Consider the following 72,089-nt stretch of genomic DNA (forward strand, 5'->3'; position numbering starts at 1 on the left):
TCCGCCTTGACCACACGGCTGTGGTGGTCTTCTGCTCCGCCCTGGGGGGCGCCACATGATGTCCTTCATGGATTTCTGTTTTGTGTTTCTTGGTTTCTGTTATGTTTCTGTCTTTTCCCCTCAGTGAGTCTGGCCCTCCGTCCCTCCCCCTGAGCCTCCACCTGTCCGCCTCCCTCCTGGTCTGTGTCGTGTCTTGTCGTGGAGCGTCTGGGAGCCGCTCCGTAGAGGGGGGGTCCTGTCACAGTGTCTGGGTTGTGTTCCCTGGGTTTCCACTAGGTTTCCTCCTTTCTCACGGTGTCTGTCTCCTTATCACTTCCTGTTCCCTTATTTGGTCACCTTCCTCCTGTTTAGTAATTGATTGTTCCCAACCTGTCTCCTGTTCCCTCATTATCCTTCTGTGTATTTATACCCGGTCTGTCTGAGTCTGTGTTACGGAGTCCTTGTTTAATGTCTTATGATTATTCATGTCCGTCAAATCAGTCTTGCCCTTGCCTTGTCTTCTTGTCTTGTTTTCATGTTTGGATTATGTTTGGTTTTGACCCCTGCCTGGACTGTTTACCCCTTTGGATAACCCTTTAATAAATGACTTACCTGCAATTGGTTCTCTCTCCGTGGATCCAGTAACACCAATCGTGACACAACTTTTAAGGTTTGTTTTCTTGTTTGTTTGTTTTTGTTTATGTCTAATCAAGAGGGAGAATGTGTCAGGATCACACTGGTAAAACTCACGCTGGTATAATCTAGTAATCCTGACCAAATATTTAACATGTCAAATCAACCTACATGCCATTTTTCAGTGCGGTTTGTATATATATATATATATACTTTTACATTTACATTTACAAATATACATGAAATTGTATTTTTTTTCCCAGTATTTATTTATTTATTTATTTATTTATTTTTGCCTAAACAGAGCACCAGTGTGTAACGGGGTGGGTGTAAACAGGGTGGACATTCAACCTATTAAAGCCTATTACTAGCTAAGAAAAAAGCATTCTAGCTGAAGATTAACATTAATGCAACAAAAAGTATTCCTTTAAAAAGTATTACACAGATACTTATACATACAGTATTGTGCAAAAGTCATATTCTCAGCAGCTAAAAAAAATGTTTTTAGTCATTTATTTCTTTATTTTGCTGTAGTGAGTCAGTAGGAAATAACTGTTTACTTTCCCAAACATTTATTTTGCCATTAATTGTAATGCTCCAGTGAGATTGTTGCCAGCGTTCCACACAGAGATCTGATCTCAGCATCATCATCCAGTCTGGAATAACATGAAGAAACAAAACAAACTGAGTCAGACTCAATCCAGAAGAACTGTGCCAACATCTCCAAGATGCTTCAAGAGACCTACCTGCAAAACATTAAAAGTTTTAGGCACTTGTGTAAAAATGCTGTGAAATGGGGATGCTGTCAGAAATCATGTAATAAATAGTTTTTCTTTATCAAATCAACTTCTATTATTAAATCAATTCTATTATTAACTAAATGAAATCAACATTTTGTGTGAGCATCCTTTGCATTTAAAGCAGCTTTTGCCCTCGGTGCACTTCTGCACAGTTGTTCAGGTAGGTCTCTTGAAGCATCTTGGAGACGTTGCAACATTTCTTCTGGATTAAGTCTGTCTCAGCAAAAGACAAATGACTTAAAACCTTTTTTAGCTGGTGAAGATATTAGTGACCTAAGACTTTTGCACAGTACTGTATATAACAGGAAGGATGTATTGTCTTAATTTTTTTTAACTAATACTTTGTTTTAAAGGGAATACTGGCAAGTGAAAGCTTTTGCACCTATTTTCTGATAGTATAGGATGACTGTTTCCCCCATTTCAATCAAAATCTAAATTGTTTCGTCAGCATCACTGTCATTAGTATGTAAGCAATTGATTTAACTTTACATTTAAAACTTTGCTTCTGAATACTTTTGCAAATTTGTATCTAGTAGATGATAAAATAGGTAAAAAGTTGCATACAGTTATCAGATTATCATAGAAATGTGGGCACTCAGATTGTCTTTAGAAAATCTAAAAGCCTAGTTTGTTTTTAAAATACAATGTGTGTGTGCTTCCTTTTTAATATCTGAATATTTCCTGTCATAAGACAAATGGATGAGTGAAATTTCCCCTGTGGCGTATTTTGCAGGCCTAAAAGCTGATGAAATCGTGATAGCTGGTCATTTATCTTCGCCAGACTCTCCTCACTAGAGACCAGTGAAATCATTAGTCACTGCACTACTTAGTCCATTTACAGCTTTTAGCGAAAAACGATACAAACCTGAAGAAATGGCATATTGGTCAATGCCTTGGGCTGGAAGTCAGAGGAATGCCAGTTCAATCTCCACATGGAACGAGCTGTCAGCCGTCACCATTGTAAAAAGTAACTCAACACATTTTGCTCCAGTGGGATTCCCTCCTGGAATAAATACTGTGGCACTTTGCTAAAATGTCTGCTAAAATGACCTTGCATGTGTGAAACATGTAATTGACCATTCATGATTCTAGATTTAGGTTGCAAAGCACTTAATTCCAGCACATTTATCCTATTCATCCATTTTCATTTCCTATGCACTTTGGATAAAGTTGAATCTCAGATAGATCTCACAGACTTAATGTCCTGAGGAAAGTGCTTGGGTGACGGCCTGCAATTTGTGGTACATTATGAAGATGTGGTGTAGTCAATCAACACAACCAAATCCTCAGCAAATGCCTGATGTCAGCAAACTGTAAGAAGATGTTTAGAAATGTGAGTCAAAGTAAAAAGATGTATTGCTCAAAAGTTGAAGTTGTTTAAAGTATAACTTTGTATTTGATTTTTTTCTTGAAATTCTGTTAGGAAATAAAACTGAACGAGTCAGTTGCTATAATGTGAAATATCTTTGGAAAATTGTGGAAGAGATATTTTCTCAAAAACAACAACAACAACAACATAATACATCTGAGAAGCAGAAGATGTGGCAAAAATTCATGTTTACTCACAATTAATACTTGTTTCCTTTTTTTTTTTTACTTGCATTACATTGAAGACAAACAGTAGAGCATACTGTAAGAATATCCAGAAAATAACATACAATGTAATGTTTTAATATGAAGGAATTTTCTGTATTGATTATTGTCATAATTTTATGTATTTTGAATTCATTGTGCTGTGTTTTATGAAGCGTTGGGGAAAGTTACTTTAAATTGCTCTACAATATTGCATTATTCCACAAAAGTTATGGAAAATGGGAAGTAATGCATTACTTTAGCATTGCTTTTTAAATCTGGGCTTGCTTGCTTGTTTGTTTGTTTTAAAAAGTTGTGTTTTTAGCTGTCAGTCAAAAAATGGGAATACAAAGTAACTGGTATTACTTATTTGAAAAAGTAGCTCAAATATTTTATTGTAAATTAAAGCTAATGCATTACTTTACTAGTTAAAGTAAAACGTAATATTTTTATGTAGCTTGCATTACCCTCAACACTGGTTAATGGAAATTTTCTGAAAATGTACTGATTAATTGAATTTATTTATTTGTTTAAATTCAATTCTGAGAATACACGAAGTGTTGAAATACATAGTTACTTTGATTAAAATGGTCTGCTAAATACAAATGTTTTTTCTTTGCTGTTTAAGGACTATTTTGTGGCCTTCTGTTTCTCCTGAAGGCTATAAGAGAACATTAGACCTATATTCTTATCCAATCCTTGTCTTTATGCATTACTCCTGAAAGTCTCAGGCAATGGTGGGAAATCAAATTCTAATGCATGTTCCATTATCACAGTCCAAGGTGTTCCAGCAATCCTTTCCATGAGACCACAATTGCTTATGGTGAAAAAAACACAAGATTGCCTGATGTGCGCCAGATGACTGTTGAAAAAATAAGTGTTGAGCTGACAGTAAAAAATATGACCAGATGAAAATTTTTTGCATGCATTTTAAACTTTGAAACAATCTTTCTGGGTCATGTTCTTCATAAACTATAGTTTATGTCCAGCCGACACAAGTCTCATGGAAGCAACGCTGTAAAGTAATGGCAAAACTAATGAATGTGGAAAAACAGATACAATTTGAGGATGCTGTATGTTAATTTCTTTCATTTGATGTAAGATGTTTCATGTTGTGCCGATTTACTTTATGCCTATATACTACATCAGAGTGTCTGTTTATACTAAGTGCAAATAGCCGCCTTGTTGGCAGAGGCTGTTTACACTAAGTGGAAATTTATACAAAGTGCAAATAGCCCACCTTGTTGGATGTCAACTGGAAAATGTTTTTGACATCAGTTTGATTTGCATTTTTGACCTGTTTTTGACTCCAATGTTTGATGTTTTTTAAGACTCATTCAGACTGTCATCCCAAATCTGATTTTGTACACATCCGGATGGAATCTGAATTGAATAACTGACTGTCCACACAGTGTATTCTAACTGTTCATATCCGATATGTGTGTTCATAATCGCTCTTTCGTTTTAGGGATTGTGCATTGGTTTCTATGGCAATGCAGTAGTGTTGTTATGCCAACACTAAAAACAACAATAACCACAATACATATGTTGTTTTACGACATGACGAGACATAACATGTTGCCATCGTGCTGTCTTATGAGGTAATGGCGGACAAAACTTTTATTAAAATTCTGTGCGGATTACATTTAGCCAAGAAAGTGTGCAAATGGGATCTTCTTTTATAATCACTAAAAAGTTATCACTTACTTCAGTTCATCTTGATCTTACAAAGTTCCTTTGATCAACCTCTTATTTTGCCACATCATGTTACAGAAGAAAAAATCATTTAGAAGACAGTGAATGCAGTGCTCAGCTCAATGAAAATATGTTGTGGTGAATCTTGACACTTTCCACAAATGCACACATGAGCCTTTACTAAATCTGTCTTTATCATAATCTTATTATTACAGTTTTAACTGAGGGTGCCTTTGACTGTGTTAAAAAAAATTGATGTGTTGCATGAGAGTGTAAAAAAAACACTGTGAGTTGCGTGAGATGGCAGCCTTTAAATAGCAGAAAGTCCAGATTTTTTTACATAGAGTAAATATAGTCTATCAGTACTTCCATATAGTGTAAATGTCATCTTATTCCTATTTGCACTGATAGTGTAAATAGCCTCTATCACTATAGCCTACTTAGTGCAAATAGCCACTGCCTACAGGGCTGTAGTCATCATTTCAGAAGTGAGGGGGACAGAAATATCAAATGTCAAAATACCCTTTCTTTTTTGACAAGTTTTATTTAATCACTTACTTTTAATCAGATACACTACTGGACAATTAGACCTACCAGTAATTTGTCTGTAATATTTTTCCAATATTTCCTAGTGATTTGTTCATATTCTTTCAACTGTAATCACAGGAGAAGGCAGAAAATATATTTTATAGTTTCTACACGCTAGTGTAATGAATGCTTTAGTTAGCACTGTATTTGTCAATTAACGATAACACAAAATCCAGGTGCAAGTGAGGTCAGTTTATTTTCCCCCAACAGCAAACAAGCAAGATGTGTAGAGGATGAACATGAGCCAGTGAGAAGGTCTCTGCCACACAGAGAGTGCGAGGCACTGACCCGATCTAACTCAGACGGTGAACCACACCGGGCGATTCTTTACTGATCCAGGGCAGAGAGCAATACAGGCCTCTGCGGACTGGAGAGAAGACAGGCAAGAGCAAACTCAAAGAACAACCTGACAACATGCAGTGCCAAACAGGAGACAGATAAAGACAGGACAGAACAAGCGGCGGGTGCAGCTGCGCTGATTAGCTTGTCATCTCTGCAGCTGCTGGAGTAACACTGAATGAGCAATCAGACAGGTAACAAGAGACAGACATGCAGAAGTGAACACACAGTTATTATTCAGATGCTTTGTTTATAACCTAATGACTTGGAAAAATACACATTAACCACATACTGTCACAATCATGCATGTATTGTTTTCATGTTTTTTATTCAGCTTATAGACGGTTTCAACCATAGACATAATATACGTAGACGCCTCATAGACTGACGCTGCCTATTGGAGCGGACGTATCAGCGCGGCGCCATCTTGGATGGGTCCCCAATGCGCCACCCGCCGCATTTATTTCTACTGAGGAAGGTGTATCCTCAACTACAATGATCATAACTCCCCGAGTTTTTACCGGATTTTCACACGGTTTGGTTTGTTACAAACGGCAGAGACTTAGTTATGATACAGGACGCTGTCACACATTGAAAAATTCTGCTTTCATGTTGAAAGACTTTGTATTACGCTCTTTAACAAAGACATATGGTAGACTATGGCACATTGATAAATGTATAAATGAATGAATTTTATATTTTAATAAAGAAAAAAGTTTGATTGTTCATTTGAATTTATTTCTCTCTCACACACACAAACAATGGCATATTGATAAATGTATAAATGAATTAATTTCATATTTTAAAGTTTGATTGTTATTTTGAATTTATTTCTCCCTCACACAGGAATATTGATAAATGTATAAATGAATGAATTTTATATTTTAATAAAGAAACAAGTTTGATTTTTCATTTGAATTTATTTCTCTCTCACACACACACATATACACTCTCACACACACACACGCACACACTATCACACACTTTCACGCACGCACGCACACACACACACACACACTCACACTCACTCACTCACTCACTCACTTTCTGTAACACATATACGTACAAGCTTCCCATATATACTGTACCAGCTCAGATTTTTTTTTTAGATTAGATTAGATTCAACTTTATTGTCATTATGCAGAGTACAAGTACAGAGCTAATGAAATACAGTTAGCATCTTACCAGAAGTGCAAGAATATAGTGTTTTATATACATAAAAGTGCAGAGTAAGTGAAGCTATGATATACAGAATGTACAGTGGAGTTGCTATATACAGTATTGAGAATATAAATAGGAATGCAAATGTAGAGATTGTATGTACATTATGAACAGAGCAATGTAGGATTATATATGCATTATGAACAGCAGCAATGTGAGAACAGTGATAATAAATACAGTTGGATGAGTGTGTAAAAGTATTGTTAAACAATGTATTACAGTATATACAGAATAACAGTAGTGCAATGATGTTTTATAGAAATAGTTTACTGTGCTTTGTACAGTAACAGCTTTAGACAGTTTACAGTAATAGCTAGAACAGTGTGCAGTCTGTGCAAAATATGATTAGTGCAAATGCATGTGTGTAAAGTACTGTGACCAGTGCAGTAAAAGAGCAGGTGCAGGTTAGATTGGTGGTGTGGCGTTTAAAGGCCTAAAGTAAACGTTATAATTCCAGGTCATTCCAGCATTTTACATTACCCTGTCAGGCTTGCAACTGGGACTGGGGAGCTAAAATCCTTTAAAAAGAACTGTTTTGCACAGCTTCTTGCGTATGCTTGCACTCTGTAACTCCAGGATAGTTAATTTTGCGATGTGGTGCAGCCTTACTTTGTGAAATACAGACACCACAAATGACACAAGCATAAAATGATGGTTCTCAATTCCAAATGAATGTCAGTGAAAGAAGGTGTGTATTTGTTCATGTGTGTATTTATTTAATTATAACATATACTCATACACATATAAGTGTATGAGTATTTCTGAAAAGAGTTGCAGAAAGCAAGGGAGAGATTTTGATATGATGCTCACAGCTGTATGGGACATATCAAATAGCTTACAAATACTCACATCATTGGGCTGAGGTTCACTTTCAGGAAAATGCTGAGAAAGACCCACTGGTAGGCTCTCTTCAGCTTTCCTTGAAGTTTTCGTTTTCCTCGTTACTACAGGCTAAAATATAATAAACATAATACTTAAAAACATGTATTGTTTATTTGAATACACAATACATCACTAATACATGCAGAAATATCTAACGGTTTTACCGTTTTTGTTTTACATATGAATCATAGACATCTCTGTTAGCGTGTAGAGTAAAACACACCTACTCTTTGGAGATGACATGGGAAGTTGAAGACAGATGGGGTCACACCATCTCGAAGCCTGACAATCTGACCCGTCCTGTCAAAATCATCAGGCTTGAAGTGTTCACTGCAGAGCTTTGACGACTCAGTCACAACAAAACCCTCCCGTCTTATAGCAACTTCCCATTGCCTCCTCAAGCCTGTATCACTGGGAAACCTTGTGTGTGAAGAGAGAAAAAAAACAGCAAGAGATAATGAGAGAAAGTTACCAGTTCCTGCTGAACGTTACACGTAAGTAACGTTAGTTACGATGACATAATTGTATAAATGGTAAAATAACCTAAATTATTATTCAATCTTATTCAATCTTACTTGTGAAATGTAATCCCATGCGATCTGGTATCAATAATGCGTCGGTTATTGCAACCATAAGCTGCACAAAATACGGGCATAATTGCTCGCTCTCCGTTGACTCCGATTGACTCTGGTGCTAGCGTTGAGTGGAGAGACCCAACAAATATGGCGGCGACGCTGGATCACGCTCCAGCACGTCATGAGGCGTCTACGTATATTATGTCTATGGTTTCAACGGCCACAACATAAACAAACGTTTCTGCGCATGCACGCTTTTTTGGACCTAACTTAACTTCCGGTAGACTTCCAAATAGAATCAATAACAACAGCCAAGTCCCTCTAGAGTAGATATTTTTTGATAACAAACAAAATATGTTTGCCGCGTGAATCAGGCGGACTTAATGAAAATGCAAATTCATTCTTTGGCAGCAGGAGATGTTTTAAAGCATAGACATAAAGCGCGAAAAATAGAGGTTTCCCCAGTAACAGCTGTGAACAAAGCAGAGGTGGTACGCTCACACGCTGTTTTTATCAGGCATATAACACGCAAGTCTTCCTTCAGAAAGACAGCGATATAAAAACGCCTGTGCCTCGTTTTGATATTTAAACATATAAATGTAAGGAATTATTATTATTAAACGTGCAGTACGTAACGTTACTCATGTTTATTCAGCGAAGCATTTTTGAAAATCGATCAGTTTTAAAATTGTGGCGAGTCTCCAAAAATAAATAAATGTATGGGAAACACATCCCGCAGCACAACCACCTGAGCCCAACTTCAGTCTACTCATCACATTGACTTTAACTGCGTTTGTAGAAGGCACTGCAGCCAGACCGATATACACAACACAGACCGGAAGTTAACTTAGGTCCAGGCGCGTGTGCCCGATGAAACCGTCTATATATTATATTTACTCAGGTTAGAGAGAGAGAGAGAGAGGTATTCAACATTGACATTATCTTATTATTTCTTCCTCAGAGTGTTTAAAGGAGATGACGCAAGACCAACCAACTCTTTCAATTGTGATGGGCCTCTATTTGTTGTGCCTTTTGAAGTGCCAAATTAGGCTGGTTAGTAAAAAAGGTCAGTACCAGGACTGGAGTAACGTGAAAAGGTCTTTTGTTAGGTTCACTTGATTGCTCTCATCCAGTTATGGCCAGCTGCTGTACTCTTCAAAAATTTGAGATTTTTTTTTACTTTATCTGAGCAAGAAGTTTTGTATAGCCTACGTCCCTTGGCACTTTTAAATCTGTTGGGAATTGTCCTTTTATGGTCATGAAAGAATTTTTTTAAAGTGCCTCAGACATACTTTTTCTTCCATGTCCTTGGAACCAGTTGGGCTGGATGCATGACAATCTTCTTAAGACAGTCACAGAAGTTATAAGATATGTCAAAAGATAAATGATAAGACATTGTAAGAATGTTCTAAATTGACACACTTGGGGTTTGGATGGCAGTTCATGCTGAAGATTAACTGAGGGACAGTTAATCTGAAAAAACTCAATAAATTCAGAAATGTCTTTCCTTTAGGGTTTTAAGACAAGTTGGTGTAAGTTATTACACTGTAAAAAAAATATATATATGTATATAAATCTTTTTAAATTTAGCAAATAAAACATTTTAAATTAAACTTTAAATGTATGTTTTTCAAGAAAATGCAATTTTAGTCTTGTAACTTAAAAAAATATGTTTACTGTGTTAAATTATTATTATTATTACGTTATTAAAGCATTTTAACTGATCAGTGCTAAACTTGTAAGATTAGTTCATAATTTCACGGTTTATAATGGATGGATGGCCTTAATTTTGCTTCAAAAAATTATTTAATTTTAGTTTCATGTTTTAATTTGGCTAGTGGTTATGGAAACATGAATGATAATTTCCTTTAATGCGATTAGCTGTCGCCCTTTCTACACTGTAAAAAAAAAATTAATTAAAGTAAAATATCTTAATTGAAATAAAGTGCAAAAACTATTTAATTTTAATTTTACAACATTTTCATTAAAGGTTTAATGAAAAAATATAAATAGTAATAAAAGAAATATTTAATAATACATTTAAAAGTAAAGGAGCCTAATAATAAAAAAAAATATTTTACAGAATTTTCCTTGTTTACATTTTTATATTTGACTTTAATTTCAAATTTTTTGCTTGGCAGCCATTGCTGCCAGTCATTTACCTTTTTTTATACGGGACTTTTTTTACAGTGTCAAATCTTTATTTTACAGATTTTTTTCTTGTTTAAATTATGATAATTTACTTTAATTTTATGGTTTGTTTCATTAAAAAAACATTACGGGACTAATTTTTTACAGTGTACGTAAATCAGTGAAATCATGTAATGTGATTGTGGGGGGGGGGGGGCGTTAAAATTTGCTTTGGATATTTTGACTTCTGTCTCCTTGAATGAGGCCAGAAATCCTATGACGTTAAACTTAAGATGTAAATTATAATGAGTAATTGAAATGCTGCTTATTGATTGCACATTTGACACTATATATTTTCTGCTGACAGGTCTATGGCGCCCTGTCCATTCACTTACCAAGCTTAATGTGTCTCAAAACCTTGTGTGCTAACTGTAGATAACATCATTTCCGGGCGTCATAGGTGTGTGCAGATTACTCCAAAATATCATGTCTATATGTTGATATCCATAATGTCCATAACTACAACGCGTGAATGATAAAAAAAAAAAGTGATGCGCTGCCTAAAAGAATAACTGGGAAGCATCTATTAGTAAGCACATAGACTCCTACTGTACGCGCTCATGATGCTTAAAATGTTACACGCGTTCTTGACGCCCCAAACAGTAGGCTCATTCAGACGCGCTCACTTTGCTGAGACGCAGTGACGCGTCAGTATTTACAGCGCCGAAGCAGCGGCTGTGAGTCTCGCGCACTGAGAGCTATAAATACAGCAGCGCGCGCGGGTCAGCTCCACAGTCCACCGCGCGCTCTGAGTGCTTTATCTACTTTATACTCCTTTACAAGATATTTTCTTAGACAGTGAAGATCACAATACCACTAACACTATTGAACATCAATATTTAGACTGCAAAGACACTTTTAGTCGTACTGGAATAAGTTTTTTTCTTATCGGGGAAAAGTAAGAAGACTCCGGACTAAACGGATGATGGGAGTCTGATAGCGCCTTTCGATTCTCAAGGACTGTGTTGGGAAAATATATAAAATGAAGATCTTCAGGTGAGGTGATCAGCATGGATAATACAAAACGCGTAAATTGTCAATGTTTTATCATTATGCAGTGAAATAGACGAAGATTTGTTATACACTCCAAAATATATTGTTTTTATTGTTTATTATTGTTTTCTATATTTATTAATTAATATAGTGACGGAGCAAATAAAATATTGAAGAAGCAGAAAAAGTAAAAGATACAGTGTAGTTATTCAAATTGCTGTGATACATTTTACAGACACACATATATACATATACACATAGATAGATAGATAGATAGATAGATAGATAGATAGATAGATAGATAGATAGATAGATAGATAGATAGATAGATAGATAGATAGATAGATAGATAGATAGATAGATAGATAGTCTACTTAATCTGGCTAATTAAGGCAATCAGGTTGGTAACTTTGATTTAGACATTTTTCTGTTTCCGGGCGTTTCAAAAAGCGTTTAAACATTATTTGTGCTTAAATCCTGTTATCTCCAAACAGTTGTTTAGTTCTTCTTATTACAGTGGTGAATGGTCAGAAGTGTTGAAATTTGTACTGCACTTTCTCATGTACCCTGGAGAGGAAATTGAGCAAAAACAATGTTCCTATTCACTAAAGTTTTCTGAAAGGTGTGTCAGTCTATCCTTTCAGACCTCTGGACATAATATTCCTCATTAAATGTTTGTACATAAACCGGGGGGGACAGGAAGGGGTGTAATGGGTCGCTTGTTAACTGATTATATTGTCCAAAATGGATGAAGTCAACATAAGCAGTGCAATTCTATTTTTATATATTTGATTAAGGTTGTTTGCTAAACAAGCATTAGATTTCTTAATCTCAGCTTTAAATACCCAGTTCTCATAAACACACTTCTATGCACTTATATTTCCTCTATAGATATCTGTCTCTAAGCTCAGTGGTGCTCATCCCATAGCCTGGAGATGTTAGCCACCCAAAACTGTACCAGTTCAGCCCTGGGTGTGAATGAAGGGTCCAGCAATCAGACCCAGCAGGAGCCTGGAGTGGCACCAGTGTGCTGTAGGGAAAACCTGAACATCACAACCGACCCCACCACAGCGGGCCTGTCCATGACCCTAGGCATCGTGTCCAACATTGTGGCACTGTTCATCCTGGCTAAAGCGTACGCTCGTCTGCGGAAGCGATCCAAAGCCACATTCCTGCTGTTCGCCAGCTCTCTGGTGGCTACAGACCTGGCCGGTCATGTTATTCCAGGTGCCCTGGTTCTGCATCTCTACATGTCTGGCACCGCTGGAGGACTTTGTCACCAACCCGATGCCATCTGCCGTTTCCTGGGAGGCAGCATGGTGTTCTTTGGCCTGTGCCCGCTGTTTCTGGGGTGCGTCATGGCAGCGGAGCGGTGCATGGGTGTGACGCGGCCTCTCCTGCACGCCCGCATAATTTGCATGGGCCACACCAAGATGGTGCTGGTGATGATATGGCTGTTGGCTTTATCTGTAGCACTGCTGCCCTTCTTTGACCTGGGAACGTACACCTACCAATACCCCTGTACCTGGTGCTTCATAAGCGTGTTAGACAATACCAGCTTCAAAGACGTGATATTTGTGCTGCTGTTTTCTGGACTGGGACTGGCCGCGCTAGCCGTGGCACTGGTCTGTAACACCATCAGCGGGGTAACGCTGGTGAAAGCCCGTCTGCGCAGGAAGAAGTGCCACCGCAGATCAGCTAAATCACATGACATTGAGATGGTGGCACAGCTGGTGGGCATTATGGTCACTTCTTGCATCTGCTGGAGCCCTCTGCTGGTGAGTATGGCCATTACAACTTAACCATTTAAACAACTTAGACATTCTATCTATCTATCTATTTATCTATCTGTATATCTGTCTGTATGTCTATCTGTCTCTGTATGTCTGTCTGTTAAAGACCGACTGACCATACAATAAAAAAGTATTACAATATGCTCCAAGTACCTCACATGCAAACAAATAATAAGTTTAAAGATAAAATTAAGACTAAAGAAGGATCCAAGAATATAATTGTAACAGGATAATATAAAATTAGTATACAAATTTGGATGTAAATTAGTATGCATAACAAAAAATGCTGAAAATACAGTTTATATTAGATTATTTCATAGTAATATTAGGATTAAATTGACAAAGTATACTTTAAAAATATTGTATTCTATGCTTAAAATAGAAATAAGTTCTGATTGTAATGAAAAAATCATAATAATAACAAAACTATTTTATTCTTATAAGAGTTTTTAAGTTTGCCTGTGTAGGAATACCATTGGAAAGACCCATCACAAAAGAGATCTCTGTACTGATATGTCAACTGTTTCTCCTATACAGCAATACGATTAAATAGAAAACAAAATTTCCTTCTCAGATTTTTCTCCTGAAAAAAAAAATAGTAATTTCATGTATTTCCTCCACAATAGCCTATGTCAACTGTCTCAAACTAGATATGACATATCTGCAGTAAAAAAGTTATAGGAATTTTAACATGAGCATTTCTTCAAAAAATAAATTCTATGAGCCGTATGAATCAACAAAGCTGGTACTTAAAAAAAAAAAAAGAACTTGAAAACAAAACAAAAACAAAAAAATTACATGTTTATTTTGATAATCCTGACACATTTGAAAACTTTGGTACTCATATATAAATGCCATGCATTTTACTTCGATATATCTAAGTATCTCTTCAGGGGTCGAAACAGACTTGAATGCATTGTGAGGCTGAATCACAAGTGATAATTTATTATGTCTTATATTTATGCATTTATCAGAAATGCATCTTACCAGCTATGAATGAGCAACTTCTGATCAATAAAATGTTCGTGCTTGGATCTTGATTCTGACTAGTCCTTATTCTTTTACTGTTATACCACGACTTTATGTTGCAGCATCCATTGACTACAACTAACTTTCTCTGTTTTCCTGACAGATCTTCGCTCTGATGTCAGTCCTCCGCTCGTACAGCTGTGGGATGATGGAAGATGATCTGAAAAACTACAGGACTTTAATGGTAATGGGAGTGCGTATGGCCTCCTTGAACCAGATTCTGGACCCCTGGGTCTATATCCTTCTACGCCGGGCCGTCCTCAGAAAGATCTACCGCATAACCACCGGCCGTCGCAACCTAAGAGGAAGCACATTCCGGCGGTGGGAGATCAGCTCCTTCCAGAACTCTTTGAAAAGTGCAAGTAATCGGAACTGATGGAGGGATTCCAGAATATGAACTCTACCACATGGAAGAGACTGAGAAAAGGGGAAAAATAGGATGTTATTAACCAAAATCGTTGCAGTGCAGCATTGCTGAAGGCAGATGTACAACGTAAGTTCCTATTGCTTAAATGGTGGATGAAGAAGCAGCACACTGGAAGTTGTAAAGCAAGCGATGCTTTTAGAACCGCAGAGACTTCAAAAAGCATTATGACTGAGCACAGCGGAATTCTGGATGTAAAATTTCCATTCATTTTCTCCATAAATTGACTTTAACAATAATCTATAAATGTTTCAAGACAGACCTTCCTTTTTTTTTTCTTTCTTTCTTTTTTTTTTTTTTACATTTAAATTGCCAAATTTGGGGGTTTTCATTTGCAAATTCCTTACCATGCAACAAAAATATGTATACCAAATGGGTATGTATTTGAATTAACTTTATGCATGGCAATGAAATATATTGTGTTTTACACTATCATAATTGATTTATAGCCCATAATTTCATACATTAACATTGTTTATGAATTATTGACATCATTCACAATGCTTCATGGTATGAGTAACTCATTCTTTCATAAAATAATGAAGTACACAGTCTTGTACTTTTGTTTCACATCCATTTCAACCACTTGTTGATGTAAATCTTAAAACGCTATTGAAGAATTTTCTAGAATTTTTGCCCCTGGAGAAAATTAATGGGAAGATAGTTCTCGAACCAAGGCTGCTGAAAAGTTGGCAGTCACAGTTGCACTTTGTAGAATGAGTCTTATAAATGACAATGTGAAACGGACTGCAAACATGCCCTCCGCATGTCAACTCAAGTATTATTATTATATTAAAAAAAGAAACCTTTAAGGAAACAAACTAAGGAAGAGGATATATAAAAAGGGCAGGAGGAGCCACAGAAGCAAAGAAAATTTGGGCCTTGGATTTAATAAGCTATTTTGCAATTGTTCAGGATTAACATGAACCATCTCTTTTGGTGATTCATTTTGATTAATTGTAAAATTAATCAAAATGTCTTTGTACATGAAGTTTTGTTTGGCTTTAGATCTATTGCACAGGATTCATATTTATAGTCCACATACAGTATTAGATACAGTAAAAGTCAAATAATGTAGTAATAGTGTAAATATCACTGAACCCTAAAGGCAGAGCTTTTCCATGTGCATGATTACCGTCTCAGTGTTCTTATCTCTGTACATTTGTGTCTTGCCCTACTATGTGTGATCTTGAAAAGCTATGGAATGTAGAAGTTATTGAATATTATGTTGACCAATAAAGGTTCACTTCAGGAAGAATCTCAGTTTTCTGTCTCTATCTATGTCAGGATGTTGCATTTACATTTCTATTAAGCCTGGGTTTCTTTTCAAAACTGGCACTCTCTGAAAAAGGTACAAAGCTGTCCTGACAAGATGCACTTTATTGGCCTGCCCCAAAAGTAGATAAGTACAGTTCCTAAAGTGTAAATATCATTACCTAAATTGTTCATATTAGTAGTTTTTGAAAATGGACTGGCTTAAAGACAACTATAAACCTTTTTTTCTGAGAGTGGAGAGCAGTTTGCTAATATCAATCAGATCTCAAAACAAGATATATCTTTAGTATTGTTTTTACCTTTTTAGTGACAAATTGCACCAATTTCAAAATCTTAAATCATCTTAAATAATGCAAGTATCAAAAAAGTTATCTTTGTGTCATCGGGTTTGGGAGTTGGTGGATGAAGAAGAAAAGCCACATTGCTACAGTTATTTCTATAATTTGCCCATTTTCCGTTCGCCCCCGGAGATCGCATTTTTCTTTGTGTTGCATCGCCCCCACACGACCGAGCCCGTGTCCTACCATGACCCGTTTTGTCAGAAAAAAAATATTTAAATAGTAATTAATTTGTCTTATTTAAATAGCGTCTGGATTTAACATTGCATTTTGCATAGTTTTGACGCATACTAAAATTTACTAATTTTCTCAGCTGACGCCTTGCTTGCCAAACGAAAGAAAGAAGGAAAGAAAGAAAGAATTCGATTTTGTTCGATTTTGCAGTCGCTAGTCTGAATGACAACGCCACGCCCACTTCATTCACTCCTGTCTCTCGCTGACGCAAGTGTATCGAATGATCCTATTGGTCCACTGATATCACGTGTCACTGCTGCAGCTCAGCGCACGCCGCTGATTCTCTTCAGATCAGTGGAAAGAAAGGCACATCTTGTCGCTGCGCTGGTACGTAGATGAAACAAAACCCGTAAACTATTCAACATTAGGTGGTCTAAAATGTTTTGAGGTGCAAATATATCGAGTGAATGCATTTTAATGTGTTGTAAATGTGTTGTTTCAACACTTAAACGCAACAGAAATGCATTTATTTCGATAGCAAACAAATATGGTTAGCGATTAGCATGCTAACTCATGCGTTTCACAAAAAATAGCGAGAATTCAGCATTACTTGATGATTTTTTTCTTACATTTGTAGTTTTCTTTTCGGTCTCATTTTCTAGTTAAGTCAAAACTCTTGCACAGGTTTTTTTAGTTGTTTTGGGGGAGGGTCACGACCATTTTATCTCATTCGGTGTCTTCGGTCGTGTCTCAAAATCAAACACATCTTTGTTGGAAAGCAGTTTTGGACACAATTAGCCAGATTTACGTGTACAAACTTAATTAGATCGTGGTGAATGCGATCTTAAGGGCCAAATGTTGTATAAATGAAGGTAGATGTTTGTCCTCATTGTTTGTCTGCATTAAAATGGCCGAACAGCTGTGAAGTGTACTGCGTGTCCCTTGTTTACTTCAGCACTGTGTTACTTGAGGTACAATATCACGTTTACTCGCGTGTATGACGATTATCTAAGAGATACGTTGTTATTTCTTTAATTTGACTGATCTCTGTTTGGTTTTAGAGATAAGGAGACGGTTTCGGCTTCAACAAGTGCGTGTCCTGCTTGATAAATGTGCACAGATTATGTAACTCAGTGGTATATGTGTTTTACAGTGAAAAAGATCACTAAAGGTGAATAATCACACGTTTGTTTCTCAAAAGTGTATTTGCCTCAATGATAATATTTGAGGAGGACAGTCCCACCAGAGCCAAAACCAAGATTTAATAATATATGCATGATGTATTTTTGTTTCCTAAATGTATATGTGTTCACACTGGGGTCTGGAGTCTTTATTCTTGCCTCAGGCCAGTACAGTTGGGATGTTTGTAGCTTTTTATAGGATTAGTAATGGTAGACAGACATGCCTCACAGCTGTAGAGCAGATGTGAGATGGTTCACTTGTGGATTGTGAGGTCAACAAACATTTCCTGAAGGTTTAGGGCATTTGCTATGAATTAAAAACACGTTTTGTCCTGATAAAGAGGCGAGAATGGCACTAGTGAACAACTGATTTAGCACTTATGTTCCTAGCCTGGTGAGAACAGCAAGAAATGAGTTTCAGGGTTCAGGAAATTCATAAATCATGTCTGTCATGTGTTTTAAATTTATATGCGTTTAAGATTCCAGTCTTAAACGGAATCTTAGCTGAAGCAGACTCAGAATTGCTCTAACTGGGATTTTACTTCAAATTCTTTTTTTAAGCCTTATTGTTAAACACTGTGACAATGGTGTTATTGTATCACGAAACTAGTATTAACACTGAATTAATAAAGCCGTAACTAGACATTGTACTACATTTTGATTGACACCACAGCATCATTAAAACGTATTTGAAAGATTTGTTTTTGCTGCATTATTATACAGGAAAGTGATTGCTTTTGATTTCAGACCAACTGGAGCAGCATTCTTTTGCCACATATAGACCAACGCTGCCAAACTGAAGAACCACCTTGTAGCCATTATGGTAAAGTATACATGCTTTAATGCTTGTGCAGTCAGATTTATTCCTAGAAATAAATGGTAATTCCAAAGTGCACTAAATCTACTGACTAGTGCTAATTATGTACAATATAGTACGAAGTAATTATACTAATATGCCAGTCATTACACAGAGCAGACACACTGATTTGGAAAATTATTTCCAGCTTTTTTGCAAACATATAGGAAAATTTGATGTTTTTGTTTACCTACCTAATATAAATTTACATTACTCTAGTTTTTAGTGTCACGTGATGCTTCAGAAACTATTCTAATATGCAGATTTGCTGCTGAAGAAACATTTATTAATATTATCAGTGTTAAAGGCAGTTACTTTTTCTCCACTTTTGTGTTTCTTCAGGAGTCTTTGACGAATAGAAAGTTCAAAAGAACAGTGTATATTTGGAATGGAAACATATTGTAACATTATGAATTTATTTACCACTTTTGATCAGTTTAATGTATTCTTGTTTAATAGATTTATTAATTTCGTAAAATAAAAGTCTTGCTGAACCCCAGCTTTTTGTTTAACATTTCACAACCTTTCATCATGTATATTAATGGTTTTCTCTCTTTGTTTCCTTGAAGCCGCCTCCTATTCGTCATCGCTCAATGCGCATCTTTGTGAACGACGATCGCCATGTGATGGCCAAACACTCTGCCGTCTATCCCACCCAGGAGGAGCTGGAGGGGGTGCAGAACATGGTGTCCCACACCGAACGTGCACTCAAGGCTGTCTCTGATTGGTTGGACGAGCAGGAGAAAGGAAATCCCAAAGTGAATGCCTTGGAGTCTGATGAAGATGGCGAGAAAGAGACGTAAGATTTTTTTTTTTTTATTGTATCTTCTCTGCTCAGTCTGCAATTTTAATATTGACTGCATGATTAGTTATTGAAGTGAGTTAGTAGCTCTCATGTAACTGCTCCTCATATTTTGTTCTCCAGTGAACCAAAGTCAACGGAGCAGCCCTCACGTTCTTTGCGTGGAGTCATGCGTGTGGGGCTGGTAGCTAAAGGCCTCCTGCTGAAGGGAGATCTTGATCTGGAGCTTGTGCTGTTGTGCAAAGACAAACCCACCATCACCCTCTTAAAGAAAGTTTCAGAGAACATCGCTGTGCAGCTTAAGGTATGTCTGCATCTCTAGTTTTAAGCATCGTTTACAAAGGCAGAGTCAAAAAACATTCATGTATTTCCAACAGCTCATCACTGAAGAAAAATATGATGTTAAACCGTGCGTCCGTGATGCCACCATTGTCATCAAGAACTCCAAAGAGCCACCGCTGACCCTCACCATTAACCTGACGTCACCTCTCGTGAGGGAGGAGGCTGAGAAACAGGCTGCTGGAGGTAGGTTTGAAATCAAGTGCCTTATGGTTCCTCTAACCACCCCACAGCCCCAGAGACAGCAGATGGGATGGACTCAGGCAGGGATATTGTTTATTGGGCCTTCAATAGTGCTTGGGGATATTGTGTACAGACTAGTCATGTAACACAGATTATGTTTACTGCCACCTGAAGTCTTACAGTTCCTTGCAGCGTGAAGTTAGTGTTGATGGCCCAATATACAGTAACATAAGTGATGGGTAAAGCTTTAAATAAGACCCAGTTCCCTTTGAAGTATTTTAAAGGAGAGTTTACTGAAGGCTTACTGAGAATTAAGAAACAAAATCACAAACCTTGTTGTTTGCATGTGTTCGTATAATGGAGAAGAAAGGGAACGGTTTGCATTGCAGCAAAAATGAGAAGCAGAAGTGTTGTCGAGTTCTGGTTTGTTCACCAGGACTTGTTGACAGAGCCTTTCTCAAAAAGGCTGGACGGAGGGCAGGAGGGTTATAGATAATGCTAGACATAAGGATACAGCGTAAAATAATAGATTAGACCCAGAGTGATCATATATGGTCACAGGAACTCAATGGATCTGTAGTTTAGAGAATTGTGGGCAACCTTTTATAATTTGGTAAAGAGCTTTTCAGGGCTACAGTGTTGTATTGGGAATGCACTGAAATAAAAACTTGTTTCGGTAAGAAAACAATTGACCTTTGGCTAAACCCCATTTTTACAATTTTGGCAGCTTTTGCCGTTCTCCATTTTACTCCATTTTCCAAACTACTGCTCTTTGGTCTATGGAAGTTTTTAAACCAAAATATGGTAAAATGTTTCTACTAAATCTTTTCCATTTTAAAGATTACAGTGGTTTACATGTTAATTATTGTATGACATGTTCTATGACATTGCCATTTTACAGTTGTTGTTTTTTTAAATAGAGCTGCTCACTTTGCAGTTTTTAGTCATTTTACTCTAAACTCTAAAATGTCAGATTATTATACTTTGCAAAGTCACAATTTAATCCAATTAATATAAAAATATTAAATTGTTTTACCACTATTTAAGCACATCTTATAAAAAAAAGGGGGGCTAACACTTCAAATCAACAAATCAAATATCTGGATGGTTCCTGCAAAACCTGCGTAAGCAATGGGAACAATAATCAAAGAATGTCGGGGCTTAGCAAAGGGTCAATGGAGAGCAAACTTGAGGCCGGAGTCAAAGCCTAGCCCTATCTGTGACCCCTCGGTTAGTGACGCCTGCCTTAGACCATCACGAGCCATCAGTTTTGCTGCAGTGTGGACTCGTTTTGATCATACCTCTTGTGTATCTGAATACTGCTGACTGTGGTTCAAAATCTGATTCTCTCTGTCAAGCCTTCTAGTTTGTCAATTTTAGGGACGCTGGACCTTTGACCAACTGGACGCTCTCTGTCTCGGAAGGGGCAAGGCAGTGCACCCTGAAAAAAAAAGGGAGGCGAGGGGGAGGGGTTCCCCCATGTCACATGAATGCACTCAGATCTCACAGATACACAAGCTATACAAGAACCTCCCTTTGACATTCACTCACTAAACACCTTCATGCCACAAGGGCTATGTTCCAAATCATAGTGAGCTGCCTACCTAGACTCCATCTTGAGGCATCATAGGTGAAGACAGTGGCAGAAAATTGGTGATGAAATCATGATGCGTGTTCCATAGTTAGTATAGATGCATTACGCATAAATTACATTAATGCATTTTGGCTCATGCTTTTATTCATAGCATTATTGTAACACATTCACAGAATTTTTTTTACAGTCAACCTTTAATCCATTCTAAAGTTTATGTAAAGCAAACTATATATAGGTTTTTAAATGACTCTTTTATAATATTTCAACTTGTGACTTTGGCATGGCATTGAAACACCAACTGAAGTGTTACAATGGTTTTGTGCCGAAATTTTATCTAAAAGGGTTTACTATAATGCAAAGTGGTATTTGACATAAATCTTTTTCAGTTAATTCAAAATTATATTTAAAAGTGGTTCGGTCTATTTAAAAAATAGGATGTTTTACTCTATTTCTCTGAGCTTTATAGTTTTTTACGTGCAGATTTTGGAATTAACCATGAACGTGAATGTTTAAGTCTCAATTAAACTTTTTCTAATGAGTTAAAACTATTTTAATTAAGCTTTTATAAAATAGGCTCATTCAATGTCAAGTCAAATATATGTGTGCTAATAATATAAAGGAGAAAACGACTAGATTTATGGTTTTTATTGGAGTGTAGCCTCACTTGGGTTTGGAACAGAGCCAGATGCTCCGCCCACTCGTAGATCTCTGTCCTGCTGTTGTGTACTAGCACGGGAAAAGTTGCTCTGTTTTTGGGGGGTTCCCCCTCCCCTCCCCTCCACTGCCTTTGGTAGGGGTTATCTGCCGCCTCCCCCCCTGGCCGTGAGACAGAAAAACCCCTTGGTCAAACTGTACCTTGTCTTCTTATTCCACCTGCCAATAGAAACGCTATCAGTCAACGATCCCCCGGATGTACTGGACAGGCAGAAATGCCTGACTGCCTTGGCGTCCCTCCGCCACGCCAAGTGGTTCCAGGTTTGCATCTTGTCTTTATTTGTCTTCTAGTAGTTGAGTCTGTTTTTATTTTGTTTCGGTGTTAACCTTATTTCATGCTGTATTATTTTTTTGTTCAGTTGTTTGTGTGAATGTGTTTTTCTGTGTAGATTTTATTTGTGGGAGTGTATTTGCCTCCGGTGGAATATCATATTCTTGCTGGATGGTTTTGAATTGCGTTGCCATGGTCATCTTTGTCAGTGTTGTCTGACCTCTGCCTGGCTAGTTTAAGTGTATTATCGCATCGATAAACTGTTTATTACCTTTTTGAGACGTCATTGCCAGTATCAACTGCTGCTTTTAAAGTCCACTTTAACATTTGAACGCCTTGATTCAAAATTAAAGTATTTCGGTGCAAATGGGATGCACCCGCCATACTATCTGACGCCTCGCTGGAGAATATTTTTTTCTCAATATCATACGAATTGTCCTTTTATAGGAATGTTCTGGGTTCAGTGCAGTCATCAGCTTTTTTGGCATGATACTGATTGCTACAATTAATTGAGACTTTTTGTATTGCTATAATGTAATGCAGACATTAAAATACACAATTTATCAAAAGTGTAGTTATATCTAGTATCTCAGCTCTTGGCTTGTTTTGGTGTAAGGCCAGCAAACCCTGTAGCTTTTGTATGAGATGTGGAAAGAAACTAGAAAGGAATTATTTGGCTGGCTAGTAGAAAAATTAAATGTAGAAAAACATTTGGAATAGATTTTGAAAGTTAATAATTATACACTTATTCTGCTTGGTCACAAAGTGATCAGAAGTGACTGTAAAAACATGTATAATGTTACCAAAAAAAAAAAAAAATTCAAATAAATGCAGTTTGAAGTCTTTACTCTGTAGAGAACCCCGGAAAAAAAATCACATTTTCAAAAAATATATATTTTGTATTATAAGATAACAAAGAAATATATAAAAATAAAGACTATATGCATATAAACTTAAAATGAATACTAAAACTACTTATTAACTTAAGAATTTTTAAATGCAATCTTGCTAGGCTATGAGACTTTGTTTTGTTTTTATTGCATTGACATTATGCCACAAATGCTGCCTCTAAAACTTGTATTGAACCCAGAACATTGCTGGAAGTGTTAGATATTAAATGCAGCTCCCTGCAAAAATCTGTCAGCTTTCATTTATTCCAAAATGAATATTGCACCTCTTCCACCATATTCGTGTATGGTTTCACTGATTTAAATTAAAATTTCTGCATTTAGCAGACGAATTTAGGCTAACAATTTTCTCCTTACATGTGTTCCCTGGGATTCGAACCCCCAACCTTGCGCTTGCTAACGCAATGCTCTACCACTTGAGCTGCAGGAACACTGATGTCATGCAGTGCTTTAAAAAGCAGCTGCATTTCCCAGATTCAATCCATACCTGCTATCTTCTAGTACATTCTTGCTTGTATCAACTAAGTTCTGATATTTAATGTCTAATCACAAGGCCAGCCCCACAAACACAAGCCCCATTGTGTTCCTCATCTCTTGAGCTTGACGTTTTTAATCTGCTCTCTTAATATCTGTCTCATATCTAGCTTCTCAACTGAGTAATTGCTTTTTTGTAACTCTTAACCATTTGCCACCCTTTTTTACATTGCTAATGCTTATCGACACCCCTTTTCTTAGTTTATTACTTTGGTGTTGTTCTTAGTTTATTACTTTGGTGTTGTTTATTTCATGTATCCATGAAATAAACCGCTGGATTGTATCCCTCCTGCTTTTGTCTCTAGGCCAGGGCTAATGGACTACGCTCATGTGTGATTGTCATCCGTATCCTGAGGGACCTCTGTGCGCGTGTTCCCACCTGGGCTCCTCTGCGAGGATGGGTGAGTACAAAACAGATCCGGAAAATAGGGCAGGCTGATATTTAAATGGCAACAAAACCTGTTTACAGTTGTTGGTTGTGTTGTAGCATGTCTTTATCTTTTAGTTTTAATATTTCTTGTTTATTTTTGCATTGAAATATAGACTCAAAAAGTGAATTGCATTAAATTTACCATTTACACTTTTTTTCCCCTCAAGTTAACGCTTGATAATTTGATGATTTTATATAAAATAACCCTTTAAAATTAATGTATTTAACACCCACACATTTTCTTCAATATCTGTGCAATTGCAAATCTAATACCGTATTTTCCGGACTATTAAGTCACACTTTTTTTCATAGTTTGGCTGGTCCTACGACTTATAGTCAGGTGCGACTTATTTATCAAAATTAATTTGACATGAACCGAGAGAAATGAACCAAGAGAAAACATTACCATCTACAGCCGCGAGAGGGCGCTCTATGCTGCTCAGTGCTCCTGTAGTCTACCAATGAGCAGCATAGAGCGCCCTCTCGCGGCTGTAGATGGTAATGTTTTCTCTTGGTGCTTGGTTCTAAATAAATGCGACTTATAGTCCAGTGCGACTTATGTTTTTTTCCTCGTCATGACGTATTTTTGGACTGATGCGACTTATACTCGGGTGCGACTTATAGTCCGAAAAATACGGTACTGCTTTTATTTTAGTTTAGTAACAAGAGGTTCATATTGTGTTGTAAACAAAATATTGTGAGTTTTGTGTTTTTGCACAATGAAAGTAGTTCTAAAAAAAAAAGCCACAATGGAGCTGTTGTGCGATTTGATTAATCGGCACATTATGCAGTTTTTTTAGCCCTGCTATACAGTCTAAAAAATAAAGGCTGGTTTTAATTTCAATTTGTTTTATTACAGTTTACTTAACTATTCAAGGAAAAAGTAGGCTGTTTTAGTAGTTTAAAAATTTGTTTATATCAAATGTTGATTTCTCATGACAATTTAAGAATTGTGATATCATTTTTTTATACAATCATAGGTCTTTTTTCCCCCTGTTAATTATGTTAAGATAAAAAAATAATACAGGCAAACGTTTAGATGTTGGCATCTATCTGATGTAGCGGTTGTTTCTTGAAGCCCTTAGAGCTGCTGTGCGAGAAGGCGATAGGCACTGGGAATCGGCCAATGGGAGCAGGAGAAGCTCTCCGTAGAGTTCTCGAGTGTCTTGCATCTGGAATCCTCATGGCTGGTACGTCAGCTCCACACTTCATATCTAAAACAGATTAGAAAATTACTGTCTGTCAGTATATCAAAATACAGTATGAAAGATCAATTTTGAGTGCACTGTGTACACATTATTAGGGATGTCCTGATCAGGTTTTTTTGTCCTCGAGTCCGAGTCATTTGATTTTGAGTATCTGCCGATACCAATTCCCGATCCGATACTTCTATAATACATTAAAAAAAAGAATAAAGAAGAGCGAAAAAACAGATCCAGGATCTTCAATAAATTACATTTTGAAATATATTCAAATATAAAACAGGTATTTTAAATAGGCTAGTAAAAATATTTCAAAATCTTACTGTTTTGCTGTACTTTGGATCAAATAAATGCAGGCTTGGTGAATAGAAGGGACTTCTTAAAAAAAAAAAAACCTTAACAAGCTTACTGTTCAAAAACTTCTGACTGGTAGTATAGGCAACTTTTTTTCTCTAATTTCTAGCTTTTAATTGGCTTAGAAATCTATAAATGCTGGACAATAACAAATAATAATGATTTGTTTATATACTACAAACACTGTTTATCACATAATAATGCAGAATAGTTTCTATACTGTAATAAATACTGTCAATCAGCACTGCATTGTTCATACTTTATTTATCACCTGCTGGAGATGACTTGAAGAACAATTTATTGTCGTGATCGTATATTAATGTCTTCGTGTTTGCATAAGCTTCTGTTTTCCTGTGCGCACCACAGCATAGCTGGACGCTTTTGTCCATATTAGGAATTTCCTGATATCAGCGCGAGAGCGCGCTCCGGCTTCGAGTATGAATGAAACACACACTGCATGAGAGTTTAGCGCTCTGTGATGTTCATCTCGCTGTATCCTGGGTCCGAATGAAATATCAGGTCATGCGCAAACTATCATGTCTCTTTGAGTTTGAATCTATATTTATTTACACCAGCTCTTGAAAACAAAGTGATGTCATGCCGCACGCGTTGCTGTTTCTGTGTGGAGTCAAAAGGGTCTAACTCTGTGCCACCGCATAACAAAAGATGTTTTAAAAATTAATGAGAATATATATATATCCGAGTCCTGATCGGGAGGTAACATCCGATTCCGATCGAGTCTGAAACCACGCGATCGGGCCCGATTTCCGATCACGTGATCGGATCTGGACATCCCTACACATTATAGCATATAATATTCTGTTCTATTGACCAATTAGCATTGTGTAGGCCGGAGAAGTCTAAAATACTACAAAGATGCTTTTAAAATTTCTGCTGTAGATGGTTCAGGCATCTGTGACCCTTGTGAAAAGGAGCCAACAGATGCCATCAGTCACATTGATCGGCAGCAGCGGGAGGACATCACCCAGAGTGCTCAGGTTTGTCCACAATTTACTGTTTTTATTACAGTTTTGATCGCTTGGAGATTTAATTTGAGCGTTATGGTTGACGTTTCCATTTTTTGGTTGACAGCACGCCTTAAGGCTTTCAGCGTTTGGACAGCTGCACAAAGTACTTGGCATGGACCCGCTTCCTTCAAAAATGCCCCGAAAACCCAGGAGTGAAACACCTATTGACTACACAGGTAAAAGTGAGTGAAAGTGGACATTTTTCACTACACTGATTTTTTTGTGTATCAAATTTATCTATTTGGAAGCGAGAAACTTGTCTTTTGACATCTTTCATCTCTATAGTTCAAATCCCACCCAGCACAACCTACGTGCCGCCAATGAAGCGCCCCATGGAGGAGGAGGAGGCTACTGATGAGAAGAGTCCAAACAAGAAGAAGAAGAAATTGCAAAAGAAATGTAAATGCTGTTCAAATGTTCTTGATCCGGAGTTATGCAGCGCTTTGCACATAAAACATACCTTGTTTTCTGTCCTTCAGCTCCAGAGGAGAAAGCAGAGCTGCCACAAGCCATGAATGCCCTGATGCGTCTGAACCAGCTGAAGCCGGGGCTGCAGTACAAACTCCTCTCTCAGACTGGGCCTGTCCATGTGCCGGTGTTTACTATGGCCGTAGAGGTGGACGGGAAGAACTATGAAGCTTCTGGTCCCTCCAAACGCACTGCAAAACTACACGTGGCTGTCAAAGTAAGAGAGCGTGATGCAGAAGATCAGTTATTTGGCTTACTGGATCAGTCTAAAACGGTAGAAACTGAGTTCTTTGATTCCTTCTCCAGGTCTTGCAGGACATGGGTCTGCCAACAGGAATGGAGCAGAAGGTAGCTGAGGCGGTGAAACAGGAGGAGCCGGTGGCCCCACAGGAGACTTTGCCCACTGTGACCCCAATGGAGCCAGAACCAGCACCAACCGCAGACAGCCCCACTGACGAGGTACCAGACATGTATCTAAATAGCTGCTCATGAAGTCCAAAATGTCATATCACAGATTGCAATACTTTTGATAGTTAATAAGCAACTTGTAGGCAGTTTTGGATGCAAATAAAGAGTCCAATTAAATTCTAAAGAACATTCATGAATTACATAAAAAAAATTTAAAAGATATATATATATATTGCTTTTTTTGTTGTTGTTTTTTAAATTAATGCATTTAAATTGATAAAAAGTGAAAGTAAAGACTTGAATTGTTACAAAACATTTGTGTCTTAATTAAATGCTGTATTTATTATTCATCAAAGAATACGAAGCTGGACAGATGTTTTTGATTATAATAGTATTAGGAAATGTTTAGAATATATGTAGAATATATATAAGACTGGAGTATGATGCTTAAAATTGGCCATCACAGAAATGTTAAATTTTAAAATGTTACAATAGAAAATTATGTTAAACGGGAGTTTTACAATAATAATGTTTTACTGTGTTTTTGACCGAAACATCTTGCCGCCCCTAAACTTTTAAATGTTGGTGTACAGCATCACGGAGTAATTTACATTAACACTACTGTTCTACATGCAGAAAAGTGCTAATTCAATTCATTGTGGTTTAATTTTGACTAGTTAAACCTCTAGTAATGGGCGTAATTCAGTCTTCTAAGCGCTTGTTCCTCCTTTTTGGCTTCCTCAGAGCGCTCGGCAGCAGGGGCCCATCCTAACCAAACATGGAAAAAACCCGGTCATGGAGCTGAACGAAAAACGCAGAGGACTGAAGTACGAGCTCATCTCCGAGACCGGCGGAAGCCACGACAAACGCTTCGTCATGGAGGTAAGAGGACACAAACTCGGAGACACGTCCTAGTTTTTTATACTTTGCGTTTGTAAGGTGTGATTCCCAATTCAGTTCATCTTACGTATTGTAGACCGATCAAATTTAAAAGCTGCTACTTTTCTCTATTTTTCGCTCCAGGTGGAGATCGACGGACAGAAGTTTCAGGGAACCGGGTCCAATAAAAAGGTGGCGAAGGCCTACGCGGCACTTGAAGCCCTGGAGAAGCTCTTCCCTGAAGGCTCCAACTCAGAGCCAAACAAGAAGAAGAAAATGCCTCCAATGGTACGCCTGGCTCTTCCTGTTTTCAGTGTCATTATGATCTTCACTTCTACATTCTCTGCATAATTCACTGATTTGCTGATTTCAGCACCCTGCTGCATTTGGGATGATGGGTGGTCCACCTGTTGACATGGGGATCAATCCCAGGGGCAGAGGAAGAGGACGTGGCAGGGGCCGAGGCCGGGGATTTAACAATGGAGGAGGATTCAATCAAGGTACAATTATAGTGCTGTCTATTAGTTTGCTTTAGGCTTTTAAATACACCTTAGACCCAGCAATGTTTTAATCAAACAATTAAATAATTATCTTTCACTAAATATGGATTTAAAAACAACAGACACTCTGAAATTCAAGTGTCTTGAAATTATCTCGTAGTATTTATATTAATTCAGTATTTATAAAATATACTTTGATATGAATATTTATGACATTGAATGGTCAAATAGTGAGATAATTTTGTGACCATATCTTTACTGCTTGAAACATTCTACTTTTCAGATATATTTGTGTGCTGAATTATGAATTTAAAGTCTTATCAAAGTAGTGGTGAAATTTTGTAACCCTAAATATAATTGTTTTTATAATTAATGGCTTTCTTGAGCTATGATTTATACATGAAGTATACCTAATTGTGTCTAATAAAACAAAAGTCCTGTTGACTTTCTTTTGAACATATAAATATTCTTATCTATATCCTTGTCCCCTTTTAGGTGGATATGGGACGTTTGGATATGGCGGCAATAACTCTGGCTACAGTGAGTATTTTACGATTTCTCACTGGTCCCATTGAATTTTCTCTTTTCATCTTTATATTTTAAGCAGTGTTGTCCTTGAGTAGTTGTTTTAACTCTAAGACTTGTCTTTATGGCACAAGTTGTTGCCGTTTTTGACTGCATCTCAAGTTAAGAAGTCTGTGCACTTTGCTCTGGATCTATTTAAACTGCTCCTCTGCCAGTTTCGGGACATGTTCATTGTTTTTAATGCGAGTGTCCGCTATTGTATTTTCTTTCTGATTTTACATTTCTCTGCTTTGTTGTACCATGGGACGCAAACTTTCCTCGGCGAAAAATGAGAAATGTTCCCAACATGCCAACGCCACTTTCTGAGGAAAGACCTTGAGGGTGACCGGAGCAGAGAAATCTAAAAAGAAAGCGAAAAAAAAAATTTAACACAGAAAACTACTTTTGACCTTGATGATATCTGATTGACATCTTGACTCATGCCTGGTGACGTTTGTCATGGCATGCCAAACACAGAAGACATCTAATTCTGTGCTTCTCTGCTCTGTCTCACCCTTTAGGTGACTTTGTCTCAGACTGCTATGGCTACCATGAGTTTGCAACATAAACCGCCCAATGTTTTCAATAAGCAAGCAAACGTGAAACGAAAAATAGATGCGGAGGGGGAAAAACACTGGTTACCCGCATTATGAACTCGTTTCCTTGTGATGTTTCACCCACAATCTCACCTCAAAAACCTGCACCAACGATTAGCTAACACTGTGGATGTGAACGGGAGTTTCTGCCTGCGGAAATCAAGAAAAGCAAGACGTTTTGATGTATTATTTGTGCCGTGATCAGCACAGCTGAGCAATGTGATTGACTGATGGATGGTCACACTGACGTTTCATAATAACTGCATCTTCACTCTGAAGTCACTGTATAAGCCATTTTTTCCAACAGTTTAGTTGTTGTTTTTCTGGAATAATGTACGCAAAGGATTTTTATTTGTCACTTCCATACATTGCCATGTCTTTAATGTTTTTACGTTTATTTATTTTTCTTTTTTAATTGTGGTCAGTGCCACTGATTGAGAGAAACTGGGTTTGTGAGGAGTAGTTTTTAATATCAGTAGTTTTTAATTATCATTTCTGTGAACTATTGAACAAATGGGGTACAATTGCGGCATTGTTGTTTTTAAATTTGATGTTTGTGAATCATATTTTACAATAAATTTGATTTCATTTACAAACCTGTGATATCTATGTAAATTTGTATTAGTAGTAGTAGGTTTGTTTTGGGGGGGGGGGTGAAACAGATTTGCATAGATTTAGGGTCTTTTTTAATAGTTTTTATTTTTTGGAAATTTTTAACTAGTATTACGATTGAAAACTTCAGTCTTAGTATTTTGCAAAGAGCTTTTGGCCTCTTCTATTCAATCCAAACAAATCTGTGTGTACAGATATGCAAAGCCAGTATTTATTATTGCTTTCGTAAGCACTCTTAACATGTTTTAGAAAACTAAATTGGTATCAGGCTGAGGTCGCACTAAATTTTCATTATGCAGAATTGTTGCAGACAGTGCAATGGTCATATGACAAACTATGCAACATAAAACTCAACATAAATTCAATGTATAACTTGTCCAACATGAACAAGTTCTTTAGATTCAACTATGATGTACTGATCTTTGTTCTATTGGTCATGTCTTGTTTGATTAATTCGCAGGTTCAAACTCTAACTTTGTAGAGTAGCGAAATGTGAAACATTTTAACAAAAGCCTGCATTTCTGTTATCTTAAATTAGCATGTGTTTAAATGGAAGTGAATTGACAAAACTAGTGTGACACTACACTTGTGTTACTATTTCAAAGCCAGAAAATGCAGATAGTGCTTTTATTGAAGCTTGGGTCAGTAACTTGCATCTAAATGGCTGAACTGAGATTTCAAGACATCATATCCCACAAAATAACATTTTTTGTAGTGTTCAGTTAAACATTACCCTGAATTGATGTATATTTGGTATCAGGTTTAAATGTACAGCAAATTTTTTTTAGGTAACTTAAAAGCCAGTAGTATGTTGATTCAGTATAAGCATTCAGTTTTATAGTGTGCATTGAGTTAGAATTGAATGCCCATTTGTTAACCTTTTACTCTATTATTCCGATTCAGATTTCTATAACAATGGAGGGTCTAATGGAGGACCGGTGGCCTCAGGTCCTGGATCATCAGGTCCAGCCATAAACACATCTTCTGGTGGTCCTGCAGGGGCGGGCGGTTTCGGCTCATATTACCAGGGTGATGGCAGCTACTCGTCCCCTACTGGAACCCCCAAACTGGCCGGTAAGAAGCCACCCATGCACCAAAACACCAAGCCTCCTGGATCCGGATTGGGCCAAGGGGGTTCCTTCGGTCAGTACGGCCAGGGCTTTGGCCATAAGAAGAACTTCGGCCAGGCTCAAGGTGGTGGTGGAGGCGGAAACTTCAACTACAGCACCGCTTATCCCTCCCAAGTGACCGGAGGACAGGACTACAGCTATGAAGGTGATCAAAACAGTCCGAGTTACAAGTTGGGAGTCTTAAAGGAATCGTTCATCCAAAAATTAAGACTAGCTGAAAATGTCCTCACCCTCAAGCCATCCAAGATGTAGATGAGTTCGTTTTTTCATCAGAACAGATTTGGAGAAATTTAGAACTACATCACTTGCTCACCAAAGGATCCTCTGCAGTGAATGGGTGCCGTCAGAATGAGAGTCCAAACAGCTGATAAAAGCATCACAATAATCCACACCACTCCAGTCCTGTGAGATGAAAGTTGTGTTTGTAAGAAACAAATGCATCAAGACATTTTACCTTTTAAACAGTTGCTTCCAACTTAAATATGAGTGTTTATAATATTGCTTTCTCAAGTGAAAAAGTTGTCTTCTGAAACAGGAGAGACAAATGCACAAATATGTCCAAAAGCAGCTCTAAACAACATGTTGGTTGATTTTGACGCAAGAGAACAAGGGATGAACTTTTCCACTGGAGGAAGCGTTATGATGGACTCTTATATTGGGCAAAAGTGATTGTGTAAAAAGAAAACACCTTACTGATGAATTTATTAACAAACATGCAGCTTTCTGCTTTACGAGACATTAACTGATGGTTTGGACTTGTTTTTATCAACTGTTTGGACTTTCATTCTGACGGCACCCATTCACTGCAGGGCATCCAAGTGATAAAATGCTAAATTTCTCCAAATCTGTTAGGGTAAAGAAATAATTCTGCATGGCCTGAGGATTGAGTGAATTTCAGCAAATTTAATGTTTTTTGGTGAGCTATTTCCTTAAGGCCCATTCACACCAAGAACTAAAATGACAAAATATATTAGCGTTCACACCAGTGTTGTGTTAGTTATAAGTGGTTGCTGCAGATACAGCGTTTATTGCTTTAAAATGTTTTTTCTTTTTTTTTTACTTTGGTAGATATATCCTGTCATTGACTTTATTATGAATCAGCTGGGGAAAAAACTTCCTGAATGTGATTCCAATGATCTTGTGTCATTATTGTTATAGCTGTGGTCTTAGAACGATTATCATCTTTGGTGTGAATGGGGTTTTAACTCCGTTTTAAATGTTGTTGTTAATTCTGATCTGGTCTCTCTCATAGGTTACAGCAACCAGTCAAACTACAGCTCACAGGGCGGAGCCAACCAGAATTTTGGCAGTAGCCCCGCCTCCTACAACAGTGGACCAGCAGGGTACGGCCGGGGCGATCCAAGTATGAACTACCAGTATCGATAAACCTGCCCTCCTGTGTGCAGTCCTGCCTCATCATTTCCAAACTAGGAGCATCATCCGTTCTGATTCTGTCATTCTCGCCAACACCTGAGCTAAAAAAATAACAGTCTAAACTTTGTGCAAAATAGTGTATTTTCTAGTTTCTTTTGAAGTGTTTTTTTTTTTTTTTTTTTAGTTTGTTTAAATCTGTGAACTCCTACTACCTTCAAACGGGAGAGGTGATATAAACCCAAAGTGACGCCTGTGAGGACCTGATCATTTGTTAATATACAGTGACAGGACGCTCAGTCCTCGAGTGATTTTAACTGTTCACACATGCATAAATATAAGATGAATCGCTCTCAAGCTTTAAATCATTAGGTTTTTCTTTTCTTTCTTTCTTTTTTCTCTGTTCGACCAGCAACATTTCATGATTTTTCTTTTAAATTATGGATGCACATGTGACATTGTTTTAAATGGTTATGTGATAGTGAAAGTTGTGATGTGTCAGGTCGTTGTAGCTTTTGGCTGTTTTGGGTGGGGGACCTTTATTTTTCTGAACAATGTTTAAAGAATGTGTGGTGTTTGTAATAAAGGATTTTATTTTGGAGGATGTCTGATCTCTGATCATTGTTTTTGAATGCACTTCTCCAGGTATTTTTCTTAGTTTTCTAAACCTAATATATACAGTTTTATCCAAAAGTCACATTGAAATCTGGTTTGAAATCATGGTAATGAAATCTAAACCTGAAAATAAATTAAGATGTAATAATACAAATGTTTAGTTTGAAGGTGTATTAATAAATATAGATCCGCTCTAAATATACAGATTTTTTTATTATTAAAAAGGTTTGTGAAACGGACTATTGAAAACTTAATTATTTATTAACAGTTTTATTAAATAGAGAGCCGCTATAAATACACAGATTTTTTTCCTAATTAATGGTCATGGACGCCACAATTGAAAACGCCGGTGATGATAATAACCATAATAATGATGTATATACGAATCTTTAAAGTTTAATGGTGTCACGTTAATAGCCTACAGAGCCACTTTTAAGTGTTCCGAATATTTGTAATAAATGTTTGCGGATTCCTCATTGAAAACTCCGGTAACGACGGCAACATAACAGAGCCGTTCTTCGTGGTTTACGGGAAATAATGTTCTGCATTTTTGTCACGGTTCTTACGGCTGACGTGACGTCACTTTCGTTTCCCCACCCGAGCGACTCCAGCATGGCTGACACCGGGCTTTTGGAAGCACTCTTGCGGCTGCTGGAGCAGGCGGACGGTGGCATCGAGAGTCAGGATGTGGCGGCGGATCTCGGGGTGGATCATCAGCTAATCGTCGGCGCGGTGAAGATCCTGCAGGCGCTGGGAGAGGTGAGCCCAAACCAGCCAGAACATGATCTGTGTGTTCATCACTGAAACCATGTTACAGACCTGTCAAAACAACTGCTGATATAACACAGTTGTGATATCTGTGTCTGTCTGTCTATATATTCGTCTGTTCGCTTGGCTCTTGATACGTCTATCTATCTATCTATGTCTGTCTGTCTGTCTGTCTTTCTGTATTTTGTCATATATTACTGTTAAATGCTATTAGGCAGGATGCAACTATTTCAGAGGGTCTGTATTTTGTAGCATATAATTGTACAGTGGCAAGAACATTCTTGTTTTTCTTGACCCTTGTTTGTAAATTGTTGTGGGTGTCAGACAGTATATATGCTGCTTTGTAATAGAAGCATGTCACTGTTGTTTCTCTGTCTTAACCTGTGTGAATCCTGTTTTCAGGTGATCTCGGCGGAGCAGAAGTCCTCCAGACACTGGGAGCTGACCGGAGAGGGCCGTGAGATCGCGGAGCAGGGCAGTCATGAAGCCCGAGTGTTCAAGGCCATCCCAGATGAGGGTCTGCAGCAGAGTGAACTCATGGTGAGAGATGGAGTCGTCGTCTAAAGTCTATACTACAGGAGAACACATGTGTTTCGACTATATTGAGTGCCGCTAGGATGGATCTCATGAAAACAGAAAGTATTTTCTACCAAGTTTATTTTAACTTTCTCATATTTAAACATTCTGAGTAGCGTACAATGCAAAAAGCTCTTTTTACCATGGAAAAACATTGTTATTTTTAATTTAGTTTATAAAGTATATTTGTAAAATACAATTGGACACACATATAATGGAAGTATGCATATATTATGCAAAATATACACTTGTTTTTAATTTTATATTTATGTTTATATGTGTGTTTGTGTGTGTGTTTTATCATCTGATATCTCATGTACCTTCTGATTCTTTTAGAAAATGTCGAGCGGGAAGGTTGGTTTCAGCAAAGCCATGTCCAACAAATGGATCCGTCTGGATAAAGCTCATGAGGGAGGACCAAGAGTCTTTAAAACCGTGAGTTACATGCTGCACACATGATGAATCAAGCCTGAAACTCCCAGTGAATGTGTTATTAATGTGTGTGTGTGTGTGTGTGTGTGTGTGTGTTTCAGGTGGAAACTATTGAGGATGCTGTAAGGGACAAACTACAGCTGGTTCAGAAGGGACTATCGGCAAAACTAGAGGACAAAGAGAAGAATGAACTCAAGAAATGCAAACTGCTGTCGGAAGTGTAAGAGAGAGTTGAGTCTTTGGCTTTAACTTGTTGTGGAAGTTGTTCATTTTAATGCTGCTTGAGCAGTAGGAGGCGCTACAGCTTAATAACAATCTCATCCCAGTTGAAAACCCAGGGAAACTTATGTATTCCAAATTTGTTAATGTATGGATTTCAGGACGGTTAAGTCATACTGGATCACTAAAGGCAGCAGCTTCAGTACCACCATCACCAAACAAGAGACCGAACTCACTCCAGAGATGATCGCCAGGTGAGGAAAAAACCTCAATGTATTCCACAACATCATGTTTCAAAGATACAGTTCTGAAACGCAAGACTTTCAGACTACTTCTGAGTTATTAACAACTTAAAAACATGGCTTGTGTTTTCAGGTGGGTTGAATGAAACGCTTCACAAGTCTTTGGCTTTTAATGTTTGTCACTTGTTTCTCTCAGTGGAAGCTGGAAGGAGAAGAAGTTCAAGCCGTATAATTTCGAGGCGATGGGTGTCGCTCCAGACTGCGGTCACCTGCACCCGCTCATGAAGGTCCGGACTCAGTTCAGGCAGATCTTCCTGGAGATGGGGTCAGTCCTTTACCTTTGCAGAACACTCTTCTGCCTCGGCTGACAAACCACCAGTTAGCAGTTTTATTGTGTGGACATAATATTTTGGACAAAATGATTTCACATATGCTTGGTCAGTGTTTTTGTGGAGCAGTCTGAATGAAAGATTTTAAAGCTTGTCCTAAACCTAAACATTCTCTCGATAATTAGAATTAGAGAAAATTGTACCAAGTGTGTTTTTGTGCTGGTATCTTTTGTTCTGGTTAAGGCCTTTCATGGACGGCTGACTCCCCAAGTTTTAGTATTCATATTCTATTCATATTCTATTTTTTCTGGTTTAGGCCTTTCATGGACGGCTGACTCCCCAAGCTTTTAGTATTCATATTCTATTTTTTTCTGGTTTAGGCCTTTCATGGACGGCTGACTCCCCAAGTTTTAGTATTCATATTCTATTCATATTCTATTTTTTCTGGTTTAGGCCTTTCATGGACGGCTGACTCCCCAAGCTTTTAGTATTCATATTCTATTCATATTCTATTTTTTCTGGTTTAGGCCTTTCATGAACGGCTGACTCCCCAAGCTTATAGTATTCATATTCTATTCATATTCTATTTTTTCTGGTTTAGGCCTTTCATGGACGGCTGACTCCCCAAGCTTTTAGTATTCATATTCTATTCATCTTCTATTTTTTCTGGTTTAGGCCTTTCATGGACGGCTGACTCCCCAAGCTTTTAGTATTCATATTCTATTCATATTCTATTTTTTTCTGGTTTAGGCCTTTCATGGACAGCTGACTCCCCAAGCTTTTCGTATTCATATTCTATTCATCTTCTATTTTTTCTGGTTTAGGCCTTTCATGGACGGCTGACTCCCCAAGCTTTTAGTATTCATATTCTATTTTTTCTGGTTTAGGCCTTTCATGGACGGCTGACTCCCCAAGCTTTTAGTATTCATATTCTATTCATATTCTATTTTTTTCTGGTTTAGGCCTTTCATGGATGGCTGACTCCCCAAGCTTTTAGTATTCATATTCTATTCATATTCTATTTTTTTCTGGTTTAGGCCTTTCATGGACGGCTGACTCCCCAAGCTTTTAGTATTCATATTCTATTCATATTCTATTTTTTTCTGGTTTAGGCCTTTCATGGACGGCTGACTCCCCAAGCTTTTAGTATTCATATTCTATTCATATTCTATTTTTTTCTGGTTTAGGCCTTTCATGGACGGCTGACTCCCCAAGCTTATAGTATTCATATTCTATTCATCTTCTATTTTTTTCTGGTTTAGGCCTTTCATGGACGGCTGACTCCCCAAGCTTATAGTATTCATATTCTATTCATCTTCTATTTTTTTCTGGTTTAGGCCTTTCATGGACGGCTGACTCCCCAAGCTTATAGTATTCATATTCTATTCATATTCTATTTTTTCTGGTTTAGGCCTTTCATGGACGGCTGACTCCCCAAGCTTATAGTATTCATATTCTATTCATATTCTATTTTTTCTGGTTTAGGCCTTTCATGGACGGCTGACTCCCCAAGCTTATAGTATTCATATTCTATTCATCTTCTATTTTTTTCTGGTTTAGGCCTTTCATGGACGGCTGACTCCCCAAGCTTATAGTATTCATATTCTATTCATATTCTATTTTTTCTGGTTTAGACCTTTCTTGGACAGCTGACTCCCCAAGCTTTTAGTATTCATATTCTATTCATATTTTATTTTTTCTGGTTTAGGCCTTTCATGGACAGCTGACTCCCCAAGCTTTTAGTATTCATATTCTATTCATCTTCTATTTTTTTCTGGTTTAGGCCTTTCAGGGACAGCTGACTCCCCAAGCTTTTAGTATTCATATTCTATTCATATTCTATTTTTTCTGGTTTAGGCCTTTCATGGACCGCTGACTCCCCAAGCTTTTAGTATTCATATTCTATTCGTCTTCTATTTTTTTCTGGTTTAGGCCTTTCATGGACAGCTGACTCCCCAAGCTTTTAGTATTCATATTCTATGTGATGGTTAGTTCACTGTAGTGACAGAAAACAACTTCCACTATCCATTATGAGGCATTATTTGCCTCCTAGATCTGATTTCCCAGATATTTTTTTTACAGGTGTGACATTTTTAAACTTATTAGATTTACACATCACATTTTTTGTCAAATTCTTAGATTCAAGCAGTAAATGTTTCAACAAAATCCATCTCGGCATCTGAAATGGCATTTAGATGTATTTTCACAGACTGCTCAGAGGTGGCTTGAACGCAGTTTACAAATGCTTTAACGCCTGTCAGATTTGTTATTTTTTAATGAATAAGTACATTTATGAATGAACTTTTACTGTAATGTACTTTTCTATTTATTAATTTTTTTAATGGAAAGGTACTTTAAATAAATTTAAAACATCCAGTAGGTGGCTACAAATCACTGTCAATGATTTGAGTCACTCATTTTAACGATTTGTTCAGACAGATGATTTATTCAGTTATTGAATCATTCATTAAAGTGATTCTTTCAAAACTCTGATTCATTCAGCAACAAAGAATCGCATTGTGTTGCTCAAAGATGCAAAACGGGTCTGCTGTGGTTTCTTTTGAAACTTTTCATTGATAAAATAAACCAGAAACAGGAAATTTTATATTGTAATTGTATATCGAATATTTTGTCATCATATTTTATTATATCATTATAATAAAATATGAATATTTTCGAATAAATACAAATATCAATTATTTGTATAATTAATATGAATATTAATGTGAACATTTCATACTGTTCATTAACTTTCATACAAAACATTTTACTCCATAATAATGTTTTAATCAAGCATATTTCTAAGTATTAGGTCTCTGATTCATAGCTTCACAGAAATGCCCACCAATAACTTCATCGAGAGCTCCTTCTGGACCAGCACAACACCTTCTTCATCTCAGGTGAGAAATATCCACCTCTGTGCTTTCACTCCTTCTGTAGGAGTTCATGCCTTATACATTCAAAGCATATTTTTCAAATAATATTTGGTGTGTTTCACAGACCCAGCCCTTGCTCACGAGTTTCCTCAGGACTACTTGGAGAGAGTGAAGCAGGTTCATTCTGAAGGAGGTTACGGATCACAGGGGTAAGATGATCCACATTATATTCTATGTATGCTATTTTTTTTTTCATTATTGTTGTTGTTATTATTATTATTATTATTCAGCAAGGTTGCATTAAAATGATCAAAAGTGACTTTCTATTCATCATTTCTATTAATCAGAAATCCTGGGGGGGGGGGAATGAAATCCATAACAGTTTCCACAAAAACATTAAGCAGCGCAACTGTTTTCAGCATTATAATTCATAATTCTAAATGTTTTCTTGAGCAGCAAATCATCATATTATCATGATTTCTGAAGGATCGTGTGACTCTGAAGACTGGAGTATTGATGCTGAAAATTCAGCACTGCATCGCATGAATAAATTACATTTTAAAATGCATTAAAATAGAAAACTGTAATTATTTTTCATCATACTACTGTCAGCACTGTATTTTTGCATAAAGAAATGCAGACTTGGTTAAAAACAAAAAACTTCTGAACATTACAATACTTTATATTTGAAGATCAATGTAATTTGAACATCTCAAATGTTCAAATTTTAAGATACAAATATGACTGGAAGATTGAAGAAGCCCAGAAGAACCTCCTGCGAACACACACCACAGCGGTCAGCGCTCGAATGCTGTATAAACTCGCACAGCAGGTGAAGGCACACACATACACATGCACACACACACACAGACTGACTCACTGCTAGTCTCACCGCTCTTTAGCTCAGATCTCACTCGTCTCTGTGGTGTAATCTTTCAGGAGAAGTTCACACCTGTGAAGTACTTCTCCATTGATAGAGTTTTCCGTAACGAAACTCTGGACGCTACTCACCTGGCGGAGTTTCACCAGATCGAGGGAGTGGTGGCCCACTACGGCCTCACGCAGGGAAACCTCATGGGCATCCTGCACCAGTTCTTCACCAAACTATGTACTGCACTCCTTGCTTTTTAATAATAAGATACATGAGTGTGTGTGTGAGATTCATCATTATTTGTATAATTATCCATTTACAGTGAAGGAAGACTCCTGAATGTTCATTAATTTATTAAGAAACCTGGTAGATTACTCTCTGTCTGACTTTTAGACATCCCAGAGTTCATTCACCATGTTTTTGAAATGTTTTCTTTCAGGAATCACAAAATTGCGCTTCAAGCCTGTGTACAACCCCTACACCGAGCCAAGCATGGAGGTGTTCAGCTATCATGAAGGTAAAAGTCTCCATACGAAGTCATACTTGTATGTAATGTGCTATGTTTTTATTGCTAAGTGTTAAAACTTGTGCTTAATCGATTAGATAAGTCGCATCAAAAATAAATGTTTTTGTTTTACATATTATATGTGCATTCTGAGTATATTATGTGTATTTATTAATACACACACACACACACAGTATATATTTTTATATTTACGTTTTCATGCATACGTATATACATATAGTTTATATTATTTATAAATATATTTAATATAAACATAACTAAATTTTTCTTATATATAATATATAATAATTAATAAAAAACAAATTATAAAAAAAGAGGTGGTAATGCAATAATCTAATTTTAGAAACAAAACTATTCTATTAATTAGTGAAAGCATTAATATTGAAGGCAACATGAAAAAGGAAATTCATCTTTTTATTTATTGATTTATTTTATTTGGTGTCTATCCGAGTGAAACGGCTTCTTTAAAGAACTGCGTGAAAATTTGAACAATTTGAATTTTAATCCGATTTATTTTTCTTTTTTTCCCTTTGGTAGTTTGTAAGGCTCTGTGAAATGTCAAATTATTTTCTGAAGTGATATAAAACTAACATGTTCAACAGAGAATTTATTCATGGCCTTGCAGTTATAGACAATCAGACAACATTTAAATAATCTAAATATTTTCTGATTCAAATCAAAGTTTCTAATGTTTTGTGTTACCTTGTAGCTGGTTGGTTGTTTCTTGGTCTCTGAATTTTCAATAAAATTTATGAAAGCACTGTAAATTGAGATGCAATATATTCATAATTGTTTGATATAATCATATTTTGCATACGCAACTTAGCTAGTTTTATTGTAAATGTAAAAAAATTGTTTCAATACATACAGCCATTTCAAAATGTTTTCTCACAGACACTGCCTACTCGTAATTCAGACATTAATTTGCGTTGAAACCGTAATTATGATATTTTTGTCAGCAGTTGAGTGCACCAATATATTCCAGTACTTACAAAGGCTGCTGAAAAACTGTCTGAACCAGTTTACCCTCATAAACCTTCCGTCTCGCTCGATCTCTCTCAGGTCTGAAGAAGTGGGTGGAGGTGGGTAACTCTGGGCTCTTCAGGCCTGAAAATAATGCTGCTGCCCATGGGATTGCCCGAGGGGGTGGCAGTCATCGCCTGGGGTCTGTCCTTGGAAAGGTACATTGACACGCTTATATAAAATAGCTTTTTTGCATACAAAACCTCAGAGTTGTTAGATTGTTTCTCTTTTCTTTTCACCCATCTTCAGACCCACCATGATCAAATATGGAATCAACAACATCTGAGAGCTTGTGGGCCACAAAGTGAACCTCCAGATGGTGTACGACAGCCCAATATGTCGACTGGACTCTTAATGACCATCATACAGCTCAGCATATGGATTCATTTGTACTCTCACAACTCGGCTGAATTTGTATTGTTTATTTAAGCCAGAACACACCCTGAACTGCACTTAGCTGCTGGGCATTACTTACAAGGGCTGTGTTGAACAGGATGACGTCAAAGCGGAGGAAAAGAGTCACGTCTTTACATGAGGAGCATGACACTGACCTTATTACATCACCGCCTGATAAAGAAATCCCTATTGGCCTCCATTCAAAGCTCCACTTCTGTTTTTATGTAGGTTAATTCTTTGGTTTCTACCCTCCCCCGACATACACACAGATACACACATATAAATATATATATATTTATATATATATATATATATATATATACCTCATAGATATATATAGATAGATAGATAGATAGATAGATAGATAGATAGATAGATAGATAGATAGATAGATAGATAGATAGATAGATATACAACATAATATACATAATTTTAATAGATTTATTGTCATTTTCCACTGCCCTTTTCTGTGACAGCTCTGTAACAGAACAGCCACCCAGTTTGTTCTTATGACCCAGAATGCAATGGAAACTATTAAAGTACTCTTACTGTAGAAATATTCAATTAAAAAGTTTCAAATCTCCAGTATGACTTACTTAATGGTTGTTTATTATGAAACCACAGTAAATTTACTGTAAGGGTAAATTTACTGTACTTTTTTTTTTATTAGGGTTTATATATATTTTTTTAATTTTATTTTTGTATTTAGATGTAATTTTTACAGTGTACACTCATTTTCATTGTGCATTTGTACTGTAGTAAATGGTCTTGAGTCATTTGTGTAAATCCAGTGAAGAGGGCTAATCTTTCTTCAGGCAGAGTAAATCTCTCTCTTGGTTAAATGCGAGAATCCGTTTGATCTCATTGCTTCTATATTTGACCACAGGGTGCAATGTGCAGCTTTTTAACCTTCTTTTTTACTGCCACAAGTAATTTTTTAGCCCATGCTGAAAGCAAAAATGCATGAGATGTTTAATGTGTCACTACGGGGAGCAGGGACCAATGAGATTTCACCGTGTCCTGTAGGCGGGGCTTTTTGATTTGAATCCCCCCACTGTCACATAATGTTAAGACTCCAAAGATATTTCTTCCAAACAAAACAGCTCGTCAAAAAACAGCTTTTTTTTATCAGCTTTGTTGATATATGAAATAACACAATTCTAGAACCTTCGAGAATGGTATGTTCATTAGTAAGCTTTTTAAAGGAAGAAATTACAAAAAAGAATTATGTTTTTATGTCTCGATTTTATGTTTTACCATTTAAGTTCAATTAGATTATTTTAATAATATACATTTATTTTAATTAATTTAAATAAGCCCCCATGGTTGAGAACTGCTGTACTCAAGTCGAACTGGATTGATGTGCCTGCCATTAATCGACATGTAGATGTTCTCTGTCTTTTCTAAGTAAAAATATTTCCTGTCGGGTTGATTCTGTTCTCGCTGAAAGTGAGGTAAATGTTAGGCAGTGTGTTTGTATCTCTAGGGGACACTTGTACGCTGTGATCAAGTTCCATGAACAAACTAAACAAGATTAGTGGCACTGATTCCATTTCTTTCAGCAAAGCTCATGGTTGGAAATGAGTTAAAGCTGCCGTCATCTTTTCATGTCTCGGCATCTACAACTTAAAAATTATGTAAATGTACACAACAGCTCAAATTTTGGGGTCAAATATTTTAACGTCTCTCATGCTTGACGAGGTCATGCTTTGTAATCTCTTCATTTCCCGCATCTTGTGTTGTTGGCACACATAAGATTACATAAAAGCACATTTAGAGAGGATGAGAGTTGGATTGTCAGGCTCTGAATCTGGAACAGAAGCATGAAGTTTAGATGATTTGAACACAATCAGCCCTGTTTTGAGAGGACCATCAGCAGTGAATGGTAACTCTGCTGGCCCGCCAGCTGCCCTTTGGGGGAGGAGAGGTGGAAGGAATCCTCTGTGACAGTGAAGGATTACATCTTGTTTACTTGCTAAAATGTCGTAACATCTTAAGTGGCCGAGTCAAAGTAATCCCCTATCGTTTAGAAATAACCTGTCTGAGAACAGCCCTGTGTTAGCTGCTGCTTCACGTATTACACGTATGGATGTCTCATTTTAACATCAGAAACTCACTGTTATACGATAGACGGTAGTATTTGAATTTTTTGAAGTATTTGTTTTTACTCTTATTCATGGAGATATACATTTGTTTTATACATAGTTATTGAACTTACTTTTGCAAGTCCAACTTAAGGGTTAGCAGAGTTTTTTATATACAGCATTTGTAACAGCATTAGCTTGTCAACCAATATGGACTGTACCAAAAAACAAGCCTGCTCACGAAGCCACACATACACACCTGAACCAGCTAAACAAGCTTTAGAAACTAGAAACTTCAGGGTATCTGTGTAGAAACTGATTGAACGTTGGCCCTTGTTGTTTTACAGGGTGAGTTCGCCTGTATTGAGCCAGCTTTGCGTTATTATAATGTCAGTACTATAAAACCACAAATCATCTTTTGCTTTTTTGTATCCCTGCTCTTGGATTGTCTGATTGAATCCGGTGCATTATGGGTGTTTACATTTTCATACACAGCCCTTTTTCTCGAATCGTAGCACAAAATAAAATTAAAAAAAAAAAACGTCTTAAAACATTTCCAAGTAAGAACAGGTTTATGTGCTGTTTAATAACATGATTTGTGCACAAAAAGTCCGGGAATATGTTATGATAAAAAGTGTCAATTTTGACTTTAAAAGTCTTTCATTTTCAACATTTTATTAGTTACTATTTAAAAAAAAAGGATGCTCATAATGTAAGGTGCAGAAAAAAAACAATGGCAATAAAACCTGCATGGTTGAAACAATGCAAGAATGTGTCCTGTGTGTGAACAACCCCATGTGGTCTCCAAAAGGCAAATGAACAAAAATATTCAAAGATGATTTTAGTGCATTTTTACTATATGGTGAATCCAGAGATTCAATGTGAACTTGACATTTAGATCCAGCATTCAAATTCAGATGAATCTTACATTATCAATCATCCAACAAGTTTCTCAACCTTTTCAAGGGCATTTGCTGAGTTTATGTTGCTTTGGGCCTCTTCCAAATATCCGTTTTTATCCTCTGGCCCGCTCATCTCTGATTTCCAAGACACTGGCTCCCGTAAAGAGACGCTCCCTTGAGACCGTCCGACACAGAGGAGGAATTTTGGGTTTATTTGCGCAGGCATGGAAAGTCTTGACGTGAGTTATGTTATGTCATTAATACCAACTGAATATATAATGCAGAGTCATTCTGAGCTCAAGTTCTTCCAAATTAATCCTCCTTTTGGGGATGAACTGAAGTGATGTTCAACAGTGCTCATAACAGAGCTTCCATAAATCGTCTTACACAACAGGAAAAAGTAATATGACTCAAGCAGTCCATCCTATTTCCAAGTGACCTTTCAGAGTCCAGAAATTCTGAAAAACAGAACAGAAGAGGCTTCCAATGAGGTTTTAGTGATGCAATGGTTATATGTTTGATTCCCAGGGATTGCAAATAGTTAACCATGTACATTTACATTTATGCATTTAGCAGACGCTTTTATCCAAAGTGACTTACATTGCATTCAGGCTAACATTTTTTACCTAACATATATTATGTATATATATATATATATGCAAGGGAAGTCACTTTGGATAAAACCGTGTTGTCATGTTATCAGATTCATAATATCAGTTAGCACAGTATATAATGTTTTGAAAAGTCACATCTGCATGAAGACAACATGCACAAAGTCTTTTTCTGGTGCATGACTCTTGTCCACATATGTTTTCTTTGGCCTTGGCCCATCATACACTGTCAGTAAAGAGTCATAAGGTGGCCAAGCTTCACCTTCTTACCTTACGTTTTTACTCAGATGTCCCGTGGGACAGTAGATGCCGGCCCAGGACTGTTGGGCACTGAGGGGCTGTCATTGAAGCTGGATGTGGGGAAGAAGGAGGGGATGTAGGGGATGGCAGCCAGCAGCAGAGGGCTCATCTGGGGGCTGTCGTCTGATGGTAAGGGGATCACCACATCGTCCTGGTCCCACACGTGGAAGGCGTTGGCATGGGACAGAGACAGAGCTGCGGGCAGACGCGTGGGTCTGATGCTCGATATGTCGTCTTTTTCTGCATTGTCTTCATCAGGGCCTAGTACACAGTCTATAATGAGAGATAAGTGCTATTTTATGATAAATAAAGACTTTTATCAGGGGTGTAAAATACTGAGAACCTACACTTGAGTTGGAATATAGTTCTGTGTTAATCTAACTCTATTAAAAGTTCTTTAGTTAAGTACTTAAACATTACAGCAATTTTTTTTTTTACTGTAGCTTTAGAGGTTTTCTTATTAAAGTACAGTTGAAGCACAATTGTTTATTCATATAATTTTTCTATGACCTAACCAAGAAGATCTAAGACTAAACTGATTTATGCTGAAACCAGTATCCTGAAACCTAGCGGTTATCCTCATTTTTACGTGTTTCTTCACAAACGAATGACCAATTGTATCCATTGACTTCACACTTTAGTGGAAGTTACACAACCTTTTTTCCACTACCAAGAAATGAATACCTTTATTTAGCAAGGATGCATTAAATTGATCGAAAGTGTGACAGCATATACATTTATAATATTACAAAAGATAATCCTGAAAAATAAAAAACTGTTTCCTCAAAAGAAATTAACTGATTTCAACATTCATGGTAAGAAATGTTTATTGAAGAGCAAATCATGGTATTAGAGTGATTTTTGAAGGATGGTGTGACACGGAGGACTGGAGTATTGATGCTGAAAAATCAGTTTTGATCACATTTGGGCAGTATTCAAATACATTCATTAAAATAAAAAAAGACATAAAAAGTCTTACCGTTACCAGAATTTTGAAAATACTATGCAACCATACATGGTAAAGATTTCTCCCTTAAATGTACTATGGCAGTCCCATAGTACAGAAGAGTACAAATGCCATGGCACTTTAGACCACCATGGTATTTCCCCAAGCTTTACCGTTGTACAAAATAAAACAGAACAGCTAACAGGTTAACCACGAGTTACTGTGAGTTGTTGAGATATCGTACCTACTACATCGTTGGCGAGGTCTTTGATCAGATGTCCCACTATGGCATAGGCGACCGCTACAATCACCAGCGCGGCCATTAACAGGTACAAGACCCCCTTCGGCAGGGGGATGAGGTCGCGGGTCACCGGCTTGTAGTCTCTGAACATCGGGTCCTCACTCGGAAAGGAGTATTGAAACGCATGTCCGGTCTTATCCGTAAAGTTCAAACTTGTTACGTTGAGAGAATTCATTACCAGCCTTTACTTTGTTCAGACAAATCGTCCAAAAAGCGCGATTATGTTGGACGTCTCTTTCACGAACTTGTCGCCGTTGAAAGTTGCTTCGATTTTTGAATTAAAAACTCCTCGCTATATAATAATCTGGAAAAGTTAGAGAATTTGAAGAGAATTTTAAAAAGATATGATATGCATATATATTGTTCTGTTTATTCCTGAAGAGTTTTTTTTTTATATTAAAACTTGTTGTCGTTTTAGTTCATCAGGTTATTCTTCAATGCCTGTAGATTCTCGTTTTTGAGTGTGTACAGAGAGCCTGTACTTCGTCTTCATTCAAGTCCAAGATTCCTCACAGGAGCGTGCTGCGCATGCGCGTCTGTGCGCTGTCCGTGGTGCTGCTAAAGCCTCTCTCTGTCGACGCGACTCTCGGTTAACGTTATCATTCAGTCCGGAGTACATTACGAAGTGCGCCCATTTCCCGCCCGGTTTGAATCACTACGCAGAGGTAGATGGGTTCCTTTGAGCCCGCCTCCAAGAAGTTGATAATGCCGCCGTTGGCCGCGTCCCAAGTCCTTTAATTCGCTTAATTAAATCGGGGATTCCGCGAACCTGGTGATCCACCGAAAAGACCCGCTTTCTCATTGACACATGTTAATTCCAGGTTATCAGACTAATCTTGGCTTTGTTTTGGGCGAAAATAAATCATCGTGCGTGACATGATCAGCAGTTCGACAATGCCATTTACAACTCCGTTTCAAATTATTTGTATAGCGCTTTTCGGAAAAGATTTTTCTCAAGATTTTTCGTACTCAATTTTTTTTCGGCGACACTAATATATTAACATATTTTTTTATTTAGTTCAAGAATATATATAATAAGTGATACATAGTAGTAACGTTACGTTGATTTGGTCAAATTCCGTTGCTATGGTTACCACTTCAGGCGAACGCGACTTCTGTTAAGAAACGATTTGTTTAACAGATGAAAATACTCAATTTTACTACTAACCAGATTTATTTTGGGGGAAATTTACAACTTTACTGTTCGTAAAGACCCAGTATAGTAAGTAAGACACATTGAACCTTTTTTAAAACATGAATACTAGCATGACTTTCATACTGAAGCTTAAACAGCATTTTATTGATAGAGCAACGCTTGATGACATTAGATGTAAGGTACTATTATTATTCTGCAGATTTACAGGATGATAGTCAATTGATAAAGGACGTAGTCAACCTGAAAACTTGGCATGAATGTTTACAATACACATCTTAAGCAAACAAAATATTTTTATAATATATTTTAATATATTAACGTTACATTATTTGCAGTTAACAAAACCGCATTTCCCTATGAAACGGTCTGAAGGGTCTAGGATCTCCTGAGTTTTGTTCTTCATGAAAACTTTAACTTGGGCTTTTATTTGGATGCTCATTAGGCTTTTTGGTTGTCAAAAGTTTGGATTCAATTCTTTTTGTTTGTCACGCTTAATTAAGAGCTTTTAAAGCACTTTTTATGTTGAGTATTTTTCGAAATGTATTGCCACTGAGTAACGTAACATGGAAGTAAAGTGTACTCTCTTTTAGACTAAATTCAGGATGAGGGGGCATCGGAAAACTCTTTCAAATGATGACCGTTCTGTCAGGATGTTGTCAAATTAATTTTAAGCTACAGCTAAGCAGTATTCCTCTTACATAACCATCTGAGCTTGTGCAGGATTTGTTTATTTCATAATGGCCCTCTTCAAAATCAGCATTCCTTGACAGAAGACCATGAGCCACCGGTGTTAGACATAGTGTTGGACTACATGAAAGGCTTTTTATTTGTTCTGTGTACATCCTCTTTGTCCCTGCAATAAGAATCATAAGAATAATTGTGCAAGAGTGCTTATGGGAGATGAAAAAAATACATATATATATATATATATATATATATATATATATATATATATATATATATATATATATATATATATATATATATATATGAATCATATGAAATATCATATGAAAATATGGAGTTCATACTTTAGGGAGGAAAACCCTTAATTTTATTCAAACGGAGAAAAATATGCAATTTAGTGCAGTTGCTGAAATTTTTATGAGCAAATATTAATGTCAGTCTCAAGAAATAAAAAAAAGGCCAGTAATTTTATACAGCTCTCATAGATCAAGCAACAAAATATGTTATTGACTGCAACCCTTTATTATTATTATTATTATTTTTTATGTGGACTTATTTTATGTGGCAAATGTGTGTTCTGGTTCCTGGCACGTTGTCATGCATTTCATTTGGGGAGGTCTGAGCAAATTTATTTTTACTTATAATTTCTCATTTTTATTTTTGAATGCATTAATACATTTACATTTACATTTAATCATTTAGCAGACGCTTTTATCCAAAGCGACTTACAAATGAGAACAACAGAAGCAGTCAGGTCAACAAGAGAACAACAACAGTATACAAGTGCCATGACAAGTCTCAGTTAGTCTAGTATAGAACGCATAGGTAGTTTTTTTTTTTTTTTTTTTTTTTTTTTTTAATTAAAAGACAAGAAAAGGAAAAGTGCTAGTGTTAGTTGGTTAAGTGCAGGCGAAAAAGATGAGTCTTTAGCTGTTTCTTGAAAATGAGTAAAGCTGTACGAATTGAGATTGGGAGGTCATTCCACCAGCTGGGGACAGTCCAGGAAAAGGTCCTTGAGAGTGATTTTGAACTTCTTTGGGATGGTACCACAAGGCGTCGATCACTTGCAGAGCGCAAACTTCTGGAGGGCACATAAGATTTAACCAATGAGTTTAGGTAAGTTGGTGCCGTGCCAGTGGTCGTCTTGTAGGCTAGCATCAGTACCTTGAATTTGATGCGAGCAGCTACTGGTAGCCAGTGTAACCTGATGAGGAGCGGAGTAACGTGAGCTTTCTTTGGCTCATTGAAGACAACCCTCGCTGCTGCATTCTGGATCAATAGCAGAGGCTTGACAGTACATGCAGGAAGGCCCGCCAGGAGAGCATTACAATAGTCCAGTCTGGAGAGAACAAGAGCTTGGACAAGAAGTTGGGTTGCTTGCTCTGACAGGAAGGGTCTAATCTTTCTAATGTTGTATAAGGCAAACCTGCAGGACCGGGTAGTTGTAGCAATGTGGTCTGTGAAGCTTAACTGATGATCCATCACAACTCCTAGGTTTCTAGCTGTCCTTGAAGGAGTAATGGTTGATGAGCCCAGCTGTATAGAGAAGTTGTGATGAAGCAATGGGTTAGCTGGAATCACCAGGAGTTCTGTCTTCGTAAGGTTAAGCTGAAGGTGATGGTCATTCATCCAGCTAGAGATGTCACTCAGACAGGCTGAAATGCGAGCAGCTACCGTCGGGTCATCTGGTTGGAATGAGAGGTAGAGTTGGGTGTCATCAGCGTAGCAGTGATAAGAAAAGCCATGCTTCTGAATGACAGATCCTAATGATGTCATGTAGATTGAGAAGATACATACATACAGTATATTGAGGTTTTGACTACATTCCTGGGACTCATAGCCCCAGACTCTCCTATGTTTTCCTCTCAGTAAGTGTGCCTGTTTTGAGGTGAAAAAAACCTGAGCAGTCATGATATAGTTCTGATGAATATGATCTTTCTGTGATAATGTGTCAGCACATGGGTTTATATCAGAAACTGCCTCTCTAATCATCAGAAGATTGACATGCTTTCACAACCTCCTGTTCCCCTCTCTGTGTCCCTCACTGTTTTCTATTTTTGGATGAGCTTTTAAATGAAATCTGGCACCTGGTTTGACTTTGAACATTTGTCCACCTATTGTTTTTGTGTCCTTGCTGGAAGTCAGTGTCCTGGAAATTATGTGAAAATAAAACACTCGTTAAAAAAAATAAATAAAAAAACATGATATGAAATAATAAAAGTGAAAACATGAAATGATGTGAAAGCTAACATGACATAAACAATACTTCTAAAGCATTTATTATTTTCTACAATATTTAAAGCAAAGTCTGTATCTGTTAACATTAGTTAAAGCACTGAACTAACATGAACAGACAATTAACAATTGTATTTCTATTAACCAACATTAAAGATATAGTTTACCCAAAGTTGAAAATTTTCTGAAAATCGACACCCTCAAGCCATCCAAGTTGTACATGAGTTTGTTTCTTCAGTGATTGACCCTCTACAGTGAATGGGTCACAATAATCCACAAGCAATCAACACTACACCAGTCCATTGTTGTTTGATTTATTTCTTACAAACACAGTTTTTAACATTGATGGACTGGAATGGTGTGGATCACTTGTGGATTATTGTTTTATCAGATGTTTGGACTCTCATTCCACTGGTGAGCAAGTGATGTAATGCTAAAGATCTCCAAATCTATTCTAGAAACAAACTCATCGACAGAAAAGTTGAACAACATACTTTTTTTTTTCTTTTTCATTGTGCAAATGTTTGTACTTTGCTCCTGGTTGTCCCAGCCGGCTCAGAAACATCAGAGATTATCTGTGTCCTCTGACACTCATTCATCTCGTTATTACAGTCCATTATGTTCTGAGCCAGTGAGTCCAGGCCTGAATTATTTCCATTTACGGATTAATGGTTGCTCCTCAGATGCTGACCTGAGACACTACACTAGTGCAGATAATGAGGGCAGGAGGGTCTCCTTATAAACCTCATGTTGGTGGTTTGCAAACTGATGGAGGATTTTAAGAAATTCTGTTGGTCTTAATAACACAACACTCAAAAATACCATGGTTTACTGGACATACATATATACATGTAGATTAGGTTTTTATCTCTTTTTTAATTGCTCTAAATAAATAAATAACTATTTAAAAAAAAGTTATTCTGGAAAGTCTAGATATAAAAAAATTGTATAATAAACTTTTTTTATAATTAGCTGTCGTTTTTCTATACAACCACGCGCGTGCACGTCACGTGCATCATTGCGCGCTGTAGGTTTGTGTAAACTGTAAACAACGCCGATAAAAGTGAACAAAATTGCCACTCGCTTACTTTGTTATTATTACAGTTTAGAAGAACCCCAGAGACACATTACTCGACGGGGACTCATCAAAGAGAGTGAGTTTAAGTAATTCAGATTTGCTAAGCAACGAGCTAAGAATTTAACATGCTAATATGAACGCGAAGCGTAAAACTTGACTTATATCATTTGTCGTTAAATTACGCACTGTTTAGGTACCATATGAATTACACGTACGATAATAGTATCATTGTATTCTTTGACGTACTTTGGAGCTCCAAGTATAACCCTGAAACCACTGCGCTATGTTATAATGACTGTAACGTTAGTTTTTGAATGATGACGCCGGATAATTATCATGTTAATGTATATATGTACTTGTATCTGTCATGTTAATGTTTACATGAGTGTCATATATTATGTTTTTCAGGCTATGGCACAGCATTTCTTTGGGAATTCAGGCTCTATGGCCTTGCAGTCAACACCCAAAACTGGTCATCACCAATCATCAGCAAAGGTACATATGATTTTAGACTAAAATGATCAAATACCTGATAATGGTCTAGTATTGCTGCTAAAGTGAATTTCCTTTCGATTCAGGTGTCAGATGATGGTTTTAACTCAACAGGTGAAACTCTGTCATTTGTTAGTCTGGACGACAGCAATGAGCAACAAAGGTGAGTCAGTTACAGAAAACTTGTTCTTGCTTGCTAGCTATTGTTAATTATGTTTACAGACATTTTGCCCATTTTTTCACCCTGAACAGTGAGGACTCTGGTATCGGAGTATCAAAAACCTCGACTAGAAGTTCACCGGGCAACAGTACTATGGAAGATGCTGCCGTGTTGACTCCCACAAGTTCAGGAATAGATGAGATTGGAAAGAAAGCACAGGATCTTATTGAGAGAATAAATGAGAGGCGAGCCATGGACCAACATGTGATGAACAGCTTTGAGGAAAAGCTCATTAAAAAGGTACTCAACACTACAACAGATGCAAAGAAAACAGTTAAAGATATAAGAAACAGTATTTGACTGATATTGTGTTTTTAAGAAGTCAATGCAGTTGGCTGAAATAATACCAACATATAAAGAGTTCATTTTCAAAAACAGGTAACGTTTTTAACAATTTTCAAAAATCGTGTTTTGTCATTCCATGTGTATTTCAATTAATCTCAGTTAAACTGCAGTTGGGTTATTTGGATTAGGTAAAAATAACAAAAAAAAACTGTCTGATAAAGAAACAAATTCTACACCTTGGATGGTCTGAGGTGGAGTAAATTGTCAGTGAACCGTTCTGTGTGTGTCTGTGCAGGTGAGGGAGATGTGTCAGCAGGTGAAGGAGCAGATGTTTGAGTATTATGAGCAGCACAGTCAGGGCATGGAGGCCAGCATCACTGAGCTGTCGGAGGTGCTGGAGAGGAGCAGTCAGCTGAGTATGGAGCTTCAGGGAGCCAGTCAAACCCTAGCCGCCATCAATAAAGGCCTGCAGCACAGCACAGAGCAGTAGATACACAACCAAACATTAACTTAATATAAGACGGGGTACACTTGTATGATTTGTGTGTTACTCATGGTATGCACATGCATCAAACAGAGGCTTGTTTAATTTAACTTAAACTTTAACTTAAGAAGGAACTGTTTAAACATTTCAAAATGAAAACATTTTATTTTATTTTACAGTAGTATGTAAAGAAAGTTAAAATGCACATTAATATGCTAATTTGATTTGTATTGACATGTATTGAAAGTAAAATCAATTTTTGATGGATTACATGGTTTATGTAAAGGTCTTTTACTATGATTCCTTATAAAATCTGGCAAATGTGGTTTGGGTAACTGCATTATTTGTGTTTCAATAGCTAATGTTTGAGCTTTGTAGGATTACGGCTTTTACCCACAGCATTCGTTTTTGAAAACTCATTTAATCTGTTGCCAATTCTCTTTATGGATTTCTTAGTGCTCTAAATAGATACAGATAGCAAGATACAGCAACATTATAAAATTAGGATTTGATAAGAGACCCTAGAGACCCTCAGTACAATCTGTGTATTGAAAACCAATGTGCAAACACCATAATATTTAATCTTTTATTCAACTGCAGTTAACTATTTTATTCAACACTTCTTTGAAATCTTTCTGTAATACATCAATGTACACACAATAACATGCACTTTTCATCTCTGCAATCCTTAGTGAATTTCTTTACAAATCTACTCTAAAAACCTGCATTCAAACTTTCATTGAAAGTGTTGTGATCTAGTTAGAGCATAGAAAAATAAATCAAAGACTACATAAAGTGCAGTTATTCAGTATGACACACATTAAATTAATTATTGCTACTACATGTTTTTTCACCATTAGGCCACGGCTTTCCCCTTAAGTGTCAACAGCTTCCAGGTTCACGACAAGACAAATAATAAGATACTCTTCTGCAATGCCATTTCCTCCCAGCATATTTTGGGCCTGTCTAGTGATATCCAGGGCTTTACCGCAGGACTTCCTCTTCAGCATAGATATCATTTCTAAAATGTAGTTTAGAGAGTAAAGATCAGTAGCTTGGAAATCGCCCATTAGGGGTATGCTTCTATTAATTTAATCATTTTTCCTCATATTAAATCACATTTATAAAAATACAGATATTTCCTGGTTTTCCATGATCCTGTAGTAGGTTTTAATTGCACTAAATATTTATCTTTCTTGGTTCCACACTTCACACTTGCATCCTTACAAAGTTAATATCCAAACCCATAAATCCAGTCCAAACTAGAGCATAAGGTTTCACTTTTTCCTCATCTGTCAGTCTGATGTTGGTCTCGGTTAACATCTGCTATTTTCTTCTGGATCAGATGGTTTCTGGCTAGATGAACTCAACTGGATTCTAATGGAAACATTACAGATTATGTTTCATGCTAAAAAGCAACAACCATAAAGAAATTTACAATAAGGACAGCTAGTCTTAGCAAATAAGCAACTGGAAGCAAGTGAATTTACTTACATTGACACTTATGTTATGAAATAAACAGTAGACAGAATATAGACAGTCATTAGTTTTGTTTGTTTGTTTGTTTAACGCCATGCAAGCTTCTGTGGCTATTTTCACGGCGAGAAAATTTATGGCCTAATCATCTCATGTTTTTACAATTTATGCTAAGAACTCTGAAACTTTATTTGGCTTAACTCTGTTAAAAATCTATTTAAAAGAGTTAACTGAATGAAAGTTTTCTCACAGAGTTAAAACCAGCACAATCTAATAGATTGTAATCTGGCTTGGGTTCCAGAAGACTGGAAAAATGAATATTCATTCAATATGGTATTTATATATTTATAATATATTTTTTTTAAATGACAGAACCTTAATTTATTTGTAATTGGGCAAACTTACAAAAATCAGCAGCCCACTGTGTTAAGCTTCAAAATTCATAATAGTTATATTCATTGGAGAAGATTATCATGATGAACAAATTATAAAAACCATAAACTTTCATTGAATACAAGTACAATTTGAACCCAAATTCTGCAATAATCCAAAAGCCAATTGAAAATCCTATTGGCTTTTTGTCAAGTCAAACAGGGTGATGTAAACTTCAGGGTTGGCTTAGTGACAGCATCAGTCCATTAAATGAAAAGGCTCATGGCACCACCATATGGACACAGCTTTTAAATGCCAGAAAATGTTACTTAACTTTCTCATTTTGTGCAAATGGTGATTTCTTGAGTTAATGTATACAGTTCCATGCATTTGTGAACTTTGCTAGTCTGTTGTTCTAAAGCTTGTGTGTTATAATAAGAGCGCCCCTGAACCCACCAAGTCTTGGAGCCGGTGAGGGAGAAGGTGTGGGTTGTACTTGGCAAGGGTCTCCATGCTGCCTGGGTCACTGCTGTAGTTTGGTTCTGTCAGTCCTGTCAGTCACGTGCTGCATGACACACTGACAATAGTGGATAAATCTTGATCAAGCCCAAAATCCAAAAAGATTATGATCTGTGTCAATGCAGATCTTGTTGCATTGACATTTTCTGGCTATTGATTATGCAGTCTTACCCAATCTGGGAAGGTATTTCTCCTTCTGTTCCACTGATGGGGTGTATGACCAGCGAGGACTGTACACTCTTGACCGAGTGATAGGTGCTGTCCACTCGCACAGGACAGTTTAAAATGCTTTAAATCAATGGTAACTAATGTAATGGAACTAAAGTACATGTACACATAGTTGCTCTTATGACTTTATTTTGATGTTAATTAGCATACATTGTGCAAGCTGTCTCTTAAATACTGCGTGGTTCATGTTCCTTCTGATTGAGCTGACATATTTACACACCCACCAAACAGGAAAACGTAGCTATTTCAAACCCCGTTGCACTTTTTTTTATGTTCCAAAGGTAGCTGTGCATTCGTAGTGACAAGACTTACTACAGGTGAAAATTACACAATAACACCCTTACTATTTGTACAGCACAACAATATTTTCATTAAAAACAAATTCACCAGAAGTATTTTTTATTTTATTTTTATTTATTTTTTTTACACTGGGTTCTGAGACTGGTTTTAGGCCGGTGTAAACTCCTAAATCCCCTGGTGGTCCAGTGAGGTCTCTAAAGGAGAATGAGAGTGGTGACACTTGATGGGTCACACATGTGTCGCTTTTAACAGTTCTAGTCCCCATGATAGAGGCTCTCTCATCTCCTCCCACAACAGGTGCTGATGTTCTCCTCACTCATCTTAAGACCAGATACAGTCCCAGCCCATGTCTGTAGCCAATCTGTGCAAGCTGATGTAGAAATCTGGAAAACAGCCGAACAACTGTTGATCGAATTTCCAACTGGAAATAAAGCACACACGTATTAATGTGAGAACAGTGCAGAATAAAATATTATTCATTGGGCTATTTGTCCAGACTGAGTGTATCTATAATTTATTAACTAGAACAAGGTAAAATTAACAATCTGACCACTAGATTAACATAGAAATTGAGATACATTAATGTGAGAGAAAGTTATGCAAGGAATCTTTTGTGTGCACTACATTAAAATCAAAACTCAACTTTGATTTAATCTTTAAACCCCTAAGCATTCTTGTTAAATTTGCCTAAGCACACAGTGTACCATGAGTGGAACACCAACAACTTGACATTAGTAAGAATTCATTTTCTAAAGACAGAAATAAGTGAGATCTGGATCAAATTTTAGTTGTATTTTTGTATGTCTTACACATGAGCCAGTTTGTTGCGGTAAGTACGCAGAAGGCCAATTAAGTTCTCCAGACAAGTTTTGTCTATGTCTGACCATTCACCTGAAAGCTGCAAACACAACACAGGGGTGTTACACCAAGAAATGCTCAGTTAGAAAACAATTGTTGTAATAATAAGGAAAGTCATCAATTTCTGATGTGAACTTGGCATAGTGGACTAAATATTTGAAAAACTACAGTACAGGTAAAGTTCATATTCTGTTTTTGTGAGCCCTGTTGTTGCATATTTCTCCCCACCTCTGATTTCCAGTTACTAAATGTTTTGTCTTTTGAGTAGCTCTCTGCATAGTCACAAAGCTTTAAAAACTTTTCAGGAAAGCTTTCGTTCTGGACTTGCTCAGTCTCTCCAAGTATCCCAAGAACCTTAGGTTTTCTAAAGAAAATAGCAGAAAAAGAGCACATCAAGCAAAAACACACGCAGATTTGTTCAGAGCTGTTTATGTCAGAGTATGAAGGTGAGAACAGTGTGTGAAGTAAAAGAGAGAAGTAGAATCCAAGTCAAATTAAATCAAAATAATTGAAACCCTTTTTTCCTACACATCAAATACCTCTTTTTTCCTTTATTGTCCATTCTATCAAATGCCCTTTTGACGGCTTCTGTTCCTGTTAGACCTTCTTCAGCTTTCCATATTTTGCAAACTTCTGAAATATCAGTGTAGTACTGGACTTCGGGTCGATCGCCCACTTTCCTCAGCACTTCCTCTTTTCTGAATGAAAAAAAGAAAGCAAAGAGAGTATTTAGCAGCAGAACAAGCATCCATTTTCCATAAATGAATATGAAGCACAACATTCATCATTCATGTGATTTTCTTCCAGATTAGGACACAAGCACAAACTGTATAAATGCAGGGATTAGTTAGGGAACATCTGATTGAAGGATAAAAGTATACTGTGACGAGTGGGGCGGGGCCGAGAGACGTGGGAACAGAGCGAGGCCGGTGGAGTGATTGGGAAATGAGCGACACCTGCTCGACCCACCGGACTCGAGTCCCACGGAGGAGATGGAGGGATATAAAACCGGAGCGACGACAGTGACGGACGAGAGCGGACCAGGCCTGGGTTTTAGTTTTAGTTTGCTTTTTATTTGTGCGCGTCAGTCGTCCGTGAGGGGCTGACGTGCTGTTTTGTATTTATTTTGATTATTAAAGTTTATATTTGATTGTCCGCCGGTTCCTGCCTCCTTCTTCCCGGTGATTATGAAGGTTTAATCGTTACATATACATAATATTATCTTTTAAGAATTTTTTTTTTTCATTTAACTGCACAGAAAAGCATATAGTTATTAGACATAAAGCACCTTTTATAACTTACCTATTTTCATCCCAGAAATAAGGGTGTTTTAGGACCTTATCAATGGCTGGTTGTTGGTTGATCATCCAGTCTATGAGATCCTGGGCTTCAATATCTAGCTCATCATTCTGCGTGTCACAATGATCTTTCCCACCAGAGAGGATGTAGTACACCATCTTCCCAGCAGCCTGCAAGAAAAGGAGCAGACTGTGAAGAACAGGCTGATCTACATTAATAATCATGCATTTGGCAAATGCATTTAAAAGAAGTGACTTCAATTCAATTCAAGGTAAACGTTTGAATTGATTTTAAATCAGTTGTGAAGATGCTTTATTCTACATAAAGTCGTGCTCAATGCTTGTTGTGTTGAGATCACATGACAGGCTGAATAAATATTTTTCTCTGGCTAAACATTTTTAGTTTCATTATGATAATCTGCTGTATATTTAACAAACCTTGATGTCAGAGCTCTTTGTACAATCATTCTCTGTTGTTTCTTCCTTTTTCAGTTTGATTTTTCTTCCAAAGCCAAGCAGTCTAACATTTTCTTCCGAATCTGTTGAAAAAAGCATTTTAATTTTACATATAATATGATATACACAGTATAATATAATGACATTCTGAGAAAGTAATGAAAATATTTTCATTATTTTACTCATCTTTTCTTTATTTTAATGAAAATAAAGAAAATACATTTCATACCTATGATGATATTTCTGGGTTTTATATCACCATGTATCACTCCGGCCTGGTGAAGATCTCGAAGGCCAAGAAGCATCCCCTCCACTAAGTCTTTTTTTTGGTCTTTTTTATGGTCTATTGCTGGCTGATTTTCATGATTTTTAATAAATTCATCTAGATAGAAATCCCAAAGACTTACTGCAATATAAATGTGATTTCTATCATCTTCTATGGTCACATATTTAATTATGTTCTTGCTCTCCAGCTTAGAATTTGTTAAACTATTAACTTCATTTATGAAGTATGACACATGGTCTTTATGTCCACACTGAACTGCTACCAAAGTACCATCTTGTGTGAACCCAATGTATGTGTTTATTGCACCCGAAGTGCTAATGATAAAATCCTTATTTTTAACTATGTACAAGCTTCCGATCTTATTTTTAGTCTTAAAATCATCATTTTTTAAATTATTTAAGAGGGCATTTGCTATTTCTATTATTAAGCTATTTTTAAACCTTTTTACGTTTTTTCCAGCTTTTAGTGAAAAAATTAAATCTAAAAAACATTCCTTATATTTCTCATTGGTGATTATTTTGTTATTGGTAGTATAATTTTCAATAATAATGATTTTCTCATTGGTGATTATTTTGTTATTAATATTGTTATTTTCAATAGAAATGATTTTATCATAGGCGATCATTTTGTTATTAATATTGTTATTTTTAATAGAAATGATTTTATCATAGGCGATCATTTTGTCATTAATAGTATTATTTTCAATAGAAATGATTTCATCATAGGCGATCATTTTGTTATTAATATTGTTATTTTCAATAGAAATTATTTTCTCATAGGCGATCATTTTGTTATTAATATTGTTATTTTCAATAGAAATTATTTTATAATAGGCGATCATTTTGTTATTAATATTGTTATTTTGAATAGAAATGATTTCATCATAGGCGATCATTTTGTTATTAATAGTATTATTTTGAATAGAAATTATTTTCTCATAGGCGATCATTTTGTTATTAATATTGTTATTTTCAATAGAAATTATTTTATAATAGGCGATCATTTTGTTATTAATATTGTTATTTTGAATAGAAATGATTTCATCATAGGCGATCATTTTGTTATTAATAGTATTATTTTGAATAGAAATGATTTTCTCATTGGTGATTATTTTGTTATTGTTTATTTTTTCATAATTTTTAATTAAATCTCCAATTTCATTTTTAATTATATAATACATTTTTATATAATTTAAGAGCTCCTTTTCCATTTCTTTTTCGTGGATATTTTTATCCATTTTAATATTTTCTTCAGCTAAATAAAAATCGATACAACTTTCCTCTCTGCACCAAATGTCATACCCTATGTTCCACATATTTATTTGCATATTTAGTTTTCTATTCGGAACAATGTAATCTGTGGGGAAAAAAAATCTTGTCAGACAGGTTGGTTTTGGGCACCTCTCGTGGTCAGGCTGGTTTTGGAAAAACCTGTTTAACCTGACTAAAACAACATTCTTTTGTTTCAACATGAATATGGCTAAAATGAATGCAGCTTAATTAAATAATATCCTAATAAATCTAATGAAGTACATTAAAATGACACAAAATAATATAATTAAATATGCCTCTTTGATATTGAGATATCAGTATTCAAACGGTCCAACCTCACTGGGGTAATCTACAGAGCCACGTTTATATGACATGGAGACAGAAATACATTTAATTCAGTCACAAATTAAGAATTAGGTCCCTCATTTGAGTTAAATTGTGGTCAAGAATTTGCTCCCATGACTTAATTGTTTCCTTGTTTTAGTTTGCCACATTGTACTAATTTGCTTAGTCATTTTGATTTAAATGAAAATAAAGTACAACATCACCATGATTTACTAAAATGAGGGAACAAATGAATAAATCATGGGAATTCTTAATTTGTGTCCAAGATATATATTCCCACTTATGGCATGTGTGGCTCCATACCAATCGTCTCAGTCTAACTCTATACAATCTTATAAATCATAGGCATCCAAAACAATTGACTAAAAAATAAGATATCATATTAAATAAAGAAATATATAGGAACCAGGAACTTACCAAAAATCTTTTCGAATGTGGAAGTGTGTAAGCAGTCAGTCAGTAAGTCAGTCAGTCCGTCAGTTATCATACAAGGGTTTAATCACGTTTGACAGGTCTCAGAAAAACTCCTGACTTATAATCCGCCCAAAAGGAATGAAAACTAGCCTGTTTTTCCCCTCATCCAATCACAATTAACAGCTGTGTGGATTCCCATAAATGGTCTTAAAATAAAATAAATTTTATGTTTATGTTTATTATCAGTTTTTATTTTCATTTTGGTGCAACACTATAAAAATGTGGCTGTACACATACAGTGTATGTATGTGCATACTATGATGAAGAAATTACGTCACATACACTGTATGTATGTCCTAGCGTGAATAAAAGTGAAAGTATACTTCAGACTTGAATCCTGTGTGTTTTCCACAGGACACACTCATTGACTGCTCTCACAATCCATATAAAAATAATGTACGTTTATGAAAACAGACGATATCTTTACAGCCCTGATTTGATTAAATCGTGATCATCATGTGTTTTGAGTAGTGGTTGGAGACAGTGAAATCTGAATAAAAGTATCGCCTTTTTTAAACATTACTTACTCCAGACTTTTGAATGGTCTATCATGGTTTTCATTAAAAAAATATGAGGCAACTGTTTTCAACAATGACAATAAAGGTTTAAGCAAAAAAATAAATAAATCGGCATATTAGAATGATTTCTGAAGGATCACGTGACAGATTGAACCGCAGGAATAAATTATATTTTAAAATGTATAAAAATAGAGAAATGTTATATTAAATTCTAAAAATATTTCACAATCTTTGTTTTACCATATTTTATCAGTTGAATGCAGCCTTCATGAGCAAAAGTGACTCCTTCCAATTACTTAGAACTTACGTCTTTTCGTTCTTGATTTTCAGTTCGCTGAAGGCCTCATTAATGGTCAGTGTTGCTGCTGGGTCTGTTCCCTCTGAGTGCCCTTTCTCTACGTAGAGTTTGTGAAGTTTTGCTCAAGTCTCATAGTTCTGGATTTCAGGCCTATCGCCCAGCTTCTGAAGGACAGAAAAAACATTAAACACAACACACACTACACGCATGTTTCTGTGAAGTACGTTGCGCTGATAGTTCACAGAAAAATACAAAATTCAGTCATCATTTACTCAACTTCAGATTATTCCAAACCATTATGTCTTTCTTTCTGTCATAGAATATGGAAATATTGAATATTCTGGCCACAACTATTAATATATTAAAACTAAATTAGGTTTCAAAATGACAAAATACTATCATCAAACTGGTTCCTATGACTGAAGGGTATGAGGGCGAGTAAATAATAACAGAATTGTAATATTTGGTTGAAGTTTCCCTTTACAATTCTCAGACTCACAGCTCAAGATAGAAGCCAACCTAAAGAGTCCAAAATCTAGAAACAAGATCCTGGAAGTGACTCAGAGGAGAGTCAAGAGTTGTTTCTGTCAGAGTAAGAAGAAGAACTGGAAATAAACAGAAGAAACTAGTTCAAACCAGGAAGATGAAAATAAATTGTGGGTAAAGAAATGCAGAGGAAAACCATGCATAAGATCGATCTCATAGAAGCAAGTGGAGAACATCATAATCAAGGACTGTGAAATATTCTTTCAGAAACATAAAACAAATACATACTAGAACAACTAACCTCCATAGTGATAAAAACAATAAAAACTGCAAACATCTATTAAACATGGTTGATTTTTCACCTGTCATCATCCCAGATATAAGGGTGTTGTAGGACCTCATCATTTTTTTTGGATCATCCATTCAATGAGATCCTCTGCTACTATATCTTTCAAGATTCAAGATTTTTTATTCGTCACATACACAATTATATATAGCATACATAACCAGCAGTGAAATGTGAGTCAGGTCCGCTCCATGGACAGTGCAATTATTAAAGAAAACAACACAGATGAAAATATACATAAAAATAGCTGTGTAAGAATGAAATAAAAGTAAACAATAAAAATATAAGAATAAAATATAAAACAGATGTATATTGTAGAATTAAATATAGAATGCAAAATAATGTGCATGAAGTAAACTGTAGTCTTAAATATTAAGATACACTGCAATGTACAAGAGGCAAATGTGCAAACAGGTTGACACTGTCAGTGTGTCAATGTGAGGTAGTGAATGATGAAGATCTTACTGATAAAGTGAACATTAAGTGGAGACATGAAGATGTTAAGAGGCTGGTTTAGAGTTTAGGAGCCTGATGGCCTGGGGGAAGAAACTCCTCCTGAGTCTCTTGGTTTTTGCCATCAGACTACGGAAGCGCTTGCCAGATGGCAGCAAAGTGAAAAGATGGTTACTTGGGTGGATGGAGTCCTTGATAATTTTAACAGCTCTGCTTCTGCAGCGCTTGAGGTAGATGTCCTGCAGAGAGGGGAAAGCATACCCGGAGATGTGCTCAGCTAAGCGCACAACCCTCTGCAGGGCTTTGCAGTATTGACTGGAGCTGTTCCCATACCACACTGAGATACACTGAGTCAATGCACTTTCTATAGCCCTGAATAGAAAGTTTTCAGGATTGCTGGTGAGACCCTGAATTTCCTCAGCTGTCGCAGATGGTACAGTCTTTGCCTGGCTTTATTTACCTGTGTTTGAATGTGAGTAGTCCAAGTCAGGTCCTCTGAGATGTTTACACCAAGGTACTTGAAGCTGCTCACCCTCTCCACAGGGGTCCCACTGATCATAAGATGTGTATAGGGCTGCTGCTGTCTCTTCCTGAAGTCCACAATCAGCTCTTTAGTTTTGCGACGGATCTGCTCTCACCTCTGCAGAGGATTTATTTCCAAAGGCACAGATGGTCCTTAGTCCTTGCCACATGCGTCGGGAGTCATTTAGCTGGAAATGTGACTCTATAGCGCCTTTCACACTGCCATTCCGGCAAATACACGGGTAAAGTGTTTTCCGGCAACTGTTCCCGGGTCGCTAGATTTTGCACTTTCACACTGCCAGTGATTACCCGAGATATGTGCATGCTTTCACACACAACCCGTAAAGATCCCGTAACGACACATGACATCAGGGCGTGACGTGTAATGTACGAGTCGAAAACGTTAGGCATGTTATACTTTCACTGAAGCTGGCGAACGATCTCGGCGTCAGCGCGGAAAGTGAGGAACTAACTGATCTCTGCTTCATTACAGTTTGCACATATCTTTGCGTCACAAACGTTGATCTTCCTTCAAAACAGCCGGTAAAGGAGTCGCGCAATAACGCGTGTCATCACTTCAACACGGCATTAGATCTGGCTTTTTTTCACACAACGCTCGTCCCGGGTTGAACCCGGCAATGTTACTAGGTCCCCAACCCAGGTTCAATGTGCAGTGCAGTGTGAAAGGGGCTTTTGTGTTCCCTGTATCTGTGTTTGATTTGTGTTTGGATTTGCTGGCCTTGGCTGTCCTGTCCATCCGTAAAACAGAGAAGTTTTCAGATGGCGTTACAGCAGCGTCTGGGACCAAGGGCGTAAGCCATGTTTCAGACAAACAAAGCATGTTACAGTCCCTAATGTCCCGTTGGAAACTTATCCTGGCTCTAAGATCGTCCATCTTATTCTCCAGAGACTGGACATTGGCGAGCAGAATGCTCGGTAGAGGAGGACTGTGAGCTCTTTTTCTCAGTCTGTTGCGAATCCCAGCGCGTTTCCCACTGTGTTTTTTGATTCGTCGCCTCGAGTGGTTATTCAGGTGGCCATTGTTCATCCCATCGTTCTGGAGAATCTCAGATGGCCACGATGGGTTGGAGGATAAAGGGTCCTGAAACAATTCAGTGAAGCAGTGTCCAATGTCCAAAAGTGTTTCTTTGTCGTAAATGATCAGTGCAGAGGTTATGTGTGTAAAAAGAGAAAGCAAAAGTAGGTAAAAAAGTAAATAAAAACATAATCTAAGTGGAGCGACCTAGACGGCGACCGGACTCGGTGGCGCCATCTTGGAATATCTTGTAAATCTTCAAGAGAGTGCTGCCCTTTCTTGATGTTCTCCTCACGATTCTTTGTGTTCCCAAAAGGATGTTTCCCGTCAGAGAGCATGTAGTACACCAACATCCCAGCAACCTGTAACACAGTAAACAGAGCACAGAGTGATGACCAGAATCACATGCCAATTTATCAGTAATATTTCATAAAGAAATGGCATTTCTGCGTTTGTTCACTTGAAGAAATAATTCTGGTCTTATTTATCATCGTACACTTTCTTTTATTAAAAACACAAATTATGACATTTTGAATAATATTCTGGTCACTCTTTTACAAATAATATAAGTGAAATCTTTTATAAGATTTGTATTATATTTAAATATTTTTACATTAACACTACCATTCAAAAGGTTGAGGTCAGTCATTTATTTTTAATAAATTAGTACTTTTATTTAGCAGAGAGGAATTAAATTGATCAAAATTGGAGTAAAAGTAAAGACATTTATAATGCTACAGAAAAATTATATTTCAAATAAATGTTGTTCTTTTTAACTTTCTAGCCATCAAAAATTGAGAAACAATGTATCTTTGTTTTCACACAAATATGAAGCAGCACAACTGTTTTCAACATTAATTATAATTATTTTTAATCAAATTAATGCAGCTTTGAACATAAGAGACTTCTTTAAAAGTTTTTTTTTTTTTTTTTTTACAATCATACATGTTATAAAATCATTGATATTGATTTAAGGTTTCCAGATAATAGCAACTTAAAATATTAGAGTTCAAATTCATCCTTCCTAGCTATCTCTGCAGCTAAAGCATGATATTTGACAGACCTGGATGTCTGAGCTCTTCTTGTAATCTGTTTCTTGATTCAGGATCTCTGTAGCTTCCCAGCCTTGTGTTCCAGCTCTATCTGTATGTACTGAACTTCTGCCCTCCTCCAGTTTACGACTTGAGCCGAAGTCGGCCAGCCTTGCATTTTTTCCTGAATCTGTTAAGAGTATGTTACAGAGTTTTTAAGTCAACTGCATTCTTGAATAAATACAAGGTCTAACATTACTTTGATAAATCCCTTGTAAAACTACCTATCAAAACATTTCCAGGCTTTATATCACAATATATCACATCAGCACTGTGAAGAACTTGAAGGCCAAGAAGGACCTCCTTCACTATTTTCCTCAAAGCAGTGTTGTCTTCTTGTTCTTCCTGATGATTTTTTTTTCCATGTAGTTCACTAGATCATATTCACAAAGCTGTAGTGCAAGATAATAAAAGTCTTCATCCTCTGCTAAATCCATGTACCTGACAATGTTCTTACTCTCAAGATTTGGATCTCGTATATGTCTTAGTTCATTTTCAAACCCTTTGCTTTCCTGTTGGTCCTTAATTATTCGTTTAATGGCCACCTCAGTAGTGCCTTCGTCTTTCAGGCCAAGGTATACTTTGCCACTTCCTCCAGAGCCAATAATGTATTTATTACTTTTAGAAAAGTAAAGGTTCCCGACTTTCTTTCTGGAGCTCCTCTATTTTACTTCTGTACCTTATTGAGGATGGGTTCCACCTGATGATATCATTGTCATGTCTGTCTGTCTGTCTGTGAGGATAGCCCTGCAAAATCCATTTAAGAGCAAATCTGAATATATATATATGGTTGAAAAAATTATTATTATTATTATTTTTTATTTAAACCCTACCTGCAAGTTCTTGAATGACATCAGGCTTAACTTCTTTCAGTGCTTTGTATAAAAGCAGATTTTACTGCAGGTGCTCCAGATTTGACAGCATCTAGAAGCTCTCTCATTTGAGTCTTTTTAGAAGTCGCCTTTGTGATCTTCGAATACACTTCCCAGGAAAGCTTTCCGTTTTCATACATCTTATCAGTGATGGGCATCACAGATGTTACTCTCTGAATGAAAGCCTCATAGTGAGTGTCCACAAACTCAGCATCTGAGTAAATATCAAATATCAATCAGTTAAAAAGCCGGATATCAACCATTTCTCACCTTCAGTACCCGGTACAAAACCAACAAATCAACTAGTAAGACATCTGTGCCAATATAATTTAAAATGTAGTGCATTGAAGATGAAGTGAATATAAAACTTACGCTGATGTTCCATTGTTTTTCTTCAGGGCAAAATTGCTAAAAAGACAAATACAAAAATCAAAACAAATGCTTTATATGAATTATTATATATTCTTAAAGGGGCCATATAATGCTACATGCACTCTTACAAGTTGTTTGAACTGATATGTGTGTTGGCAGTGTGTGTTCACAACCACCCACCAAGTGGTTTTTCTGTGATCTCTTTAAATGTTTCCCCTTTCTCAAATCGAGCCTTTTGACCGTGTGACGTCACACGGTCGGAGGCCCCCCCACCATTGTTTGATTGACAGCAGCGCTTCATGCACTTGTGTCTTATCTCAGACCCGCCCTGAGTGAGCCGTCATCATTTCGAGATGCAGACGAGCATGACTCCTAAGTGATTGAGGTGTTTTGTTGTTTCGATGTAATAATGAACATATGGAGGGGTCAGATTATAAACTAAAAGTCTAAAACTAAAAGTCTTAAACCAAAACTAAAAATCTAAATTTGGAACTTAAAGTCCAAGTCGATTTTCTACATGGCAAGCTAAGTTCACGTGTGAAGAGAAAAGCTGTGAACTTTTTTTTTATATGATCTTTTGTCATGATGATTTTTTCTTTTTTTTTTCTTCCATGGATTTATGGAATACATTTCTCTTATGAAATGTTCCTTGGACTGTTTATTATTATTATTGTAACAGGTGGTTTCTTAGTTTTTGCTATCCTGGGTTAATTTATAATTTGACAGGATTTATCTTTTCTGGCACCCAAACATTTTTTTTTAAATTTAAGCTAGTGCGGCCACCACCGTTACACAATCCTAAATCCCCAAATCCCCAATCCTCAATACTAAATGGCTAAATGATGAAATGCCCAATCCTAAATACCAAATTCCCAATCCTAAATACCAAATTCCCAATCCTAAATGGCTAAATGACCAAATGCCCAACCCTAAATAGAAAATGCCCAATCCTAAATACCAAATGCCCCATCCTAAATACCAAATTAATTTTCGACTTGGACTTTAAGTTTCAAATTTAGATTTTTAGTTTTGGTTTAAGATTTTTAGTTTTAGACTTTTAGTTTATAATCTAACCCAATAATCCCTCCATACATATTAACATAGCAGTAGTTATTTACTCCCGACATTTGAGCAACTGAAATCGCAGAGGATTAACTTACGTTTGGAGAAATGAAAGAAATGTGCACTTGATCTACGTAAATTCGTTTATTTTCGCGCGAATCCTTCATGCAGGGGAGGTAAAAGTACTCAAAAGTTATACTCAAGTAAAAGTAGATGTATCTAAATAAATAATGACTCGCGTAAAAGTAGAAAATCCTCCATTCAAACATTACTTGAGTAAAAGTACAAAAGTATCCGATTTAAAACATACTTAAGTACCGAAAGTAAAAAGTAAATATTCAAATTAACTGTAAATATCAATAATTAAGCAGATCAGTTGTTTTGGGAGTGATATGCAGTGTTTTAATTGAACAAATTATGAGATTAGATACTTAAGAATTTGTTAGATTTACAATCAAAAGAGACAATGAAGCACCTTATTGCAGTATAGGGGTTGAACTTTCAATAGACATGTTCCATAACATGATAGCTGCATCAAACAGAAGATGTGCAAGATACAAGGTAAGACTGTTTCAGAATATCAATGAGGAAGAACCACCTCTTTAAAGGGTTAGTTCATCCAAAAATGAAAATTCTGTCATTCACATTTTAGGGGCTAAATATCACGTTATTGGTATTGTCGCTTCGACCCGCGGACATGAAAAACAACCACAGACTTGGCAACACTGATTGGCATATACTACACAGAGTCGTAATTCACTGACAATCTACACAAAATAGATTTTTTTCTCGATTTTGAAAAAGATTTTTAAAAAAAAGTGTTAGCTTTCGGTGGACTATGGCTCTGTGTAGTATCTGCCGCTCCACCTGAACCAGTGTAGACACGTCTGTGGTTGTTTTTCATGTCCGCGGGTCAAAGAAACCCCAATCCCAATAACTTGATATTTAGCGCCTAAAATGTGAATTTTACCAAGGCAACCCTTCCAATAAATGTATATTTTAACCCCCGGGAAGCAATTTTTATCAGGGAACCTCCTGGAAACGAGCTTGGGCTAGTTTTGGACTAGATTTGAGAAGCAACTGGGCAGGATATGTTGTGAAAACCTGGCAACCCAGATCTGAACGCATTTGCTGGAGATATAATACTAATTACAGGAGCGTCTTTACTGATGAGATACGCATGAAAATTGAATTTTTTGCACAGCCCTACTGAAATTTCATTTACCCATGGCAGGCAAAGAAGACATTTCAGCAGATAAGAATCTCCCTTGACTTCAGTGAATTCTAACATATCCTTGAGATATGGCCATGGGTGATCCCTGTCGGGAATCTCGGGATCATTGCGGGAAGCAAGAGCTGCACTATCACCTATTATAGCGGTCATCTTCCACCTCGAACTAACTGCTGCGTGAGCGTATGTTGGCAAAGAACTCGCGAAGTCAAGTGTTCTTTTTTTCAAAAGAAAACCACGTTTTTCATTGGTTTGTAAAATCAGTGTAATAAATACTTGAAGCGGGCATGGGGAAATGTATCGGAGTAAAAAGTAAACTTTGTCTTTAATATAGTAGTGGAGTTAGAGTGAAAGTAGATGCAAATAAAACATACTCAAGTAAAGTACAGATCCCTGAAAAAAATACTTAAGTAAAGTAGCAAAGTATTTTTACTTCGTTACTTACCACCACTGTGATCCAGTCTCCAGCAGTGAGTATAATGTTACGTCCTACTAGTGTCTAGGGTTCTTGTCTGAACGTAACAAAATTAGGATTTTAAAGAGCATTAGTCAGGGCCCTGCCACAGCACCACAACAGCAAGAATCGTTTTAAGGCTTTTATTTAAAAGCTCTTAACAGAAAGAACGTGTACATCCATGTCAAAACTTTAGGGAGACTTCAGAAGGGGGCAATGCCAAAATAACAAACAAAAGTTTAGTCTACCTGGAAATTGAATTCTTAATAAGCTTCACAAACAAATAAAATGACAGAAATGTACACTCACTCCCTACCTAACCACAAACCAGGAGAAAACAGGATTACAAAACAAAATGGCGCCCACCTCCCTACAGTTCCCAAGTAACACAAAAAAAAGTAAACAATCAAGAGAATAACAGCTTGAAAAGGGAAAAAAAGGGGTGGCTTTATAACAGTGAAATGTTAGGGGCGTCTCACCAGCAACAGAGCTCTTAGGCATCAGCATTCAACAATGAGCAGACTACAGCATTCAACAATGAGCAGACTACAGCATTCAACACAACAGTTTCAAACAACTGGACCGGGCAGGACACAGACCAAGCTCTGGAGAAATGTTCTCCTCGATTGAGAGTTCTGCTGGCTTTTATGCTGCTTCCCTCCTGGTTGGTAAGCAGGTGCAGCTGGGGACGCAATCAGCTACCTGCCAGAGTGAAAGAGTGGGAGGAGCCAAAGGAGAGCAGGATACACAAAACAAAAACAACAGGAAGAAAGAAACACATACCACAGTACCATGCAGGTCTCACAAATATATATACGTCCTTGGACGTAACACCCCCACCCATAAGTTACAAACAATACCCCCAAAGAAATGTTTGTAAACTCATGAATTAGGCAATATCTTAACAACATCCTAACAACATCTATTTTTGTTAGTTGCACCCTAATTATCCACACTGTATACTCTAGAAAGTGCATCGGCTACAAGATTTTCTGAACCTTTTCGATGCGGAATGTCAAGGTTGTATTCTTGAATGATTAAAGACCAGCGCATCAGACGTTGATTTGAGTTACACATTCTCCAAAGGAACACTAAGGGGTTGTGATCAGTGTAAACCACCACCGGATTACAACTACCTCCCAAGTAAACTTCAAAGTGTTGCAATGCTAATAGTAAGGCTAGAGCCTCTTTTTCAATAGTACTTTACTTTTGTTGACACTTGGTAAACTTCTTGGAGAAGTAACTCACAGGATGCTCTACACCAGCCGAGTCCTCTTGTAGCAACACAGCGCCTGCTCCTGAAGAACTTGCATCCACCTGCAACTTGAAGGACAGAGCAAAACTCGGAGCTGATAGGACGGGGGCATGGCACAACAGATCTTTTGCA

General features: G+C 36.8%; 4 protein-coding genes and 1 pseudogene across 7 annotated transcripts; 4 read left to right on the forward strand and 1 right to left on the reverse strand.

The window, feature by feature from the left end:
* The first annotated feature begins 12,347 nt into the window (after window positions 1–12,347).
* Window positions 12,348–14,984, forward strand: LOC132124672 (prostaglandin E2 receptor EP1 subtype-like). Its single transcript, XM_059535830.1, has 2 exons — window positions 12,348–13,245; window positions 14,393–14,984. The coding sequence occupies exons 1-2, from the start codon at window positions 12,403–12,405 to the stop codon at window positions 14,663–14,665; spliced, it is 1,116 nt and encodes a 371-aa protein (XP_059391813.1). The 5' UTR covers window positions 12,348–12,402; the 3' UTR covers window positions 14,666–14,984.
* Window positions 14,985–16,767: 1,783 nt separating this feature from the next.
* Window positions 16,768–34,028, forward strand: LOC132152149 (interleukin enhancer-binding factor 3 homolog). 4 transcript variants are annotated; one of them, XM_059560887.1, is made up of 19 exons: window positions 16,768–16,887; window positions 18,429–18,504; window positions 19,107–19,336; window positions 19,463–19,643; window positions 19,717–19,864; window positions 22,339–22,430; window positions 24,188–24,283; window positions 25,391–25,502; window positions 26,769–26,866; window positions 26,961–27,078; window positions 27,182–27,295; window positions 27,376–27,581; window positions 27,671–27,823; window positions 28,517–28,654; window positions 28,796–28,939; window positions 29,025–29,151; window positions 29,647–29,691; window positions 31,827–32,198; window positions 33,306–34,028. In XM_059560887.1, exons 2-19 carry the CDS (start codon window positions 18,502–18,504, stop codon window positions 33,437–33,439), a joined length of 2,511 nt encoding a protein of 836 aa, XP_059416870.1. In that variant the 5' UTR covers window positions 16,768–16,887; window positions 18,429–18,501; the 3' UTR covers window positions 33,440–34,028. The 4 variants fall into 4 exon arrangements, with proteins under 4 accessions (XP_059416870.1, XP_059416878.1, XP_059416888.1 ...); XM_059560895.1 differs by having other exon boundaries at window positions 26,961–27,072; XM_059560905.1 differs by lacking the exons at window positions 31,827–32,198; window positions 33,306–34,028 and adding an exon at window positions 30,237–30,494 and having other exon boundaries at window positions 16,769–16,887.
* A 616-nt stretch (window positions 34,029–34,644) lies between these two features.
* On the forward strand, window positions 34,645–42,574 carry LOC132124752 (phenylalanine--tRNA ligase alpha subunit-like; annotated as a pseudogene).
* A 5,947-nt stretch (window positions 42,575–48,521) lies between these two features.
* On the forward strand, window positions 48,522–54,790 carry LOC132124930 (synaptonemal complex central element protein 2-like). The gene is made up of 5 exons (XM_059536126.1): window positions 48,522–48,663; window positions 53,006–53,092; window positions 53,176–53,252; window positions 53,342–53,549; window positions 53,890–54,790. The coding sequence occupies exons 2-5, from the start codon at window positions 53,009–53,011 to the stop codon at window positions 54,082–54,084; spliced, it is 564 nt and encodes a 187-aa protein (XP_059392109.1). The 5' UTR covers window positions 48,522–48,663; window positions 53,006–53,008; the 3' UTR covers window positions 54,085–54,790.
* A 2,278-nt stretch (window positions 54,791–57,068) lies between these two features.
* LOC132125008 (2-5A-dependent ribonuclease-like) lies at window positions 57,069–59,903 on the reverse strand. The gene is made up of 7 exons (XM_059536244.1): window positions 59,815–59,903; window positions 59,568–59,668; window positions 59,134–59,300; window positions 58,371–58,529; window positions 58,060–58,195; window positions 57,783–57,871; window positions 57,069–57,394 (listed from the first exon to the last, which is right to left on the reverse strand). The coding sequence occupies exons 1-7, from the start codon at window positions 59,888–59,890 to the stop codon at window positions 57,295–57,297; spliced, it is 828 nt and encodes a 275-aa protein (XP_059392227.1). The 5' UTR covers window positions 59,891–59,903; the 3' UTR covers window positions 57,069–57,294.
* Between the last annotated feature and the right edge of the window lie 12,186 nt (window positions 59,904–72,089).

The sequence above is a fragment of the Carassius carassius genome, chromosome 1, assembly GCF_963082965.1.
Source record: "Carassius carassius chromosome 1, fCarCar2.1, whole genome shotgun sequence".
Lineage (NCBI taxonomy): Eukaryota > Metazoa > Chordata > Actinopteri > Cypriniformes > Cyprinidae > Carassius > Carassius carassius.

Coding starts and splice junctions, on each gene's coding strand:
- LOC132124672 (XM_059535830.1), top strand. CDS start 12,403: ATGTTAGCCACCCAAAACTGTACCAGTTCAGCCCTGGGTGTGAATGAA. Junction 13,246..14,392: donor TCTGCTGGAGCCCTCTGCTG/GTGAGTATGGCC, acceptor TTTTCCTGACAG/ATCTTCGCTCTGATGTCAGT.
- LOC132152149 (XM_059560887.1), top strand. Junction 27,824..28,516: donor CAGACAGCCCCACTGACGAG/GTACCAGACATG, acceptor TGGCTTCCTCAG/AGCGCTCGGCAGCAGGGGCC. Junction 28,940..29,024: donor AGAAGAAAATGCCTCCAATG/GTACGCCTGGCT, acceptor TGCTGATTTCAG/CACCCTGCTGCATTTGGGAT.
- LOC132124930 (XM_059536126.1), top strand. CDS start 53,009: ATGGCACAGCATTTCTTTGGGAATTCAGGCTCTATGGCCTTGCAGTCA. Junction 53,093..53,175: donor ATCACCAATCATCAGCAAAG/GTACATATGATT, acceptor CTTTCGATTCAG/GTGTCAGATGATGGTTTTAA. Junction 53,253..53,341: donor GACAGCAATGAGCAACAAAG/GTGAGTCAGTTA, acceptor CACCCTGAACAG/TGAGGACTCTGGTATCGGAG.
- LOC132125008 (XM_059536244.1), bottom strand. CDS start 59,890: ATGCTTCTTGGCCTTCGAGATCTTCACCAGGCCGGAGTGATACATGGT. Junction 58,530..59,133: donor TATTTCTGGGATGAAAATAG/GTAAGTTATAAA, acceptor TTTTTCATTCAG/AAAAGAGGAAGTGCTGAGGA. Junction 58,196..58,370: donor GACAATAAAGGAAAAAAGAG/GTATTTGATGTG, acceptor TATTTTCTTTAG/AAAACCTAAGGTTCTTGGGA.